The 72,089-nt window shown below is 38.0% G+C and overlaps 4 protein-coding genes, 2 long non-coding RNA genes and 1 pseudogene across 12 annotated transcripts; 3 read left to right on the top strand and 4 right to left on the bottom strand.

Moving 5' to 3' along the window:
* The first annotated feature begins 8,019 nt into the window (after nt 1–8,019).
* LOC137242484 (uncharacterized) lies at nt 8,020–9,203 on the top strand. The gene is made up of 3 exons (XR_010950259.1): nt 8,020–8,171; nt 8,246–8,353; nt 8,412–9,203. It is a non-coding gene; the product is annotated as an uncharacterized lncRNA (long non-coding RNA).
* A 1,014-nt stretch (nt 9,204–10,217) lies between these two features.
* LOC137242483 (uncharacterized) lies at nt 10,218–11,672 on the bottom strand. Its single transcript, XR_010950258.1, has 3 exons — nt 11,462–11,672; nt 11,031–11,404; nt 10,218–10,975 (listed from the first exon to the last, which is right to left on the bottom strand). It is a non-coding gene; the product is annotated as an uncharacterized lncRNA (long non-coding RNA).
* Nucleotides 11,673–11,738: 66 nt separating this feature from the next.
* LOC137240376 (uncharacterized) lies at nt 11,739–15,254 on the top strand. Of its 3 annotated transcripts, none has more exons than XR_010949710.1 (4): nt 11,739–11,892; nt 14,391–14,576; nt 14,634–14,790; nt 14,853–15,254. XR_010949710.1 is itself a non-coding variant. In XM_067766533.1 (4 exons), exons 1-4 carry the CDS (start codon nt 14,221–14,223, stop codon nt 14,975–14,977), a joined length of 540 nt encoding a protein of 179 aa, XP_067622634.1. In that variant the 5' UTR covers nt 13,757–14,220; the 3' UTR covers nt 14,978–15,254. The 3 variants fall into 3 exon arrangements, 1 of the variants encoding a protein (XP_067622634.1); XR_010949709.1 differs by lacking the exon at nt 11,739–11,892 and adding an exon at nt 11,976–12,265; XM_067766533.1 differs by lacking the exon at nt 11,739–11,892 and adding an exon at nt 13,757–14,292.
* On the bottom strand, nt 11,973–13,428 carry LOC137241774 (transcription termination factor 4, mitochondrial-like; annotated as a pseudogene).
* Nucleotides 15,255–30,509: 15,255 nt separating the features above from the next.
* On the bottom strand, nt 30,510–32,243 carry SerRS (Seryl-tRNA synthetase). The gene has a single exon (XM_067766532.1). It carries the CDS (start codon nt 32,193–32,195, stop codon nt 30,702–30,704), a length of 1,494 nt encoding a protein of 497 aa, XP_067622633.1. The 5' UTR covers nt 32,196–32,243; the 3' UTR covers nt 30,510–30,701.
* A 7,422-nt stretch (nt 32,244–39,665) lies between these two features.
* On the top strand, nt 39,666–44,691 carry LOC137242481 (uncharacterized). Its single transcript, XM_067769767.1, has 5 exons — nt 39,666–40,092; nt 40,158–40,295; nt 40,360–40,461; nt 40,533–40,708; nt 44,346–44,691. Exons 1-5 carry the CDS (start codon nt 39,860–39,862, stop codon nt 44,369–44,371), a joined length of 675 nt encoding a protein of 224 aa, XP_067625868.1. The 5' UTR covers nt 39,666–39,859; the 3' UTR covers nt 44,372–44,691.
* LOC137242482 (uncharacterized) lies at nt 44,580–46,483 on the bottom strand. 5 transcript variants are annotated; one of them, XM_067769769.1, is made up of 5 exons: nt 46,419–46,483; nt 46,207–46,347; nt 45,727–46,115; nt 45,524–45,652; nt 44,580–45,460 (listed from the first exon to the last, which is right to left on the bottom strand). In XM_067769769.1, the coding sequence occupies exons 2-3, from the start codon at nt 46,298–46,300 to the stop codon at nt 45,781–45,783; spliced, it is 429 nt and encodes a 142-aa protein (XP_067625870.1). In that variant the 5' UTR covers nt 46,301–46,347; nt 46,419–46,483; the 3' UTR covers nt 44,580–45,460; nt 45,524–45,652; nt 45,727–45,780. The 5 variants fall into 5 exon arrangements, 2 of the variants coding, with proteins under 2 accessions (XP_067625870.1, XP_067625869.1); XR_010950256.1 differs by having other exon boundaries at nt 45,727–46,123; nt 46,176–46,472; XR_010950255.1 differs by having other exon boundaries at nt 46,176–46,472.
* Between the last annotated feature and the right edge of the window lie 25,606 nt (nt 46,484–72,089).

Raw genomic sequence — 72,089 nt, 5'->3', positions numbered from 1 at the left:
GAGAAGGAGTCTTCGGAACTCATAAAAGCTACAGTGAGTGATATAAAAAATCAAATTGCCAAATTAGAACCAACAATAATTGAAATTGAAGAGGGGAATGTTATTACAATAAAGCATGATTTTCTTCTAACAATGGTCGATGGAAAAGTTTTGAACTTAATAACAAATACTGATTCAATACTGACGAACTAAATTATGAGTATGGAATATCTCCTTTGCATGCTAGGATAAGACGTATGGAATTTGGTTTGAAGCTGGCTTATACACTACCACAACAAGGAGAAGTTTACGACGACAATACAACAGGTAAGGAGAAACAAAACAGGAGAAAAAAATAATTCAGGATGCATTCTATAAAGAGATTGGCCTTAGAGTTGTCTGTCCAAAGTATGGATACGGAAATACAAATGATGGTAACTCCTCAAGAAGAGTTTTTGAAAACGATGCAGTGACTGCTCGCATAACAGGAGTTGATAGAGATATTGTGAAAAGATTGGGAGTAATTTTAAATATTTTAAACTGCCATGAACCAGTTAATGGACCCAAATTTGGAGAATATGCATCTAAAACTACAGAGATGCTGCATCAAAAGTATCCTGAGAAGAAACTTACACCAACGGTACATAAAATTTAAGCACATGGAAAAGATTTAAAACAGTGCCAGTGCTTACCATTAGGAGAATTATCTGAAGAAGCTCAAGAATCTAAGAACAAGGACTACAAAAGATATAGATGTATGAACAACTGCAAAGTATCACGAGTTAGACAACATATTAGCTATCTCTTCTGATCCAGTCATATCATCTATGAGGTATGTAAGAACACAAAAAGATTGTCAGGGGTGGGTGTTCCCCGCGTTGGGCTGACAGGCCGGTTTCTTCCCCGCAAAAATTAGATGGACCGCTCGTATGTGTGCCCATACAGTACAAATCTTTTATAGCCGAATGATACGCTTTTAGGTGTAAGCAGCAATCGAATGATGACCTTGTAGTACAAGTGTCGAGGTTCACGCGAAAGCGTAGAACATATTTCGACAATTTTTTTTTTGTTTTAACCATTTAGCTGGTTAGTATGAATGGTCACACCAGTGTTTTTTTTACTAAATAAAATATTTTCCGACTATAGATGGCATGGAAAGTATGGTACAATGCAGATGGAGGAACTTGTGAATGCTGAATAGCAAAATTACGCGAAAGCATTGTTTAGGGGAACTCGATGTGTTACATCTAGTGCTTGGAATGTTCTTATAAATTGGCGCAATCTCTTAGTAAACAACTTGAACGTGACTTGTGCCTGTTTGCTCACGAGTTTGTGATGGCAAGCGTCGGCAGTGAACTGACAACAGATGGTAAATACTCTTATCTGTTCAACTACAAAATAAAATTAATTACATGTGACATTGTTAAAACAATTATGCCGACGTTTATTAACATTAACCCTGGTCAACCTGTCGAGAGCCGCATCCAATATTCTCAGTCGACAGTTCTGCCACCTTTAAATTTTGGTTTAAAGTTCAGTTATCATTTAGGAATTAATGTGTCCTTGTGGTGTTCATGGAAGGCATCTAGACATTTTTGTGGTTTGCTTGATCCGCCCATATCAGGGCAGCTAGTGCATTTAACGGACTATCATTATTGGGCTCACCTGGTAGCGGTGCTATTAGCGGATAAGGAATAGAGAGATTAACGTTAGGCGAGTAGGGCGAAGAAAGAAGATATAAAAGGGGGTGACACAGGTTAAAATGAAGACAGTTTGAAGTGTTAAAGTTCTGGCATATGACTGCCTCCGCGCCACGGTGTAATGAAGTTTGTGTTTGTGGTCAATTTTCATTGTGCGTTTTTTAAAAAACTAATTTAAAAAAAATAATTTTTTGTGGTTCCAGCAACAAAGGAGGTTCCCGAGACGAGGATCGGAGTTCCAGGGCAGCAGATTGAAGGTGAGCAGAGTTAGATAGCTTAGAGAAGTAGGAGTATGTGCGTACATATGTATATACATATATGAGTACATATAGGTAAATGTAGGGCTAATAGTAATTTTATAATAATTTCTTTTGCTTAAATGGGAGTAATCGGTAATTTTTTTTTGTACATTAATTTCTTTTTATAGTTTTGTCGCGGTTCTAAACGAAATTTTTCCGCAAAAATCAAAATAATTTTAATGCCTGTAGATTCAAATTGTCCTGCTTATGATCGATTTTTTTTTAATTTGAATTTTTAATCTCCTGAAAATTTATTGTCCATCTAATTTAATAGCTCAATAATTTAATTATTTGCTAAATTAAAAGCTCTGGTAGATTAGTTAAATGAAATAAATAGGGATCCTGTAAATGGGGCGCTGGGAATAATTGGCTTAAATTTTTGATATGCGCACATATCGGTACGTACATATATACGCACGTAGGAAGGTAGTCACCTTAATTTACGAAATCCTGACATTTTGACTTAATCCGGTGTGTCATAGGAAAAACAATTAGTGGCGAGTCGAGAAGAGTGACTGGAGTGACGACAGTGTTGTTGTTGTAAATCGAAAAGTGCGGCGACATGTAAGTCCCAAAATAAATATTTTTTTGAGTTAATCGGTTTTGTGATAAAATCTTATTGTTTTATAGTGTGCCCGGAAATTTTGGCGTGGAGGGACTAGGCACAACTCGCCGTAAGTCGTTATTTCTAACTTACTTTTTTGTATATATACGTATGTCCAGTTAAATAATTTTTATGCACCCGATGAGAACAACAACAAATTACAGAAAATACGTAAAATACTAAAAAGCAATAATTTTCCGAGTCAACTTATAAATAACTTAATAGAGGACACCCTAATGTCAATAAACAATAAACATATAAAACAAACCACAACAAACACAGACACAGATAACAATAAATTCTTCAGTGTTACATATATACCAAAATTAACAGAGAAATTCAATCACGACTTAGACAACAAAAAACACAAAATAACTCTCGCATATAAACCAAATTGCACTTTGTCTTCGGTTTTCACAAAAACAAAAAGCCCGGTAGAGCTGCAAGAACAAAACAATGTAGTATATGAAATAAGATGTAATGGTAAAGAGAACGAACATTGCAACAGAGTTTATATTGGAACAACAAAACGAGCCCTTGGAGTGCGACTGTCAGAACATGAAGCAGATATAAGGAAGAAGAAAGATAATACCGCGCTATCACAACATATATTAAACAGTGGACACGAAGCAGATATAAAAAACACCAAAATATTAGATATTGAGAAGAGAGGAAGAATAAGATACACCATGGAAAGCCTTCGTATATTGGAAAAAAGAGAACAAACTGTCAACATAAAGGAAGACACCAAAGATATTGCTGCAATCTACCTCTTGTGTTTACAAAACACAAAACACAAATTAGTATGACAAGTGTACCGAAACCTGCTGGTACTGATACAGACATATATATTTATTTATTTATTTATTTAAGTTCAGTCTACAGAATTTAATTCTTACAGACTAGATATAGTACGCAGTTAATCAATTAAAAATAGTGTATAATTTTAATTTAAATATACTTATACTATCATTAAACTCCATAACGCTTGCATAGGTATTGCATAATCTAACGCTCCTAGCAATCGGCTCGTTCATGGCGTAATTAGTAGAGTGGAATGTGTCTACCAATAAGCGATTATTTCTTAAGTTACGAGGCGGGTCATATAAATTGACCAAATTAGATAAGTCGTCACAGTGCATGTTATTATTAATGACATTATAAATAAAAAGTATTGAGAAGTATATTCTCCTATCATATAGGGACTGCAAGCCCATTAGTTTCCGTCTACCAATATAAGAAGGAAGATTACCTTGCCACGGTAACTTTCTTAGAGCAAATTTCGTGAAAACTTTTTGAACTCTTTCGATTTTGTTTGAGTGGGTTTCATAGTATGGGCACCATATTAGAGAACAATACTCTAGTCTGCTTCGAACAAGAGATATGTAAAGAGCTTTTAAAGTGCAAGGATCTCTGAAATCCATTGAATTTCTTCTTATGAACCCTATCATAGAAAAAGCTTTTGATACTATTAAGTCAATGTGTTGAGAAAATGTTAGCTTTGAGTCGAAAATAACACCCAAATCTTTCATTTTGGTACTTCTAGCTAGAGCACAATTGTCTATATTGTAACTAAATATTATGTTGTTAGACTTCCTAGAGAAGGTGACAACAGAGCATTTATTGGTGTTCAGTTTGAGACGATTCAAAGTGCACCACTGATTCAGTGAATTGAGATCGACTTGTAAGTTATGGCTATCACTTGCATCACGAACGGTACAAAAAAGTTTGACGTCATCCGCGAACATTAGGCACTTAGCGAATTTAAAGCAATTCGGTAGGTCGTTAATAAATAAAAGAAATAGCAGTGGTCCGCAGTGAGTACCCTGAGGTATACCTGACCACGCGTCGATAAATAGTCTTGAGGTTGTGTTCCCTAACTTAATAAATAGTTTCCTGTTTGACAGAATGAGAATGCCACTAACTCCGTAACTTCGTAACTTCTGCAAAAGTATGGTATGACATACCTTATCGAAGGCTTTGGAGAAGTCTGTGTAAATCACATCAAGTTGTGCCTGCTTTCCGAACGCACCCACTATACTATTCGACAATAGGGTCAAGTTCGAACAGGTTGATCTTCCAGGAAAGAAGCCGTGTTGATCTTTAGAGATAAAATCCCGAACATGGTCAAATAACTTTGATTGGATTATGTAGTCGAACAATTTGGCCAGTGTCCCCTGTATAACGATAGGCCTATAATTACAAACATCATTACGATCACCAGACTTAAAGACCGGAACAATGTGACATAACTTCCACTGTTCGAGAAAAGTACCCTTATTGATACAATGCTGGAAAAGCTGGGATATGGGATTAGCTATAGTATAGCAGCAACGCTTGAAAAATACAGGCGTAAATCCCTCGGAGTCATGTTTGGAACTGGACTTTAGCGATGAAATAGCGGATAGTACATCCTCTTCGGCGATTGAAAAGGAGGTTATAGAAGGTAAAGGTATGGAATGAAATGTAGGCGATATAGGAATGCTATGATTCTCATAAACTTTCTGAAAAAACTTTGCAAACAAGTCGCAGGACTCGACAGTATTATCAGAGATAGCGCCATCATATTCCAAGTTCGTTGGGAATCCATTTGTTTTCCTCCTGGAATCTATGAATTTCCAAAATCCTCTCGGATTGGACTTTAAATTCGTTTCAACGGTATACATATAGTGCCTAAATAAGAAGTTATGAAGATGATCATACTCCTTTCTTAAATGAATGAAGTTAAGACGATTGATTTCAGAACTATTATTCTTGAACTTCTTAAAAGCCTTATTCTTTTTATTTCTCAAGTTAGAGAGTCTTAGATTGAACCAAGGTGGCTTGTTTTTAGCTGCGCATCTTTTTAGGGGAACAAAATTAGAGATGGCTTCAGAAAAAATGGAACACAATATCTCGTAAGAAGTATTGGGAGAGCCGGAATTTTTCAGAAACTCCCAATCGGAAGAGTGCAAAAAATTATTTATAGACTCATAATCGGCACTCATGTAATCACGCCGAGCTAGTGGTTCATCTTTTACGGTATCGAAACTATAAAACATACTACTAAGAAAAATAGCCTTATGATGAAAATTATTATTCAAAATTGGAGATAGACATTCATGGCATGATACTTTTAAATTATTAGTAACAAATATTAGATCTAGGATTTTATTATTGTCATTCTGAACTTCGTTACGTTGCAGGAAACCATGAGAGAGCAAAGTGCTTACGACATAGATTTCGACGCTGGAGCTGAGATTATGCGGTATTAAAGTTTTATTATGATTTTCCCAAGAGATATTGGGTAGATTAAAGTCGCCTAAGAAAATAATTTCATCACCAGACTTTAGAGAATTTGAGATTGCAATCACATTTTCTAAATGTTTTACATACATTTCTATATCACTACCAGGAGGAATATATGAAACTAAAAGTATTAATGATTTGTTGCTAGTAAATTTAACTCTAACACAGATTTGATCTAACAACCCATCGGATAAATCAAGACTGATTGCGTTACTGCACAAATGTGCTCTTACAGCCAGTAAAACACCACCACCCTTCTCGTGCCCAGTAGCTAGAACATCCCGATCCTTTCGGTACACATTATAGTGATCATCGAAGTATTCGCTTGAAGATATGGCACAGTTTAGCCAAGTTTCAGTAATAGCCACGAAGTCATATTCATGCAATGATGTATTGCGACGAGTTTGGCCCGCTTTGGTGCGCATGCCACCAACGTTCTGATGGTATAAAGAGTATTTTGAGCTAATTGATACGTTGATATTTTGCGGCACCACAACATTTATGTTATTGTTGCTGCCTCTCCCCGCTTTTGAAAAAATTTAAACGGCTGCACTGTTACATTGGCTGGCCAAATGTTAGAGCTTAAGAGCTTATCGCAAAGTATAGGAGAAGTTCCAAGTTTAAAATTTACTCTTCTTAAAGAGTTAGTATCGATACCTCTTTTAATAAGCGCATTACAATATAAGTTTGATGATTTAATTGACGCATGCTTGGAGACGTATTCCACTATATCATTAGCAGTAACTGACGGTTTAAACGAAGCCAAGTGTAACCATTTTATGGGAGAAGCAACAGCAAGTTCTTCGCTTAAATTGCATCCAACAACAACTCTACGACTCTTTGCATTCTTTGTTGCGCTTTTCTCCCTATTTTTCTTATATATAGGGATTCAAGGGGTTGTGTAGCGCAATATATAGCTTCTCCAACCCAATTGTCAACCTCACCTTCGAGCGGCGAATCCCGTTTCACTAACAGACGAGGCTCTGGCGACCCCAAGCTCCTCATGGAACTTGGGGGTGGGGAGGGAGGGATGGCCTGAAGGTTCAATGTGGCCACATAAATCGTTCCCGAGATGGTCGGGCCAGCACTTTAATGGTGCTGTGTTACCGGAGCGTATCGGATCTGTATCCGACAAAGGACCATCACATCGATAACACTCCCCAAAGCCTTCGGGGAGTAACCTAATCGCTACAACAACAACAACAACAACATATATATATATAAATATGTATATTTAATTTTTTATAGAAATTTGTTACGTCAATTTATGTGAGTGTTTTTTACATTTTTGAATTTGCCTGTGTACAGGGTTGTTAATTTTATACAAAATTTTTCTGTTTCTTTACATAAATAAAAAAGATAAGCCCCAGAAGAAGCTAAGAATCGTTAGCGAAACGTCGGGCATTAAGTGAAAAATTTTCATAAACCTGGTTTTTTAATTTCACTACATGGATCCATAATAGCCTACGTACAAAAAAGTCATCTAAGAGGAATAACTGCATCAGCTCAATAATAAAATACACATTTTTGTTTAATGCACTAAGGCAGGAGAATACCGTCAATGGTATGCTTCGTGATTTTTGCCAGGAACCTAAAGCGATCTTTATTTTGACAATTTTTCGGAGCACCTATTTTGTTTTCTGGTGTACACTCGTCACGAAGATCAAAATTTGAATTTCTCTACATACACCATTTTGCTGTAATAGCAATCTCCAAATCGAAAATTAATATTTTTGGTGCTCATCCGGTTTCGCGTGAGACTCCAATACGAGGCACAAAGGCCAATAAGAAGCAGCACAAAATCACCCAAGAAGTTGGTTTCGGATTTTACGTATATTTATAATACCCTTATGCATGTATAATTTTTGTAGTTTTTAGTTTTTATTTGTGTTTTTAGGTTTTTTTTTTTTTGCGTACACGCATGTACACACGCATATATCAAAAATTCTATTAAATTTTTCTAAATTTTTGTGATACATATCTTTTTAGTACAATCAAAGTTTTTTTTGTACATTTTTATACACACCCTATTGAGGTTATGGCAGCGAACCAAAAGCTTTTTAAGGGGACTCATTTAATGTCGCATACTTATTGCATTCGTTGCAAACGTCGCAAAATGGCAAAGTTGCAACTCATCAGCTCATTTTTGTATGAAATTTGTGTTGCGACGTAATGGCAACTATGCGAGGCTGTTTTGAGTGGCATCCATTGCATTTTATCGCAAATCAATATCAGCTGATCACCGAAGCAATTCACAGAAAAGCGCGATTTTTTAATTTTAGTTTCTCCAAAATGGATGAAGTAAGTATATTCAACTTTAATATTCTTGCAATAGCTAACAACAAAATAAATACATAATATACCCGTATGTAAAGAAAAAACTTGGGCGTATAAATGGCACTTTTCGGTAGACAGAACAGCTAACCAAAGATTTGCTCGTGAATGTAGTGGAAACTGAAAAGGCTAATCCAGAACAGTTCGAGGTAATATTTTTGCATTTTTCAATAACATGTTGTTTAATATGTGATAAACTTATTATAGGAACCAACTGCTCAAAAATTCTATGAGCGCGTTACGGAGAATTCATAAATTTTTGCAGCATCAAATGGGATGTTATGCGCACAAAAATGACGCACCTTAAAACTAGTTTTTCGTCCGCATTGAAACGGAAGGGAGAAACAGGTGCAGGATTGCTTGAAAGTGGAGATGTGAAAAGTGTTGAAGAGTACATTAAAAAATGTGTCCGTTTTATGACGACTTGTACGCAATATTTGGAGGTCGTGTAAACGTGCAGCCACCAGCCATATATCAATCGAGCATGCCACTTTCACTTCTGGAACCTATTGAAGTAGATATATTTACTGAAATTGACGGCGAAACATGTTCAACAAGTTTGCCCGAGAGTTCATTAGTTAGTCCGTCTATTATTCTACTTTCTACATTAGAGACCGCTGTTAGTCCGTCTATTCTGTTCACCACATCAGGTGTTTCCACGCAAAGCAATACCAATACACCAAAAAGAAATTTGAAGAGATCTCACAACTCGAACCCATTTGCATTATTACTTGAAATACAAACTAAAAAGGTAGAATTGGAATCACAAAAACTGGAATTCGAAAAAGAAAAAGGGGAAAACGAATTCAAGCTACAGAAACTACAAATAGAGAAAGAAGAAAGAATCGAAATGGAAAAGATAATATTGGAGCACGAGAGATTGAAAAGTTCTAATAAACCATAAGTTGCTAAAATGTAAAGCATTATTTAAATTATTAGCATTATTTAAAAAGCATTATTTAAATCAGCATTAATTAAATTAAAAACTGGGAGTGCGAAACTCCATAATTGGTCATCTATTGCCAAATTTATTTTAGTTTCCTATTAAAATGGCCTCGTGGGGATTGCTGCTTTGCGTACAGATACTCCTAACAAGCTTATAAGTGTTTAACGTTTTTCTTTAAATTAAATGCCAACGAAATTGAACAATTCTTTTTCCTTACATAGGCGCAACTTTAATGAGAGGGAAGGTAGGTTAGGTTAGGTTGAACTGGCCTGTCCATTAGGACCTCACATAGACTGAATTAGTCCGTAGTGTTACCAGAAGTTTGTTTTAACGACCAAACTGAAAAAGCCTATCAAAAACCAGGACCTACGTTATAAAATAACTCCGTCCTTTTGGCAAATACTAGAAGCTTCCTACGACTTAAGCCACTTGCCGCTTCTAGATCTGACAGTTGCATCACTCCTAATAGCTGGAGTTTTAGCCTGGCAAGCGCAGGGCACGAGCACAAAACGTTCTCGACTATTTTCTCCTCCAGCCCGCACTTCCTACATATGCTATCACTTACCAAGCCTAATTTAAAGGCATGTGACGCCAGAAGGCAGTGTCCAGTCAGAATACCCGTCATGGTAGGGAATGAGGTAGTCTGTTCGTCTTGTGTTTGATGACGCTATACTTCTATGGCCGTATGGTCGGCGCTCAAGCTGCCCCGAGGCACCGAGCCTAGTTGCAGTTAACGTTATGTTCTTTGCTACCAGGTCTACAGGTGGAATGAGCAGAATGGAATACAGTGCAACTGTCGGGGTTGTTTCCAGTGCTCCAGTAATGGAGTGGGAGTTGAAGTGGAAAGATAAATCGAATAAGGGACACACAAGAATAGGAAGAAAAATGGAACATAAAATGGAAGAGAATAAGCTGAACAAATTCTGCCGGATATTCTCGGTTGTATAAATGTATATAAACAATTTTTTACATGGGGTTATAGACCTTCGACGACGATTAAACATGTTAATGGAATATTGAATTTAGTTCGGAAAAGTAAGAAACCATTTACGTGTTAGTACAAATTCTTTATTCGTTGTGTGCATAACTTAACATTTCGTAGATGGATCGTCGCACTGCTTCTCCTTCATTAGTTTGAGCACTTGGTAATGACTCTCCAGCATCGTGCTCCGATTGCTCAAGTTCGTAATCGAAACAATCATCTTGTTGTAGCATAAGATTGTGCAACAATACGCAGCAGATAATCCATTTGTTCACATTTTTCATGCCATTTTCATCTTTTATTTGAATTCACAAGTGTTTTAATCTACCAAACCTTTCCTTCAACATGCCGTAACAATGTTCAATTCTAATCCTATAACGGCTGAATATCTTGTTACAGAAAGTCCGTTGGCTTTGTGTTGGCTCTCGATAATTTTCTCTGAGTGGTGTTATAACTGTGCGCGACAATTTACAGGCACTGCCGCCGGCGATCCATTCAGCTCCTCCAAAAAATTTATCAGCTTCATTGGACAATTCACTTTTATTAAAAATACGGGCATCATGAATGCTACCTGGATAACCTAACACCAAGTGTCTTATTTGAAGCCTATTATCACAAACGGCTTGAACTTTAACAAAGTAGTGATGCTTGCGAAAAGTAAGCTTCTAGGTCTTGCGAAGGTTTTTCTGCCAATGGAATTTCTGTACCATCGACGTATCCCACACAATTCGGTAGTTCATGACAGGTCTCTGATACGAGCTTTTTACGTTCATCGACATCTGGCCAAAACAGATAACAATCTTTATACTTTAATAGCGCTTTGAAAATTCTCTCGGTCTTAATCTTAGATAAATTGAACGGTTAAAAATCAATTGGCAAAACAATCTCGGAAATTGACTTGAATGATACCACCATCACTAACTCCAAATAAACCGGCAATCTTGGATAAAGTAGCACCTTCACCGCTTGATCTTGAGCGATATAATACGATTTCTAATTGTGTTTCCAGATGGAACTGTCTACAAGAACGTGATTGGTTGAAGACCTCACCATCCCTTATTAAAATTAAAATAACCTAGATGGTTTTCCAGCTTACGCGTGTAATCCTCTTGAATCTGCTCCCATCAAGCTCCCATAACACTTCTTTTACAAACTTCTTACATTTTGGAACGGTATTTTGAATAAAAGGCACACTGTATCTGCATTATTCGCCTAGGGCACAAAAAAACAGAAGTTCCTCCAATATTTTATCTTCTTTTCTTCCTTTCTCTTCTACAAAAAAATATAAAACTTTACTCATATGAAGCAAAATACAATTTAAGTAATTACCTTCGTCCTCACAAAAAAAATTCGACAATCATCAAATCATTTAATGCTGCTACTTGTAATAAATTAAGCAGTTTTTGTTGTTTTTACAAATGACAATAATCAAACTAAACAGCTGACTTTTAATAGTTTTGCCATCACGGTTTGCCATGGGGCATTCATTTAACAGCAGTGGCAACATTGCAACTTCGCAATTATTACAAACATGCGACATTATATGCCCAGCAAAAATCTAGTGACCAAAGATGGCGACCAACAACAAAATATCCCACATTGTTCCACAATTATTAGTATGGCAGAATGAGATGGCCTAATTGAAATGCCCGATACATATATGCTTGCCTTTTCTTACATGCTATGTACCCTCAAATACGTCACAAAAATTTTATGCGAATCCACCATTTGTTATTTTCAGCTTGAAACGCAACAGCAGAGTAAGAAAAATTTATTTACAAATAATTTAGGATATAATAAAAACTAAATTTAAATTACATAAGTGTTGTGTGCGCTACGGTATTTGCATTTATATTTTCCACAAAGGAACCAAAATCAAGTGATTTTTAATGGATGTAGGTTATTGCATTTTTGGTAGCATCTACAGTGAATAATTCAATTCGTGCATATAAAAAACGTTTATACATAAATTAATATGAGCTATGGAATTTTCAATGAAACTAGGTGCCGTACTATTGGTGTCCTGTGAAAATTATAGATGTAAATGGTGAAGAAAAAGAATTTCCATTGACAAAAAGTGATTTATCAACATATTTTCCCAATCGCTTAGCGCTGAGTTTTGAAGCAGAAGAGGTACGTCATTGCATTTTAGAGCACAAAACACAAAGTGATTTACTTGATCACAAAGAAAGTTTGGCATTGTAATATATTGAGGATCAAATTCGTAGACAATTGGGCGTTACTTACGCAGAGGATAAAACAAATTTGTGCAAATTGTTCGAATAAGAAATTCACATCGGAATTTTAAAACAATTGTTTTTTTTTTTTAATTAAATTAATATATGTAACATGTAACTAACAAAAATATCTACGAGCTTTTCAATGCTTTTTATACCCGCGTACTAGCTGCATATCCTCATCTTCGTATTCAGCATCCTGTTTTCGTTTCAATTCCCGTGCGTACAAGTCTTTAAATGCTTCAAATTCAGCAAGTGTAACATGGCACACCTTAGTTGCAAATGCATTGTCCGATTTATTGGTTATTTGATATAAAAGTGGATTCTTAGTTGGCTCATCTGGATCTACTTTAAGTGGTCTTGGTTTGAATAGACCCAGTCTTTCAAGAAAGACATGGCGGCAACGTATCTCCTCTAATGGCTTAGATAACGCTTCTGATTTGATTTTTTCAGGTATTTCCGCACGCATTACCTCTTTCAAGTACGTCACCTTTTCTTCGGCACGTCGCTCCGACAGTTCAAGTAAATCCGGACAATTCATTAACAATTTCCAAACATTTTTGCTAGTGCCAGCAAATGATTTCAAATAACCAATATGTTTACGTAAACGCATGTTTTCGTTCACATCTAAAAGTTCTGGATATTTTGTTAGCAGTAAAAACATTAGCTTCTCGGTGAATTGAAAGCTGCGCCAAAATTCCATTGCATCAACTAGACGTTGTGTCGGACGTGCAAACACCTCCGGATTACCGGTTGCAATGCGCAGGAAATTGCTCGTATTGAGACCGTGATTAATGAGTGTTTCATGTGCATTACGCCATTGTGCCGGGACACTCTAGCCAACAAAGGATTCACTCTCACAGCTTCGTCTATGTGCGCTTGATCCAATGGTGTTTCATCATCGAGCACTGTGCTCACCGTACTTGGTGTTGATAGCTGTTGGTCATGTATGAACTAAATTAAAAATATTCATTAACTCATTAATTTTAATCTTACTTGCTGTCTTCTGTGAAGCAACGGCACATATTTATTGGAATTTGTTAAAAATTTCCGCAACATTACGAAAGCTATAGGAACCTCGGTTCAAAACAAATAGAACAGCAGATTGCGGTGATGTGATGCCGTACTGTAAATGGCCTCGTCAAAATGGCTGCGTCACAATCGGCGCTTTCAGGAAACTTGTATTGAGCAACAATGCAAAGAGGATAAATAAAATAAGAGCCACCAGTCTGCTACGAGTGGCGAGTAACTCCCAGAAATCAAAAAATATATGCCGAATTTTTTCAAAGAGGGACATTTTTGAATTGTCTCGCATTTATTCCTACAGTGTAGATACTTTATGCAACTGTGTTTTTGGAAAGAGAATTAATTAGTTAATTAAATACAGGCGGAAAAATAAACGCAAGTACCCCACGAAAATGGTTAGAAGACATTTTATGCACATCTCGCCCAAAAAAACAGCGACTTCCTCTTAGAAAACATTGAGCATACGTCTCTTCATAATTTATCCTCTTTGCTTTGGCTTTTTACGTTTATCGCGTCACTAAAGCTGCAGACATTGGTGCTTTATCGGTAACCTTATAACAGCTGATTCGACCAACCTTATGAGAATCAATGCAATCAATTATTGGTGCCGATAAGGTCGTAAACATATCGTAGCCAACCAATTGGTTTTTGGTTTACCGTCGTAACAATAAACAGCTGATTACGTTAGGGATACGACTACATCATCGATGTAGCACAACACAGCGCGTCCTTTCACTCCTCCTTAATACAACGAGTACCGTTTTGAATAATGCGGCTACTTCCTTAACCAACGAAGGAACATTCCCTACAACAAACGAAAATATAATGGCGATACTACAAACAATATTACAGAAGCATATCGACCTGGAATTTAGATTGACTAAGATTGAAGAAAAGGTGCATAGTGAAATATTGAACTGTTATTTGTGAAACCCTAGTAATTGTAGCCGCAATACCTTGATTCTCTTTAATTATTATTTATGCTATAATTTCAGCTTCCAGAATTGGCAGAAGTCATGGCTCAACATTGGAAGAAAACGCACAAAATAGTATGCCGTATCAGCGGAGAAATGGAAAATGATACTCACACCGAGCTCTCTATCGTTATGCCACTAACATCGTTGGATTCAGTTTATGACATTGAGAAAAAGTTGGACTCAGATGATTATCAAGAAGCAATGGTATTTTTGAATATTTTTAATTGTATTTCATAACTTAAATTGGTGGTTTTCATTTAGAAATCATATATCTTTATGCTGAAAGATGCATCATCAGACATTATTGGAGTAATGAGAAAACTTTTCTCTGACAACGTTCTTTTCAATTTTAACTGGGACGGAGTACATGGCAAACGATCTTTATCTAAACTGAAACTCGTGAACAGCGTACTTTTTGGTAGTGTAATTTAAATTGTTTTAAAATGTCATTATTTTCATTGTCCATTCCTATTAATTTAGACGTTTTCAAACTGCAAGGCAGGATCGACTTCGAAGACAGCATGAGACGGTGTTTAACGCTGAGCCACAACTGGCATAAACAAAGGCGGTATCTGAGCAATAAATCCAGCTCTGCAACAGCATAAGCCTACATACAACAAACGAACAAGACACACTGAAATAATCTTGATTAAAAACTATATAAGAACCTAATAATTCTAAGTTTTGTCCTACGTTCCTATTCTAAGGTTTTTATGCCTAATTAAAATAATATTCAACAATCGCCCAAAGTTTGCAGAGAATTTTAAAGCAATTTAATTGCAACGAATTTGTCAATAATTTTTAACCAAAAATTTATAAACTAGATGTATAAGAAATAAGTATTTTGAATATACATATTTGTGATGAACTTAACTGAAATAATTCTAAGTTTTTTCCTACGTTACTAATCTAAGCTTTTTATGCTCTAATTAAAATAATATTCAACAATCGCACAAAATTTGCAAAGATCTTTAAAGCAATCTAATTGCAACGAATTTGTCAATAATTTTTAACCAAAATTTATAAAATAGATGTATAACAAAAAATATTTTGAATATAAATGATTGTTGATGAATTTAACTGACAGTACCAATACCATCAACTAAATAGTCCTTATAAATATTGTAATCACATAATTCAAAACAAAAAATTACTATGAGTACCTACGTTTATTATTGCAAAATCACGAAGAAAAAAAATTGCATGAAGTACATTCAATCTAAAATTATTCCACTGAATGCATATATCGCATTTTAAACTAAAAAATGTGAAAACTTAAAAAAAATTCAGATCGGTACTTAAGTGTAAATCGATCCATGAAAGCATCGTGAAATAACTTTTTTTTGGTATTTAACGTTATCGTTTAGCCTGGTTTTGTTACCCATTTTGTTATTTTCGTGGTATAAATCAACATTCAACACAAAGTTACTCTGATTATGAGTTGAAATACTTTAAGGGTTAGGTTGCGATATGTAAAATTACATATTTTTGTACACAGTTCTAAAATGTAAAGGAAAAAAATGTATATTTGTGTATTAATTAAATTATTCAAAAGATATTGTTATATTAATGATATAGAGAAGCGCCAACACGAATGCAAGTGGTTTCAAACCACTGGTAGGCAACTCACCACTTTAACTGTTAGAAAAAATTTTAAATTGTTTATTTTATGTAAAAAAAAGTTCTGAAAGCTCAGGAATTTCAATTTAAGTTCAAAAAATTACAATTGAAGTTGACAATTTTCAATAGAAGTTCAGTAAATTATAATTGAAGCTCAGGAATTTCAACTGCAGTTCAGCAAATTACAACTGAAGTTCAGAAAATTACAATTTAAGTTCAAATATAATTTTCTGAACTACAAACAGAAATTCTGAACTTCCATTTTAATTTTCTGAACTACAAATAGAAATTTTGAGCTTGAATTTAAATTTTCTGAACTTGAATTGAAATTTTTGAACTTAAATTGTAACTTTCGAACCTCAATTGCAGCTTTCTGAACTAAAATAAAAAAGGTATAGGATTAAAATTGGCGAATTACAAGTCAACTTACTCAAATTGTGAATTGCCTACTCGCGATTTGATGGTTTACTGCAACCAATAGTTTTATTAGTTCTTCTCTTTTGTTTTCTATATCATTAATTAATTTATTTAAGTTTCCCTTAACTTTGTTTGCATACAATCGCATACAATAAAATTTGTATTTATGGGTCACCAACAAGACTGAAAAACTATTCCTTAAGACTTATAGTTAATAATTTACAACTATTATAAATAATGTAATATATTGTAAAAATGTTTAATAAAAGAAATGTTAATAGATTTGAATTAAAGAAATATTTTATTTATATAGCAGTATAATCCAAGTAAAAAAACGCTCATAACACTAGTAAAAAGACGGTCATATTAACGTAAAAATACTCGTAAAGTTACAGGTATATAACTCAAAAAATGATTGACAGAACGTGAATGTAAGAACAGTACAGCACTATAGTTTGTTTACTTTTCGATAACCTAAAACTGTATATGTGTGAGCAGTATGGACAATCACATAAATAGGTACGACGGAATGGACTGGTCACAAATGTTACTGCTGCCCTGTACAAATGCTACTTAGCGATTTACGTGTTCCATCGACACAGCTGTTAGTCATTTTCCTAGTCAATTTACGGGCACATTTTTGCTGGGTGAGTACCATTTTTATATTTGTTTTATAGTGCGCAGGTTGTTGGACTTGCCAATTATAGTTTAGCTATATGCGTGTCTGCAAACGAGTAAAGCAGTCACATTAGAGTGACCAAATTTCTTATTTTTGTTAAGTTGAAATTAATTGTTAAGAAAATTATTGTGATTATGTTAGGTGTATTGTATCGTTGTCCTCTAAATGGTAAGCGATTCTGCCCATAAGGAACGTAATATTGAAGACTTTTTTTTGAGAAATTCTTAAAATTTCATAAATATCTACGTACATAGGTAGGGGTAAAACCAACTAAGAGAGCTCGATTAGGTAGGATCCCTTACCCTTAACCGAGTAAAATTTTAAAATTCATTTGTTTTTTTTTTTGTTCTTGTTTTTTTATTGAATGATCGGCAGGACGTTTCATCATAGTCAAACATTTTTAGCCTAAATAATAAGATTAGTTTTTTATTATGATTCATTGTAATTCTTTTTATGATTTCAATATATTTTGAGTTTGTTGTTAAGAGTTAAAATGCGGAGTTAAGCACTTTTTGGGCGGGAGGTGAAGATGGCGTGATAGAGAGGTAAGTGGAGGGGACGGACATGAAACGAACGGTCCAAGGTAGGGCGGGCTTCCTGAGGTGAGATGTGTGTGAGGCTGATAGGATGGATGATGAGAGGAATAAATATGCGTCCGTACGGCTCCTTGGTGGTAGGGTTGAGGACCACTGCCCCTCGTATACTGAGCTAGTCCGGGGACCCCAAGGAGCCAGAAAATACGTGTACGTGACATATTTATATGGCGCCCACACTAAAATTCAAGAAATGTACATATATTCGCATAGTTATATGCAGGTATAGGGTACATAGAATATTAAAGTAACATCAGCGCAACAAAAAAAAAAAGGTTTAAATTGGCGCCCATACAGCTTAAGTTTCAAAAAAAAAAAGAAACATTTTCAATTTTTTCGTTTTTTTTTCATTTTAAAATTTATTTAAACCTTTTTGATTCAAATCGTTCATCGAAAAGGGTTTGATGAACGCTGTCAGCCGTGCGGCTTAGGTGGCTTACTTATAAAGTTTTTTTTTGTAGTTTAATTGCACTAAGGCGTTAGGTGGTAGCACATGAATCCCCAAACAATAGGCAAACGGTGACATAGTTACCGAACATTAGGTTGATCTATCTGCACCGCCACAGTACAATGCCAAGATAATTTTCAAATTTCTTTTTTTGGTATAATTTTTTTCACAGTTTTCTTTTTTGATTAACAATGTAAATCAGTTTAGTTTCTATGTATGGAGACCGAAATTGAGAGTTTAAATTTTGATATTCCATGCGTACATACATACATACATATTTACATAGAGTAGTTAGTGGCCGCAACACTCGTTTAGATACAAAGGTTGTGAGGCATAACTTTTTTTTGATGTAAATACTTATATTTTTTTTTTTATTAAATAATCAGTCCACACACAACTCACACAGGAACGATAAACTATGCTCCAAACCCTCTGTTTGGAAAAACCTCTTCGGGAGTCATGCCATCTGAACTTCCGCAAAGTAGCATATTGTTAGAGTTTTGAAATTACAATAAGAATTTGCTTTACACAAGCATATTTGAAGTTTTGTTGCAAATATTCGAAATTACAATAAGGGTATTTTTTTTATTTGAAATTTTTTTATTTGAAAATAATTTGGCGCTTAACATACATGCAGGCATTCTAGGTATTTTAGGTCTTATATGAGTTTTGTGTAAAATACAAGGGTTCCGAAAGGCATTGCGTTTTTGATTATATTTTTTTTGGTGATACAAGGAAACTAAGTTTTTTATGAATAATACACCACCTGCATTGAACACCAGAGGCAAAAAGAAGATTGCAGCCATGGCATCTAATGATCCAAACGTGAACGCATCTGTTGAACAGGATGCCTCGTTCATTGATTTATCGGAGCGGTTTGGAGAGACAAAGAGTGGTGGGGACAAAACGGGAGAAAACATTGAGAAAGATGGTGCCAGTAGCGCGACACCTACGGCAGGCGGGAAAACAGGGACGTTACCCAAGCAGAACACAGGTGCACAGGTAACGCAGTCCGTGCTTTTACGGCCGCCCTCGGTATCTTTCCCGCGCTCTCCACCATTTAACAATTTTTCTAATCAGGCCATAGCTCAGCGACCTAAAACCCATCAGATACGAGACGAAATAGCACCTATGATCAAAGAAATTATGGGTGAAGCAAAAGAGGCCGTTTTAAGTGAAATGAGAACAAATATGCAGGAAATAATGAATGGTTTGCGAAGCTCAAACGGTGAGATGGGAGCTGGTGGTGGAGAAAATAGAACGCGTGTTCCATACAAGCGAAGGAGGCACAATACTAGCAGTGAGTCCATGGAGTCGAGGCGGTCGATTCCTCAAAATGAACTTGTCAGTGAAAATGTCAATAGCAACGGCAATAACAATGTAATTAGAGATGTCAACAGAAACACCCGTAACCCTATGAGGCCTGCAGTGGGTAACTTGCCGGCGTTCACGGCGCAAGTACATCAGCGCCACATCCAAACAGCACAACCAGCGAGGCACAATTCGTACTCGGAAAGCGTCCCAATCGAAAATCAAGGTAGAAATTCGGGTATGAGACCTGAACTTAATATAGAAAAGTGGGGAATTAGTTTCCAAGGATTCCGAGATTCCATGACCATTGAAGATTTTTTGTTTAGATTGGAATATTTAAAGGAGAAGTACGGTTGTTCATGGGGAGATATTTTAAGGGATTTTCATCGTCTTCTGGGTGGCGAAGCACGCGAGTGGTACTGGTTGTACATTCGTACGAACCGAAATGTAGACTGGCCAACCTTGCAGTTTGCACCACAAAGGCAGTTCGCCTCCCAGTTGACAGATTTCGAACTGATGAGGGAGATAAATGAACGTCCCCCCAGCGGGTTAGGGGGTCAGAATATACCCGCGGTAGGTATGCCTGTCGTAAGAGGCGACTAAAATACCAGATTCAAGGGGCTGTGTAGCGCAACCCTTCAGGTTGCCAGCGCAATATATAGCTTCTTCAAACCCAATTGTCAACCTCACCTATCCGCGGCGAATCCTGTTTCACTAGCAGACGAGGCTCTGGCCACCCCAAGCTCCTCAAGGAACTTGGTGATGGGGAGGGAGGGATGGCCTGAAGGTTTAACGTGGCCACATAAATCGTTCCCAAGATGGTCGGGCTAGCACTTTAATGATGCTGTGTTACCGGAGCGTACCGGATCTGTATCCGGCAAAGGACCATCACATCGATAACACTCCCCAAAGCCTTCGGGGAGCAACCTTATCGCTACAACAACAACAACAACATAAATGAACGTAAGCAGAAACCCGGGGAAAGTATTGATGAATACTTCCATGCTATTGGCATACTACGATCTCGTTTAAGGAAGCCCATACCCGAGTATGAAATGGTTCGACTAGTGAAAGGAAACTTGCGGGAATCGTTGGCAAAAATGGTGTATCCCATCGCGGTATACTCTGTCGAGCAGCTTAGGATGGAGTGTAAGGAAGTGGAAAGATGTTTCCCTCGACGAGACCGTGTGCAGCAAAGTGGATTCGCGCCTCGTGCTTATCAGGTTCATGAGATCACGCCCACACCGACGGATGAGCAGGAATCTCCCAGAGATGAGGGTCAAGTCTCTGTGGAAGAGGTCCGCTATCAACGCGTAACGAAGCATCCACCATCGCGCGATCAGACAAGCCGGAAAAACCCATGCTGCAATTGCGGACTCGAGGGCCATCTTTTCACCGACTGCATGTCATTGCATAGGCGCATATTTTGCTTTAAATGTGGAAAGCCGGAGGTCATCACGCCCAAGTGTCCCGTATGTAACCCGACGGGAAACGCCAATCGGAACGCGATGACAGCGGGGGTGTCGCGCTCCGCTCAGTTCCCGCAAGAGCAGATGCATCAACCAGCACAACTTTAGATTTAGATATAATATGTCAGAACGAACAGCCCGGATTAAAACCAAAAATCATTTTTGAAAGCCAATCAAAATCGAAGGCTAACAACAAAACGATTCTACACCGGCCATTTACCCTTTCTTTTGAGGAACGCATGAGGAGATACCGCGAAGCTCGAGAACGAATTTTTGCCGATAGTATGCTGCTAGGTCGTCGTATGGTATCGGTTAGGATACAAAAGGCAAGGGACCGTTTTCGACGACGAAAGCTGCTTCGTCGAGAAGTTGTGGCAGCAGTAAAAAGGGCAGGTAGAAGTGACCCGCGGGTATTCGTGGATATAGAGTTGAATGGGATTCAAACACGCGGACTATTAGACACGGGGGCATCGGTTAGTATTTTGGGTCGAGGTGGTCGTGAGTTAGTACAGGAATTAGGGTTACCAATAGAACAATTTATTTCATCCGTTACTACTGCCGGAGGTGGAGCGCATACGGTGTTAGGAAAAATCAAAATACCTGTGAAATACAAAAAATTAGTAAACGTTATAACTTTTTATCTATGTCCATACCTGGAGCAAAACATATCTCTAGGAATAGATTTTTGGCGCGCATTTGAGCTGGCTCCAAGCGTTGTAGGTTGTGAGGAAATTGACCTATCTAAGCTAGAACAGCAGATGGTGAAAGAAGAAGATAGGCACGAGCGTCGCCTGTTGCACGATTTGACGCCAGAGTAACAGCAAAGATTAGAGCAGGTCAAAAATAGCTTTAAGACATTTGAACAAGACGGTTTAGGTCGTACTCCACTGGAGAAACACACCATTAAGTTAGTAGATGATGCCGTGCCAGTAAAAGATAGGCATTATCCGTTGTCTCCGGCAATGCAAGCCATAGTGTATTCTGAAATAGACAAAATGTTAGAATTAGGAGTTATCGAAGAAAGCGAAAGTTCCTGGAGTAATAGAACCACGGTAGTTAGAAAACCCGGTAAAAACAGATTTTGCCTAGATGCGCGGAAATTGAATGCTTTGACCATCAAGGATGCGTATCCCTTACAAAATATGGAAGGCATAATCAGTCGCATCGATGATACGCATTATATAAGTAGCGTGGATCTAAAATTCGCTTTCTGGCAAATAGAGCTGGAAGAAAGCAGCAAACCGTACACTGCTTTCACCGTCCCGGGGCGTCCCTTGTATCAATTTGCAGTCATGCCATTCGGCTTATGCAATGCGGCACAAAGGTTGTGTCGACTAATGGACCGCGTCATACCGCAGAGGTTAAAGTCAAACGTTTTTATATATCTTAATGATTTGCTCATCATTGCTCCAGATTTCGATACGCATCTGAAAATATTGGAAGAGATGGCTATGTGCTTAAAAGAAACAGGGTTAACGATCGGGTTAAAAAAATCAATGTTTTGCTTCAAGGAATTACCATATTTGTTAAAGACGGATCCCGAAAAGGTGAAGGCTATTCTAAATATCCCCTTACCAAAAACAATGAAACAAGTAAGGAGTTTTCTTGGAACAGCTGGGTGGTACCGGCGATTCATAAAAGATTTTGCAACGTTGTCTGCACCACTTACAGACACTTAAAAAAAAATCAAGCAAGTTTGAAATGACACCTCAAGCTATTGAAGCTTTTAATAATTTGAAAAAAGCGCTTACAAGCGCACCTGTGTTAAAGCACCCAGATTTTTCGAAGCGTTTTTGGGTCCAATGTGACGCCTCTGACTATGGTGTTGGCGCGGTGCTATATCAAAAGACGGATGATAATGCGGAAAACCCCATCGCGTACTTCTCTCAGAAACTGAATGATTGTCAACGCAAATATACCACAACCGAAAAGGAATGTCTCACGGCGGTGATGGCAGTGCAAAGATTTCGTCCATATATTGAACTTATACAATTTACCGTAGTGACTGATCATGCAAGTCTAAAATGGCTTATGTCACTTAAAGATTTAAGCGGGAGACTCGCGAGATGGTCACTACATCTTCAAGCCTTCAATTTCCAAATCGAACATCGAAAAGGGTCCGAAAATATAGTTGCCGTAACGTTATCTCGTTGTATCCACGACATAACACAATCTTTAATACCGGGCATAGATACTCTAGAGTTCTGAGGAATACTTAGGGTTGATAGTTACAATCGAGTCAAATAGGGAACGATTGTCGGATTTAAAAGTAGAGGATGGTTTTGTATATAAGAAAATGTTGGCAAGGGATGTCGAGTTAGAAGACTCTGAATGGAAGTTATGGGTACCGGCGGCATTGACATCGACGTTAATTGAAGATGCGCATTGTTCCGAGACGGCTGCACATGGGGGAATGACGAAAAAATTGCATCGGTTACGGCGGATGTATTATTTATTATTAGGCCAATATGGTTGTACAAGTTCGCAACTTCGTTCGTGATCGCCAAGTGTGCAAGGAAAATAAACCAAGTAATGCCATCTTGAAACCGGGTATAGGATCAGAAGTTTTCACTGAAAGACCTTTTCAAAAAATTTATATAGATTTTTTAGGCAAGTATCCCAGGTCTAAGAAAGGGAATACGTTTATATTTGTGGTGGATCATTTTTCAAAATTTACCTTTTTAAAAGCAATGCGTGAAGCAACTGCAACCAATGTCGTGGAATTTCTAACAGAAGAAATCTTTTTCAAGTTTGGCGTACCGGAAATAATACATTCCGACAATGGGAAGCAGTTCACGTCAAAACAATTTGCCCATATGATGCAAACGTACCGCATTAAACACCTAAAAACCGCCTTTTATTCCCCCCAGTCAAATGCAGCGGAGAGGGTAAACCAATCGGTTTTGGCTGCCATCCGCGCGTATTTAAAAACAGACCACCGGGATTGGGATTTGTACTTGCCGGAAATCGAATGCGCATTGCGAAACGCCGTACATTCTGCCACGGGTGTATCGCCCTACTTCGCCCTGTTTGGGATGCACATGTTTACCAGTGGCGCTGACTATGCTTTGGCCAGAAAACTAAGCGCCTTGGATGATAGCGAAACTCTTTTGCTGAGCAATAGTGACCGAATGAGAATTATGAGGGAAAAGATCAAGGAGAATTTACATAACGCGTATAAAACGAATGCAACACTGTACAACAAAAGGATCCGCGAGGTGCGATCCGGACCCGGACAAGAAATCTACAAACGCACTTTTGTGCTAAGCGATTTCAAAAATAATATCAACGCGAAATTTTGCAAAAAATTTACTAAGTGTAGGGTAACGAAAGCGTTGGGAAATAATATGTACCTGCTAGAAACTCTTTCTGGGCGTAGTTTAGGCGCCTGGCATGCCAAAGACCTGAAGCAGTAGGGTTCTTGCCATGTTGGTGGATCTCCGGCGAGGAGGGTCAAGTCGTCCGGAGGTGTGCCCCATGCACATGAGCGTAGTTAGCCAACCTGCGAAATATGGTATGAATTAACCACAAAGTAAAATTCTCATATGGATATGACATAATTATACTTCCCGTAAACTCACTGATTTGTTTAAATTTTCCATCGGATATAGTTGACAAATTTTGCCCGGCGTAACTCGTGAAGCAGGAGACTGTGTCAGGGGTGGGTGTTCCCCGCGTTGGGCTGACAGGCCGGTTTCTTCCCCGCAAAAATTAGATGGACCGCTCGTATGTGTGCCCATACAGTACAAATCTTTTATAGCCGAATGATGCGCATTTAGGTGTAAGCAGCAATCGAATGATGACCTTGTAGTACAAGTGTCGAGGTTCACGCGAAAGCGTAGAACATATTTCGACATTTTTTTTTTGTTTTAACCATTTAGCTGGTTAGTATGAATGGTGACACCAGTGTTTTTTTACTAAATAAAATATTTTCCGACCATAGATGGCATGGAAAGTAGGGTACAATGCAGTATGGAGGAACTTGTGAATGCTGAATAGCAAAATTACGCGAAAGCATTGTTTAGGGGAACTCGATGTGTTACATCTAGTGCTTGGAATGTTCTTATAAATTGGCGCAATCTCTTAGTAAACAACTTGAACGTGACTTGTGCCTGTTTGCTCACGAGTTTGTGATGACAAGCGTCGGCAGTGAACTGACAACAGATGGTAAATACTCTTATCTGTTCAACTACAAAATAAAATTAATTACATGTGAATTTTAAAACAATTATGCCGACGTTTATTAACATTAACCCTGGTCAACCTTTCGAGAGCCGCATCCAATATTCTCAGTCGACAGTTCTGCCACCTTTAAATTTTTGTTTAAAGTTCAGTTACCATTTAGGAATTAATGTGTCCTTGTGGTGTTCATGGAAGGCATCTAGACATTTTTGTGTTTTGCTTGATCCGCCCATATCAGTGCAGCTAGTGCATTTAACGGACTATCATTATTGGGCTCACCTGGTAGCGACTGTATGGAAAGCAGGATTGCGCGCACATCAGATAATGCCAACCATTTATTCTTCAGTATGTCCAAACATATGCATCCAGCTAGGTCTGCATGTCCATGCTTGGCTGCACATGAGTTGGAGTCTTGCTTGCCTGTAGCTGCTTCGCTGTGTTCTTGACGGATGTTCTGAGCCATTGGGTCTATCACAAAAGTTTGTACTTTCAAGTGAAATTTGTTTATTGCTGAGGTGTGCAAATTTAGTGTGTGGAACGCCAGTTATGGCGTTTGGTGACTCCGAAAAATTTTCTTGCAAACTTTTTGTTTTCTTTATTTGGTTTGTTTTGATTACGTGCTCAAATGTCAAAGTGATGGCGGACAACGAAACAAACAGAACTTAACGAAAAGATAGAGCTTTTGGATAGGGTTGCCGGACGTAGCATAAATACTTGTGTAGAGACAGATTGCAGCAACAAAAAATTGCTATACCGGAACCGCAAACGATTAGCGGATAAGGAATAGAGAGATTAACGTTAGGCGAGTAGGGCGAAGAAAGAAGATATAAAAGGGGGTGACACAGGTTAAAATGAAGACAGTTTGAAGTGTTAAAGTTCTGGCATACGACTGCCTCCGCGCCACGGTGTAATGAAGTTTGTGTTTGTGGTAAATTTTCATTGTGCGTTTTTTAAAAAACTAATTTAAAAAAAAATAAGTTTTTGTGGTTCCGGCAACAAAGGAGGTTGCCGAGACGAGGATCGGAGTTCCAGGGCAGCAGATTGAAGGTGAGCAGAGTTAGATAGCTTAGAGAAGTAGGAGTATGTGCGTAAATATGTATATACATATATGAGTACATATAGGTAAATGTAGGGCTAATAGTAATTTTATAATAATTTCTTTTGCTTAAATGGGAGTAATCGGTAATTTTTTTTTGTTCCTTTAATTTTTTTTCATAGTTTTGTCGCGGTTCTAAACGAAATTTTTGCGCAAAAATCAAAATAATTTTAATGCCTGTAGATTCAAATTGTCCTGCTTATGATCGATTTTTTTTAAATTTGAATTTTTAATCTCCTGAAAATTTATTTTCCATCTAATTTAATAGCTCAATAATTTAATTATTTGCTAAATTAAAAGCTCTGGTAGATTAGTTAAATGAAATAAATAGGGATCCTGTATATAGGGCGTTGGGAATAATTGGCTTAAATTTTTGATATGCGCACATATCGGTACGTACATATATACGCACGTAGGAAGGTAGTCACCTTAATTTACGAAATCCTGACATTTTGACTTAATCCGGTGTGTCATAGGAAAGACAATTAGTGGCGAGTCGAGAAGAGTGACTGGAGTGACGACAGTGTTGTTGTTGTAAATCGAACAGTGCGGCGACGTGTAAGTCCCAAAATAAATATTTTTTTGAGTTAATCGGTTTTGTGATAAAATCTTATTGTTTTATAGTGTGCCCGGAAATTTTGGCGTGGAGGGACTAGGCACAACTCGCCGTAAGTCGTTATTTCGAACTTACTTTTTTGTATATATACGTATGTCCAGTTAAATAATTTTTATGCACCCGATGAGAACGACAACAAATTAGGGAACCTAGGGAAGACGTCCCGTTTATATATATGCGTGGTTACATACACATTTTTGTTTAATGCACTAAGGCAGGAGAATACCGTTAATGGTATGCTTCGTGATTTTTGCCAGGAACCTAAAGCGATCTTTATTTTAACAATCTTTCGGAGCACCTATTTTGTTTTCTGGTGTACACTCGTCACGAAGATCAAAATTTGAATTTCTCTACATACACCATTTTGCTGTAATAGCAATCTCCAAATCGAAAATTAATATTTTGGTGCTCATCCGGTTTCGCGTGAGGCTCCAATACGAGGCACAAAGGCCTATAAGAAGTAGCACAAAATCACCCAAGAAGCTGGTTTCGGATTTTACGTATATTTATAATACCCTTATGCATGTATAATTTTTGTAGTTTTTAGTTTTTATTTGTGTTTTTACGTTTTTTTTTTGCGTACACGCATGTACACACGCATATATCAAAAATTCTATTAAATTTTTCAAAATTTTTGTGATACATATCTTTTTAGTACAATCAAAGTTTTTTTTGTACATTTTTATACACACTCTATTGAGGTGATGTTTGTTTTATAGTGCGCAGGTTGTTGGACTTGCCAATTATAGTTTAGCTATATGCGTGTCTGCAAACGAGTAAAGCAGTCACATTAGAGTGACCAAATTTCTTATTTTTGTTAAGCTGAAATTAATTGTTAAGAAAATTATTGTGATTATGTTAGGTGTATTGTATCTGTATTGTCTTCTAAATGGTAAGCGATTCTGCCCATAAGGAACGTAATATTGAATACTTTTTTTTGCGAAATTCTTAAAATTTCATACATATCTACGTACATAGGTAGGGGTAAAACCAACTAAGAGAGCTCGATTAGGTAGGATCCCTTACCCTTAACCGAGTAAAATTTTAAAATTCATTTGTTTTTTTTTTGTTCTTGTTTTTTTATTGAATGATCGGCAGGACGTTTCATCATAGTCAAACATTTTTAGCCTAAATAATAAGATTAGTTTTTTATAATGATTCATTGTAATTCTTTTTATGATTTCAATATATTTTGAGTTTGTTGTTAAGAGTTAAAATGCGGAGTTAAGCACTTTTTTGGCGGGAGGTGAAGATGGCGTGATAGAGAGGTAAGTGGAGGGGACGGAGCATGACTAGAGGGAGACCGCTAAAGTTAGGGTACATGAAACGAGCGGTCCAAGGTAGCGCGGGCTTCCTGAGATGAGATGTGTGTGAGGCTGATAGGATGGATGATGAGAGGAATAAATATGCGTCCGTACGGCTCCTTGGTGGTAGGGTTGAGGACCACTGCCCCTCGTATACTGAGCTATTCCGGGGACCCTAAGGAGCCAGACAATACGTGTACGTGACAAGATCTTACAGATGCGCATAGTTCAGAAATGGTTGCTTTGTTAGATATGTGTTCCAGTGACGATGACTATGTTAAGATAAAATAAGTTTCTCATTTCTTATCACAACAATGAAAAACAGATTTACTAATCAATTTTGTTACTTTATTGAAAAATAAGATATCTATGTACAAGTAGATATAAGATATCTATCTAGATGTAAGATATCTATGTATAAATTATTTCAAATAAAAGAATTAATAAATTTAGTAATTATTAATATATACTTTTCGTTATTGCATTTCTCTAAAGTTTATGAAATTTATTTTAAAGCTTAGGCATTTCGCCTTCAAACGAGTATTAAATTTTTATAGAAATCAATACGTCTATCGAGTTTGGTACAAATTAGTAAAGCGGTTATTAAGATCAAACTTTTTAGCATAAATGGGCAGTGCCACTCCCCTTTTCCAAAATTCGTTGGCTGTTTAATCTTTAGCTCAAATAAAATTTTATTGAACCACTTTCAATAACTTTTAGTTTAATAAAATACATATTTGGCTTGTAAATTAAAAAAAAAAAACATGTAAAACTTTACGATGAATTTTGAGGCACCTTGTTATTGTGGCACCAAAAAACGGACATTTGAGTTTTATTAGAGTATTGCCATTTAAAAGAAACCAGGGATGCACCTTAACGTTAAGCTAATCGTTTATTAAAAAATTTCCACCGTTTCCGTTGAAACACTTCGAAATATTATCGATAAAGAAATTATCAAGATAAATTGTATCTCGTTTTTAACCGAAACGAAAAGCTTTCGTTAACGTTAAAAACGTTAACGAAAACGTGATACTTTATGTTTGAATTGTGCTGGCAATGCTATAGCCATGGTGAAGCCGTAAGGTGGCAACAACGAGCGCACATACACACCCAAACTCTATGTAATTTGTTTGTGTAATTCGTTGGTGGTAATGCCAAAAATACTCTGAGAAATGTTCGTACTGTCAAAATTCATGAGAAAAGTTGCAATCAGCTTGGATAATGCTTTCACCTTTAATGACTCCGCAATCAATCAGCTTTGCCAGCATAGTTTGAAATTAATAATCAACATAAACGATTTGATTTCGTTTTGATATGGCAGAAAACGAAACGAAATCATTTCGTTAATTTGACGATCTTAACGTTAATAAACGAAACGAAATGACTTCGTTTCGTTTATTAACGTTGATTATCGTAACGAAATGATATCGTTTCGTTGGTTAAGCATGCCTGAAAGAAACAATAAGTCTATCGATTTTGGTAGTAATTGATTACGTGACTACTTACATACAACTTTTTATCATAAGTGGGCAGTGCCACGCTATCTTATCAAAATCATTAGTTTACCTTATTTAATGCTTAAATACGTCATTATAAGACAAATCTCATTTTATTTTTTTATTTTTTACTAAAAACATTTTGTTTTTGCATTTTTCTAAAAATTTTCGAGTTTGACGAATTTTTTTGAAGCACCCTGTATCTGTGAAATTTTTCACACAATAAAACTTTAAATAATTAGCTTTCATTTGCATTTTAAATTTTTAAAATATCTTCATTGGTTCAAAAGTTATGATTTTTGCAAAGAAAAAACTCAAAAGGCGCCACTGTGCATCGGCTGACAGTTGACGCAGTTTACGAGTTCTGCGCTCACGATTGAGATATCCATGTATATCGGTCAAGTTTGTTTGCGAGTTAGCTGTGGTTTGAATAGCTCCTTCGCATGATTTCTTCCCCTGATGAAATAAGATCATTATGTAGTATCCTATTTTGAATGCGATATGAAGAATAAATGCATTATAATGGTATTCAAAAATGATTCAAAAATCTCAACCAAAGCGATTGAAATATATTCACGAATATGATCAGAAAATCACTGTGAAAAGCAGTGAAATATTACTCTAAAACTATTAAAGCTCAATTTTACAATGATATCAAATATGAATAAAAAGCGTTTCGAAATAGGAATCATAAATGATTATTCAAGAATAATCACATTTATGGTACATTTTTCTCCCGACGATACGTTAATTTTCGAACCTAAAATGCTTTTAAATTTGAACGTTTTTAATCATCTTGGGGTATGATATTTAAATATTTTTTGATTAAAATTTTCAAAAAATGCTGGCTGGGAATTGAATCATGAAATGTAACCAACACATTGACAATAATTACTTTTTGATTCGCTCTTGAGATGACAACAAATATTGTATTTCGCAAGATATTTAACAAATAAAGTATTAGGAATCACACTAATATTCCTAAACATGTGTCAACTTTCACAATTCCTTAGTAATCAAATAAACACATACATTCTCATATTCAATAAAGTTAGTCATATTCATATATATTTTTAATGGCCGAATAGTGGTAAAATCTTAAGCTGCAGGTTCATTTTTTCCTTTTCCTTTCTTGTTAGCAACGCCTGCTCTTTCTACTTCGATTGGTGCTGGCTTTACAAAAGGAATTTCCTCACGATATTTCTCAGGCATATATTTCTTCAGCGGGTTCGGAACACGCACCCCCGTTTCAGTTTGATGAGTTTCTAACAAAGCGCATATAACACGTGTTGTTGCACACATCGTAGCATTTAACATGTGCACAAAATCTACCGATGCATTCATCTTTTTGGTTTGGCCATAGCGAACAAGCAATCTTCGGGCCTGATAATCGAGACAGTTTGAACAAGAAACAAGTTCCCGGAATGCACCGCTTCCACTGAACCATGCTTCCAAGTCTAGTTTCTTCGAAGCAGCATGATTAAGCGCTCCTGATACAATGTTTACAATACGGTATGGAATATCCAAAGACTGACAAAATTTTTCTGCATTATCAATCATTTCATCCATCATCTCCCACGATTTATTATCATGTGGAGAAGTAAGTACGAACTGTTCTATCTTCTCAAATTGATGAACACGGAAGATACCGCGAGTGTCACGTCCATGTGAACCAACCTCCTGACGAAAGCAAGTGGACAATCCAGCATATTTTATTGGTAGTGAAGATTCGGGAAGCCACTCATCACGGTGAAATGCCGCAATTGGTTGTTCGGAAGTCGCAATGAGATATTTTTCATCCGTTCCAGCCTCATCGCAATGTTCACTTCCTTTTCCTATTACTTTATATAGCTCCTCATCAAATTGAGATAGTTGTGCGACTTCTTGCATAATTTGTTTACGCATAAAAAACGGAGTGTACATAGGAGTGTAGCCACGATTGCTTAGCATATGCAGTGCATGTTGTATTAGGGCTTGCTCGAGAAATACAGCTGGACCAGTTAAAAAATATCCACGACCGCCTGACACTACAGCTCCCTTTTCGGCATTCATTCCGTCTATCATTACAATAAGATCGACGTGCGAGTATTTTCCTCGCCGTGTACAGTCTCCAAACTTTCGCTCAACAACATTTTCATCCTCATCATTTGACACTGGAACAGATTCGTGCAAATGGTTACCAACCTCCCGCAGTGCGCTATTGCGTAGTTCTTCTGCTTGTTCGAGGCAGAGCTCGTTATCCGTCATTGCTTCATCGATTAGTAAGCGAACGTTTTTGATTTGATTCACAGTCAATTGCCGTAAAGTTTCGGAGTTCAAATCTGTTAGACTTTCTTTGATTGATGTTGGAATATCTGCACTCATATCTCCTTGAGGTTCTTTCTGTTTCATTTTTTCCCCGATGACCTTGCTGCACTGGTTTTTTGCTTTGTTTAAGTTGTCTGCTCGGTGCCTTCTCTGTCTCCACTCAGTGTCTTTTTCAATGACCGTATCTACCAGCGCTAAATCTTTGAAACGTTTTCTTTGATTTTCCCTGATAGCAAGTGGGTTTCCACCCTTATCGCTTCGAAATAAGTCCAAATCCAAGACCATTTTAGAAAATTTGTGTTAAGTGAATCACGAACGTGGCTAAAACTAGGGGTGGAATATTACCCAGAACATTTTCGATGGTTTTTAAGGTAAGGCCACATTAGGCTGCACTACGCAGCACTGCACTACAAAATATTCTTTGCATGTATTCTTATGAAGCAATTCACACCTAGCGTCAGCAGCACTGCGCGACCCGGCACAGCGCGGCAAATTTGATCAACTATGCAAAAAATCCGCTTTGGGAAGTGTCGCGCAGTACTGCTGCCGCTAGGTGTGAATTGCCTCATAAGAATACATGCAAAGAATTTTGCACCATCTTTTTTCAATCTGGGCAAAAGAGTGTGGAACTCTCCTTCCTCATATCTTGAGGATGAGATGTCTTGGACCCATAGCCACGACCTTTTTCTTTTCATTTCCTCTTTTTCGCACAAAAATGAAATAATTACAGCTTCAAAAAGTGTGTCGGCCATTTTGCAAACAAAAATAAACACAAACTTTTGCCGCAATGTGTCGCTCGATTGCCGCTTAATGTGAATTGCCAAAATATGTCGCTCTGTGAGGCGCCGCTGCTGCTACGTGTCGCGCAGCGTAATGTGCGCGTACCTTTAATGTAGCCAATGCTATTAAATATCGCACATCTCTATATAACTCATACCATGGAACAATTACCAGGTACAAGCATAAGCGACCCTCCCGTGTATTTTGTTGTTGCCGCTCTAACATAAACTGTCAATCGGTCTTTCAATTTCTACTGTCAAAAGTTATGTATGAAGAGATATTACACTATTTTTTCCGTCAAAACAAAAAACAAACAACATGCTGGAAAAAAAAAAGAAAATCAACAAATAAACGTTGGTTTTCTGATAAAACAGACTAATTTAACGCAAAAGAAAGGTAATGAGCTTTTCCTTTATTCTTAGTCTTGCTTTATTCTATAGTGAACGGACGTTGTGAAATGTCAAATTATGTGAGTTTGTTGAGTAGCTACTTTAAATTTTATAAATAATTATTTAAAATGTTCATAACCAAGTACTTGAAGTTATTACCTGTGTTAAAGGACAGGGCGCATCTGAACTTGCAGATACACAATTCGATAATACGTTAAAATTTGTCTTTGAAAAGGTGTGAGCATTCACAGAAAGCGAATAAAGTATGGAATCAGAAAAAATAAGTATGATCAAAAGTCGGATTGCTTAGCACTTCAGACCTGAAACCTGCTTAATCTGTTTATATTCACACTAAGCCCCTGTAGTTATTTTGGTAGAGGAGAAGGTTCCAAAATCGGAATGGACAGAGATGTCGTCCGGTGCTTCAAGGATGACATTTACTGAGAAGGGGTCCAAAAGGTTATGTAGCGCAACTCTTTCAAGGGGTTGAAAGCGCATTTTATAGCTTCCGCAACCCAATCGTCAACCTTGAGAAGATTCTGGCGGCCAAAACAAAAGAAGGGTGGGAAGAGATAGAAGAATACCTGACATCTCATACACAAATCAAAACAGCGATCAACTGAAAAAGGCATTAAAAAGGGCTGATAAACGCAATACAAAGATTTATAGCTACAGAGGACTATGGGTAGGGAGGCGTAGTGGCCTAGAAAGTTTAATGTGGTCACATTAATCGTTATGGAGATTGTTGGCTAGTGCCTAAATGGTGCTTGTTACCGGATCTATTTCCGGCAAAGGGGCAACGTGAAGCATGTAGGAAGATTATATACACGTTTAATATGTTTAGTTTGTTTATATTTTAGGGATTACTTCTTAAAAAATTAATCATTTAATTATTTTAGTATATATATATGTTAAATCAAAGACCTTTTACAAATTGGTCGATGTATTTTAATGCAACAAAAATATGTACTTACATATGTATAATATGCATGTAATATGAAGATTAATAAAAATGCAAACTTACTATGTAGAAGGGTATGTTTTCCTTTCAATTATTTTTTGCTTGTGTAATCAATTTGGAGCTTCCTCACAAAATATTTTTCTGAGACTAAAACTCATTTTCGTGTAAAAATTAGATGATATTTATTATTAATATGTTTACGTATTTTTTGATTTCACAATAAATTTAAAATATCACAACTTTATTTCACAGAAAGAAATTTCAATATATTAATTCAAATTTACTCTCTGCGCTCCCACAATAAGGTCACAGGCTTGAAAAGCGACCAAAATGTAGCGAGCAAATGAAGCCATTTTGCGGAAGCTTAGCGCCGCAAGCTTTTTCCCAATTCCCCTCTTCCTTGGATCTTGCGGGACTGTGAAAAGTTTCACACCCGCTTTCTCCCTTCTAATAATGCACAAACAACACTTTCCCATTTTTAAATATACACAAAACACAAGTAAATTCTTTTTTTTTTACCAAAATTTCCAAAACTAAATGACTGTGGAGTAATAAATTTTCACATCAAAAGTAAATAAACAAAAAATGTAAACATAAACAAAGCTTGACATTTTATGACCAGCTTCGAATGAAAAAACATGTAAAATGCAACTCTGATGCTTTTACCTGGTTATTGTATCATGACTCATACACATTTCTTATAGCATATCGGACCTTAAAGTGCGTCCACACTAAGCGGTGCGACTTGTAGCGCAGGCGGCGCTTCAGTTGTTTGCCTATTTGATCAACATTGTTCCTTAGTGCTGCTGCCGCTAGGTGTGAATTGCTCTATAGGAATAAATGCAAATAATATTGTGCAGCGCAGTATAGTGCAGCTTAGTGGGCTCTTTTAGGCTAAGGCCACACTGAGCTGCACTACACTGCGCTTCCCTTTTTGCCTATTTGATCAACATGACCACGACGCGCAGTGCTGCCGCCGCCAGGTGTGAATTGCTTCATAAGAATACATGTCAAGAATATTTTGCAGTGCAGTGTAGTGTAGCTCACTGTGGCCTTAGCTTTAGGCATCTGCAAGGTTATAAGATTAAGTCGTGCAAGTTTTATCACACAAAATCAAATCTCGAAACGAAGAAGACTTTAGTTAAATCTTCTTCAAATATTCAATTTCATTCATTACATATTATTCAGTTATGGCAATCTACAATTCATATGAGCACTTTTTAAATTAATGCATGGTAAATAAACAGGTAAAAGCAATAGAGTTGCATTCTTTATTTATTTTATGGCGATAAATTGTCAAACTTTATTTACATTTCATGTGACAATACCAAATTACGTGCGTATTTAGAAAATTTTCCAGATGTCTTTTTTAATGCAAAACAATAGCTATACCACTGAGTCGTAAAATAAGCTGAGAAAAGTAATTCAACACTTTGTGCGTACTCAGTGAGATCGGGCAATTTCCTCGACTTCATTTTAGATGGATAAAGACTCAACAATGCAACCAGCCTCTCGTCGTTGAATTTCCCAATTTGAATTTTCTTTGGCCTATATTCTTCACCGCAACTTAGTGACCCGACAAAAACTTTCAAGACTTTAGTAATAGGAAGGGGTTAGATTTTATATAAGGTGCAACGATTTTCAAATTTTTGTTGTTTTGTATGGGTAGAGGGGGTCCTAAAAATCACCAAAATGGAATCCGCAGCCCTAGGAAACTCTTAGTTTATGAAATATACGCTTTTTAATTTCCAAATTTAGTAAAATATCAGGACTTAAGCTGTACTTAAAATTAGGGTCGGGTAATTCTATACGACAGCATGACACTGCTAATATGCGTCCAAAAATATCGAGAGATGTCAAACGACGCGCCTTGACATCAGTATTAATAATTCGAAACCGGAAAATAAAAAATTTTAGTTCGTTCAAAAGATTTTAACGAAAAACCGAAAAAAGACCCGCGAGTCCCTCCGAAACCGGGGGTGAAAACCATAGTATTTTTGCGCAGAACATCTTTCTACGTTGGCTGCCTTCGGCCGCGCTTATAACAAATAACTCTGGGCTACGCCATGCCAAGTCCGGATGTGTGATATAACCGTGGCTACTGCCACGGTGATGTCTTTCTGCGTTCACAATTTTTTTGTGGGTACAAATTACAACAACCACATGAAAATCGCCAACTTCAACTGCAAATATCTCCGTACAGATATAAAATTTTTATTTTCCGGTTCAGATTATTGTTGTTGAGATTAATACGCGTCCTTGGACACTTCTTTCGATATTTTTGGATGCGTATTAGCAGTGTCATGCTGTCATATAGAATTACCTAGGGTCGAACATGTCGATAGCGGTATCAAAAGACGCGTATTTGCGTCAAGATTCAGAATCCGAAAGCAGAAACTATATTTTTTTTATCTCGTTCAAACGTTATTCGCGGAAAAGCCGTCGGTACTATTGTCGCTTTTTTCGTTGTTGCAATTAAACAAACGAAAACATATGAAGGTGGTGAATAGTGTTGCCAGCTCCACAACAATGTCTTTTTAACTTGGTAGAACATTATAAGATGGGGGCACGTCGTACGCTTACACAGCCACCGATTTTGATCGCACGATGCCGGTCGTAATCGTCCGATAAAAATAAACACATGTATTTAGATGAGGATGTGTACATTTCAACCGATCACCGAATTGTTGTCGGCCGTTCCCGCTTTCACTGCCGATAAATTCGCACGTGTTCAATTTTATTGTCCGATAAATTGCGTGCATTTACTGTGAAAAATTTATTATTTGTGCTATGGATTGAAAAATTGATTGTTTGCAAAACAGGCGTCCTTTATTTTTATTTATATTTATATTTATTTATTTATTACAGCGTAAGCCTAGTTTGAACAATATTTATTAAATCACATTGTAGAACTTATCTTATAGGTAAGGTTTTACAATGTTCATATAGTCTGCTTTTAAATACATAAATTTCTTCACAATTTTTTATTTCATTAGGCAATTCATTAAAGTTTTTAAATCCTTTATGGAAAAGGTTTTGTTTGTCCACTTCAGTTCTATAGAGTGGCAGTTTAAAATCATTTTTTCTACGGGTATTAAAATTATGGGTTTCGTTTATATATACAACATTATTTGTTAAGTATTCAGGTACATTTCCCTTTCGTATATTGAAGATCATTTTCATAGTATAATAAAAAATAATTTGTTTGACACTTAGCCATTTTAGTTTTATTAGCATGTCGCTTATCGACGCATCTGACTTTTCCCGTAACACAAATCTCATACATCTATTTTGCAATATCTGAAGTCTATCTATTTTTGTATCTGGTATAATGAATAAGACTGATGGGCAATATTTAAAATTAGATTCAATCAATGTTTTGTATACAATATCCTTAAACTCTCTATTTATAAATTTACAGGTTCTTTGCATAAAACCGACTTGTTTAGCTATCTTTCCTACAGTGTATCGAATATGTTCATCAAATTTGAGTTTGTTGTCAATTACAATTCCAAGATATTTTATTGATTTTATTTGCTCTAACATTTCATCTTTCACCCTGAGCTGAATACTCGCAACTTCGCTTTCGATTTTTCGGCTAATAACCATATATTTTGTTTTACTCACGTTAAGTTTAAGTCTGTTACCACATAGCCATTTATATAAACTATCTAAGTCACACTGCATTTTTGTCAATGCAGTTGGTAAACTACTTTCACTTATTCTAAGCAGAGCATCATCCGCAAACAGTTTTATGTTACAGTACTTTACAGCTTTAACAATATCATTAATATAAATCAAAAATAATAAAGGAGCCAATACAGAACCTTGCGGTAACCCTAATGGGACCGAAATTTCGTTCGATACTTCATCACCGATTATGGCTTTTTGTTTTCTGCCAGTCAAGTAATTTTGGAACCACTTTAATTCTATACCCTGAATTCCCATGGCTTTCATTTTCTGGAGCAAAATGTCTCGGTCCACTGTTTCGAATGCCCTTTTCAGATCCAGGAAAACGCAAACAGTGTCTTTTTTGTTATTTAGATCTTCCTTCCAGTTAGAGATCACTATATTCAGTGCCGTTTCACATGAGTGTTTTCTTCTAAATCCCGATTGTTCACTTATTATTAATTTATTGTCTTCCAAGTAATTTTCTAACTTATTTTTTATAACTGTTTCCATAATTTTTTCGTCACATGGTAGTGTATTTATAGGTCGCATTTCCTCAGGTTTATACGTATTTTTTATTTTTTTTACTGGTATAATGGTCGACGTTTTCCATCTTTGTGGTACAATGCCTGTTTCCATGCTTTCATTTATAATTTTTGCATAAAAATAAGCTGTATACTCTATTGAATCTTTTAAAACTCCTTCTGATAAAAGATTTTTGCCACCAATTTTGTTCTTGAATAGCCGAACTATTTTGACAATGTCATCTGCTACAACTTTATTAAATTTGAATGTCGAACTGCTATCAGATACGGTTAAATTTAAATCAAAATGTTCGATACTTTGGTTTATTTCTAAAACACTGTTTACGAAAAAGTTATTGAGCTCATTCGCAATTTCGATCTTTTCTTCGATTTGCTTATCTAATATTTGAATTTTGTTTATTTCTTGATGATCTTTTTTTAGGTTTATGGTTTGCTTTAGATTTTTCCACATTTCTTTGCTATTATTTTTACTAATTAAGATTTTGTTTTCCATATATTTCGCCTTTTTCTTTTTGATAAGTTTTTTGTATCTTTTGTTTATTTCTTTATAATCGTCCCAATTTCCTGTTTTCCTAGACTCATTTAAAAGATTATATTTAAGTTTATTTAATTGTGTAAGCTCATGATCATACCACTTATTCATAAGTCTTACTTTCACTACTTTTTCAAATGTTAATCCTGTCATACATTGTAGAATTGCATTGTTTACTATGTCTAAATGGGATTCTATACTGGTTGAATCATTTATCACAAAACTGCATGCGCGCAACAAGTTAAGTAGATTTTCTTTATTATAAAGCTCCCATGAGGTAATTGTTTTTGTTGTTCTCATTTTATATGGTGCTGATGTATTAATTTTTATTTCTATCGTTTCATGATCTGATATTTTATACTTGTCCATGTTTTGACAAATAACATCATTCGAATTTGAGTATAGAAGGGATAAGCATATAAAAGCATGAAGGCAAGCGTATTTTTGCGAAAAAGTAAAATGTAAGAAAAAAGTTGCCGGCCGATAATTGGTTGCAATTTTAACACTAGCCCGGCCGATTTCATCAGCTCATTGCATTTTTTGAGTTTATAGGTGGCTGTGTAAGCGTACTTTTACCATCTGGTGACACAATTCAAGTTAATAATATGTCTCCACGGCACCAAAATCAAGTTGATTTCGGAATATTCTTAATTTCAGCCGAAATTAGCTCGAAACTAGCTAATTTCGTTATGTGAAAACTGTCAAACGAAATTAGGAATTATTTTTAATTTCATCGAAACTGGACCCACATTATGTGCAATTTACTGAGCGACTCTGTGGTCGATTACAATTTACGCAAAATAATCGATGTTCTGCCCGCACTAGCTGTCAAATTTCAAAAACATATTGTTACGAATCATGGTACAATTACCAGGTAAAAGCATCAGAGTTGCATTTTACATGTTTTTTCATTCGAAGGTGGTCATAAAATGTCAAACTTTGTTTATGTTTACATTTTTCGTTTATTTACTTTTGATGTGAAAATTTCTTAATACGCAGTGGTTTTTAAATGTTTTGCAAATTTTTGTAAAGAAAGAAAACAGAATTTACTTGTGTTTTGTGCATATTTAAATATGGGAAAGTGTTGTTTGTGCAATATTAGAAGGGAGAAAGCGGGTGTGAAGCTTTTCACAGTCCTGCAAGATCCAAGGAAGAGAAAAAATTGGGAAAAGGCTTGTGGCGTTAAGTTTCCGCAAAACGGCTTCATTTGCTCGCTCCATTTTCAAGCCTCTGACCTAATTGTGGGAGCGCAAAGAGTAAATTTGATGCCCAACTCCACTCCGTCGCTATATTTACCGGCTTTTATGTAAGTATTCAGTTTCCCGATTGGTGCAAGATAAAAAATGAAATATAATTTTATTTATGACTTAGGAGTACTAATCAAGAGTTTGTTAAAAACGAAAGTTGTCTCGTCGTCCCCAACCGTAATTCCTACGGTGATCTACCAAAATTTCGGACAATACTTTCGCCGCTACAAAGTGAACCTTTCATCTCTAATATGAAAGAAAAGTAAGATAATATATGCAAGTTATTTGATAAAGTCCCTTCTACATGTTTGGTTTTTTTGTTTAAGTGACACGTTTGGAGCGAAAAGCCAATACTTGGCACGGAAAAACTGCAGCACACAAACGGATATACATGATGTTCAACAAATAAGCTGTGAAACCCAGACGCAGTAAGTTCCCGTAGTTTATTCACTTTACATTTTAGTCTTTCTAATACCTCATATAAATTTAATTTATTTAGTGAAATATTACTCCAGTGTGCAATGGAATCAGAAATTACCCGCTTGAGGGTGGAAAATCTTAAGCTACGTGAGGAGAATGAAAAATTGAAAGGAAATATTGCCAACACGGCCATCGTAATGTCTGCCGTGGAGTCTGTTTTTACAGAAGGACAGATGCAGAAGATGTTGCTACGTGGTAAGTGTTTTCCGTTACCTTGTATTGTATATATACTAATTGGCATGCGTAGAACTTAGGAGTAAAGTACCATAGCTTTTATTTGTGCATAGAACTTGGGATTGGGCTTAAAACCATTTAGGTATTCAACATTACAAATTAAAACAAAATAGTTCCCACCCAGTATTTATTGAAAGTTTTGATCAAAAAATTATTAAATATCATACCCCAATATGATTAAAAACGTTCAAATTTAAAAGCATTTTCTGTTCGAAAATTAACGTATCGTCTAGAGAAAAATTTACCATAAATGTGATTATTCTTGAATAATCATTTATGATTCCTATTTCGAAACGCTTTTTATTCATATTTGATATCATTGTAAAATTGAGCTTTAATAGTTTTAGAGTAATATTTGACTGCTTTTCACAGTCATTTTCTGATCATATTCGTGAATATATTTCAATCGTTTTGGTTGAGATTTTTGAATCATTTTGGAATGCCATTATAATGCATTTATTCTTCATATCTCATTCAAAATAGGATACTACATAATAATCTTATTTCATCATGGGAAGAAAGCATGCAAAAGTGAGCTAGTCGAACCACAGCTAACTCGCAAACAAACTTGACCGATATACACCTGCGACTGCGGGATGTTGAAGCCGTATCCAGGTATGTCAAGATAGTTTCACTTACCTGGGGTTCAAATAGCTCACAACCTATGTATTGTCCAATCATTATGTATTTTCTGGGAAGCTGAAGGAGAGAAATGGTTGGGGAAATCTTCGTTCACAAGCAGCATTACATTATTTTTGTCTTGAATAATGAATATCTTCTGCATAAATAATAAAATTTTTATATATATTTTTTTATCTTCATGAAAAAATATGTGTATGCGAAAAAAAAAAGATTTTTAATGAAAAGTAAAATTTCAACAAGTATAAAATTCATTATTCAGTCAACATACATATTCATACAAGATTCAGAAAGCAGAATGAAAAATTATTATAAATTTTTGATCACCTAAAGTAAACACATTTGATTCAAATATGATTCCAAAATGTGATTGAAAAACTATATATACGAAAAACGGCCCTTATCAGGGCTACCACTAACCACCAAAGAGAAAAAATTGCGAATCAATTATACCTACGCAAAACGGCCCTTATCAGGGCCACCAAGAGAAAAATTTGATAGACAATTATGTTTTACATATTACTAGCAGACCCGGCAGACGTTTTTCTGCCCTAAATTTGGCCTATCTGCATACATTTTAATAAGCTTTTTCCGTCTAACTCTGCCCTACCCCTCTACACTTTTTCCTAATCTTTTTATTCACTCCTCCCTCCGTCTTTTTCGCTTTATCTCCATCTTCGACTCATTCTATCTCTTTCTCAGTCTCCTCTCTTTTCTCTATTCTCAAGTTTCTTCTTCATCTCTTATTGCCAGTCCCAGAGGGTGGTATGTATTTTGTTCCAGTTCCATTCCGAGTCTCAGTCCCAGTCCCACTCCGAGTCTCAGTCTCAGTCCCAGTCCTAGTCCTAATCCCAGTCCCAGTCCGTCTCTGGTATACTTCCCGGAAAAAAGCATCGTAAATACTAATATAGGCAAATTTATATACGAAATTTCAGGCAAATAAATAGAACGTATGTAAATAGGTATGTGGGTATTATTAATTCTTGTCTTTATTTCGGCTTCGCATGCATATTTATCAGTTCTGCTAGGTTGATGCGACTCCGAATATAACAATGAACTTTAGAGCTCTCAGCAACAGCTTTCATTTGATATCCATAATACACACACATTTTAGGGGTACCCGGGTCCACGTTTTGGCCTATATCTCGAAAGCCTAGTCACCCAGGGGTATGAAAATTATCCTGTACTATAGCACTCATCAACAGCTTTCATTTGATATCCATATTGTATAAACACATTCTAGGGGTACCCGGGTCCACGTTTTGTTCTCAAGACCCTAGGCACGTAGCGAAAAAAAGGTAGACGTTGGCCGATTCTCAGACCTACCCAATACGATCACAAAATTTCATGAGAATCGGTTCAGCCGTTTCGGAGGAGTTAAGCCTCTAAAACCGTGACAGAAGAATTTTATATTATACACCTGCGACTGCGGGATGTTGAAGCCGTATCCAGGTATGTCAAGATAGTTTCACTTACCTGGGGTTCAAATAGCTCACAACCTATGTATTGTCCAATCATTATGTATTTTCTGGGAAGCTGAAGGAGAGAAATGGTTGGGGAAATCTTCGTTCACAAGCAGCATTACATTATTTTTGTCTTGAATAATGAATATCTTCTGCATAAATAATAAAATTTTTATATATATTTTTTTATCTTCATGAAAAAATATGTGTATGCGAAAAAAAAAAGATTTTTAATGAAAAGTAAAATTTCAACAAGTATAAAATTCATTATTCAGTCAACATACATATTCATACAAGATTCAGAAAGCAGAATGAAAAATTATTATAAATTTTTGATCACCTAAAGTAAACACATTTGATTCAAATATGATTCCAAAATGTGATTGAAAAACTATATATACGAAAAACGGCCCTTATCAGGGCTACCACTAACCACCAAAGAGAAAAAATTGCGAATCAATTATACCTACGCAAAACGGCCCTTATCAGGGCCACCAAGAGAAAAATTTGATAGACAATTATGTTTTACATATTACTAGCAGACCCGGCAGACGTTTTTCTGCCCTAAATTTGGCCTATCTGCATACATTTTAATAAGCTTTTTCCGTCTAACTCTGCCCTACCCCTCTACACTTTTTCCTAATCTTTTTATTCACTCCTCCCTCCGTCTTTTTCGCTTTATCTCCATCTTCGACTCATTCTATCTCTTTCTCAGTCTCCTCTCTTTTCTCTATTCTCAAGTTTCTTCTTCATCTCTTATTGCCAGTCCCAGAGGGTGGTATGTATTTTGTTCCAGTTCCATTCCGAGTGTCAGTCCCAGTCCCACTCCGAGTCTCAGTCTCAGTCCCAGTCCTAGTCCTAATCCCAGTCCCAGTCCGTCTCTGGTATACTTCCCGGAAAAAAGCATCGTAAATACTAATATAGGCAAATTTATATACGAAATTTCAGGCAAATAAATAGAACGTATGTAAATAGGTATGTGGGTATTATTAATTCTTGTCTTTATTTCGGCTTCGCATGCATATTTATCAGTTCTGCTAGGTTGATGCGACTCCGAATATAACAATGAACTTTAGAGCTCTCAGCAACAGCTTTCATTTGATATCCATAATACACACACATTTTAGGGGTACCCGGGTCCACGTTTTGGCCTATATCTCGAAAGCCTAGTCACCCAGGGGTATGAAAATTATCCTGTACTATAGCACTCATCAACAGCTTTCATTTGATATCCATATTGTATAAACACATTCTAGGGGTACCCGGGTCCACGTTTTGTTCTCAAGACCCTAGGCACGTAGCGAAAAAAAGGTAGACGTTGGCCGATTCTCAGACCTACCCAATACGATCACAAAATTTCATGAGAATCGGTTCAGCCGTTTCGGAGGAGTTAAGCCTCTAAAACCGTGACAGAAGAATTTTATATATTAGATAAATTTACTTTTGGATTATTTATATCCTTATTATTATATTATTAAAATTATGGTTATTTTCAGGGCAATACATAGAAAAAAGGGAATGACAAGAAACCAAAACCGGAGTATAACCGATACGGAAACACTCAAAACCGAACTTTTGCCATAGCAGGTAACGATACCAGATCCGGCCTAAAACCTAAATTGATACAAAAGCCTCCTGGTTGTTAGAAACACGAATTTAATTTGTTGTGAAAATTTCATATTTCGCAGTTTTTTCAAACATTTTACGAATTAATACATTAAAAATTCTTTCTGTGAAATGAAATTGTGATATTTTAAATTTATTGTGAAATCAAAAAGTATGTAAACATATTAATAACAAATGGAAATGAGTTTTACACTCAGAAAAACATTTTGTGAGGAAGCTTCGAATTAATTACACAAACAACAAATAATTGAAAGAAAAACATGCCCTACTACATAGTAAGCTTGCATTTTCATTAATCTTCATACTAGGTACAATTTCATGTTTTCCATCGCATCAGCAATTTTATGGCTTTACACCAGCATTATAATTCCTTTCGTCATGAGCGGTAGGCGTTTCAGTAGTGTTGTCCTCAATTTGCTTTTCCAAATTTGTCATTTCACTGCTTGTATTAGTTGCATTTGGAACTTCTTCAGCCATCTTCACGTTAACCAAAGAACGTTTGGTAGTAGTGCAGTTTGGGGGCCCAACCCTAAAGTTGGGCCAAGATTTTTGAGTGAGGTATCAAAAGACGCGTATTAATCTCGAGAACAATAATCCGAAGGCGAAAAAGAAAAATTGTATCTCTGTCCGGAGATATTTGCAGTTGAAGTTGGCGATTTGCATATGGTTGTTGTTCTGTGGTACCCACAAAAAAAATTGTGCATCACCGTGGCGGTTTTTCGTTATTATCTTTTGAACGGGTAAAAAAAAAATAACTTCCGCTTTCAGATTATTGATCTAGACGTGAATACGCGTCTTTTGATACCTCACTCAAAAAAAAGGACAAATTTTAGGGTGGGGCCCCTAAACTGCACAATTACCGAACGTTTTTTATTATCTTTTTTCCACTATCTTCCTCAACGCGATTTCGCAGCCTTTTTAGGGGTTTTCTTTTACGTTAATGAACTGATTTTGTCTTACTGACGTCCGTTATAGTGGAATGCTCCTGTAAAACCAAAATGAATATTATCTTTTTTTATTATTTATGCAATTTTGTGTTACAACTCACTTTAAAAGGTCTTTCTTCTTTTGTTTTGCCACCAATTTCACCAGCGCATTTAACAGCACCACATAAACAAACTTTTATCTCATTACCCAACAGATCATCCCAATGATAATTGAAGGTAAGCTCTGTGTCCTACAAAATAAATTTTAAACAATAACTTTTAACACTCTTAATATATATTTGAAGCTAGAGATAAGCGCTCTTACCGCTGGTATATCTTTTATAGCAAAAAGTCCAATGCGATTTAATCCATTTACGGACTACTTTTGTGTCTCACAATTTCGCACAAGTAATTTCTCAATAGGACTTATAAACTTTTGACTTGCTACAGCTAATGTAGTCGGTGAAGGCGATATTGCCTGGTTACGTGTACGTCTCGTAGTCGTTGCATCAGTCAAAAGTTCACTATCGCTACCGCCTATATCTGGACTTGTAGTATATATAAGCAATTCGCGGTGCCGTGTACTTCTTTTTTGAAGTCCCCCATCACTTTCGCTACCGTTATATGCAGCACCAGTTCCTGTTGGCGGTGTTGTAAATCCAATATATTTTGGGCTTAAATCCGAATACAATTCGGCCAGTAGGTCACGTTTTCCTTAAAAACTAAAACAAATATCAGAAAGATAACTACAAATTGTTAAGGCAAATAGCCTACATGCAGCACCAAATCAGTACAGGTACATTACCACTACGTATACCACGCTCTTGTCCAGATCCACTCTGTATATAAAGTGCCCAAATACCCTTTGGCCCATATAATTTATGGCCAAATATTGACATTAAATCAATGTTAATTGTATTAATTGGAATTTTGCCAACTGCGTGTGCTGCGTCGGTGTGAAAGAATATATTTCGTGAGCGGCAAAGATTCATCTATGGGCAGAAAACTAACATTTACCAGTTAATTTTCTGTTTTAGTTTTCGGTTTGTTGACAAAAATTACAAATGACATTTCTTCTTCCATCACTTTTGACAACAAAAATTGAAAGACCGATTGACAGTTTATGTTCCAGCGGCAACAACAAAATACACGGGAGGGTTGCATTTTTGCTAATGCTTCTACCTGGTAATTGTACCATGGTTACGAATATTAGCAACACCGAGGGGTGCTGCCATCTCTAAACCGATGCTAAGCAGCGCCTCCCTTCAAAAAACGCGAGTACTCCATAAATAATGTAAGGAATACTCCTTTGGGAGATAGGAGTATTCCAAAACTAATCTGTATTCATACAAAAAATGTGCTCCAATTAACATTGCGATGTCCTAGGAGAGGAGTAGGTGATCCCACTCTCGCTTTGTTTATGAGTATTCCATAGAGTACATACGTGAGAGTACTTTCCAAAGTACTTTCACTGTGGTACTCTATGGAGCACCCATAGAGGATCATATGCCAAAGTACTAAAGAGGATTTGTGTGGGAAAGAATTATTGTAGTGAATTTAATTTAAAATGAAGGTAAATGAAGAGGGGAAATACAACTTTTATATTTGATACTACGAATATTCTTATGTTATTTAGCATTTGCGTGAATAAAGAAACTAATATTTCTCTATACTATAGTATGTATACATAAAACCAGTGCGTGGTTGCATTTTATCAGAGTTGCCATAGTAAAATTTTATTATCAGTTATTTGTATGCAATATTTTACTTTTGGCAACTCTGTTCGATCGTCATCGTTTCCCCTGCAAAAATTGTTGGATTACGTGCTCCATTTTCTTCATGTTGGAGTATTCTAACAATACTCCTTTGCAATGCGTTTGCGGACCACCATCAGCCGATCATTGCTCGTTTTTTAACGACAGTGATTACGACACGATGACGATCGAACAGAGTTGCCAAAAGTAAAATATTGCATGCAAATAACTAATAAAAAAATTTTACTTTGGCAACTCTGATAAAATGCAACAGCGCACTGGTTTTATGTATACATATTATATTAGTTTCTTTATTTACGTATGCGTGTGCGTATTATATTAGTTTCTTTATTCACGCAAATGCTAAATAACATAAGAATATTCGTAGTGTAAAATATAAAAGTTGTCCCTCTTCATTTACTTTCATTTTAAATTAAATTCATTTCGATAGTTCTTTCCGACACAACTCCTTTTTAGTACTTTAGCATATGATCCTCTGTGGGTGCTCCATGGAGTACTACAGTGAAAGTACTTTGGATAATACTCTCACGTATGTACTCTATGGAATACTCACAAACAAAGCGAGAGTGGGATCACCTACTCCTCTCCTAGGACATCGCAATGTTAATTGGAGCACATTTTTTGTATGAATACAGATTAGATTTGGAGCAGTCCTAAACTCCCAAAGGAGTATCTTTACATTATTTATAAAGTACTCGGGTTTTCTCAAGGGTCGTGATCACGGTCGTTAAAAAACGAGCAATATCGGCTGATGGTGGTCCGTAAACGCATTGCAAAGGAGTATTGGTAGAGTACTCCAACATGAAGAAAATGGAACACGTAATCCAACAATTTTTGCAGGGCTTGTATGCATTACGGTTGTCAATAGTGAGAAAATTATAGCGTTTTCTTTTCTGGCTATAGTGTTATGCTTTTTGTGCGCCGCGCAAGGGTCCTTGTTCTATTCTAAAAAACAGGCCACGGCTTTACGGGGTATTTCGTTCTTTTGTGAAAATTGTTGCCTGCTCGCAATGCAAAAACGTTACACTTTTACCCTGTATAAAATGGCGGTGTGGCAGTGCAACTCTGTGAAACTCTAAATTCGCTCTTGAGTTCCACATATACTCTTGCCGTCCTTCAGTGAGTTTTACAGCTCCGGCTCACGCTCAATTCTCACGGGAATGCTCTGGATCATTGAGAGACTTGAGAATCAGATGTCGTGAAATTTTCGCACACGTGAAATGTGACAGGCAGATGTCGCCGCTATTTTTCATTTAACTCATACGGCGAAAGGCTAAGCAGCTACATCTATTTTTGAAAAAGTAGGCATATTAAAAGCCGCGTTGCCAACCTAAAAAGAAGTAATTAACAAATTATCTGGCTCACAAATTTAACCAGACTTCTATCTGGATTTATCTGGCTCAAAACGTTGTTGTTGTATTTACATGCAAAATTATTTATCTGGCTCAGGATTTTGCCACCGGATGGTAGCTTCTGTTAGTATGAGTGCATAAATCACCAACCCAGATTGCGCATTCACGATTTCAAAATTGCTTTGTTCTGCGCAGCTACGTCACAGTTGACTGTTTGAGCGAATGAAAGAAAGAGCGAAAAACCAAGCGCTAAAGGCAAATGACGTAAGAATTGCCCATAAAAAAGAGATGATCTACTGTTTACATGCGCAATGCGCAATCTTCTTGTGTGACTTATGATATGAGTGAATGTGGTGAAATGAAATGTTCTTTGTATGCACTATAAATGTTAACAATTTTCTGGGGTAGGAGTAACACTATTAAGGAGTTACCATTTACTTAGGCAACAATTTATTTCAGAAAATAAAACGCTATAAGTGTCGACGCTCATGAATTGGTATCGGCGTTGCAACGTCGATAACTATTGACGAGTGTTGACGCTTTTTTGGTATTGGCTAAAACAATGTTGAAGTTGTGTTGACGTGACGCGACACAAAATTTGTCGACACAGCTTTTGGTGACGACAAGCGCGGCAATACAGAATTCAGCTATTAAAAATTCAAAAAAATAAGCTTTTTTTATGATTTTTATGCTTCTTATTTATTTTTTATTCAATTTCAGAAAATAGTCAAAATAAACAATCAGTTTAGTAGAATTGTGGTAATGTTCTAGGGCAGCGTTCGACTGCTAAAACATGTCCAAAAACCCCAGCAGAGGTACCAAATGACACGTATTGACCTCGATTTTAATAATCCGAAGGCGGAATATAAAAATTTTACTTGCGTTAGGAAATATTTGCGAAAAAAAAAACAGTTGCAAGCTTTCAAGTGGTTCATTAAAAGGTTTTTGTGAAATTTCAAGGATTTTTTTATTTCCGCCTTCAGATTATTAATACCGAGGTCAATTCGGGTATTTTGATACCCCTCCAGAAATCGATTAAGTTTTCCATTAGTGCACCACGCTCTGGGAAGTAGGGAGTTGCTAATGGTGTACTAAGGAGAAATCCAATCATCTACAATATATTCACTAAAGTTCGTAAACAAATTCCTTGTGTGTATTTTGCCCGGAATGCTTGGCAGCGATTTAGTTTGGCACCCCCCGAGTTCGGGGTTTAACTTAAATTGCGCAAACTTATAATTTAAAAGTTACTTGTTGTTAAAGTTTTCAAATTTCTATACAACTTTTATATGTGTATACGTATATATATTTTATGACATTACAAATCTGTGCTGCCACATCTAAAAAACGGAACAAGTGCAGAATCGAAAAATAACTCATAAAAATACCTTTCATCTGATGTGTATATATCTTTAACTTTTCTAGTCTTTTTTGCATTCGTAAACGTGCTGATATTACCTTATAACTCTTATGTTTATTGTTATGATCCAACACCCGCTGCGCCATGCACAGTAATTCTGCGTAGACCACCTTTCACGCGGAACACGCGGAAAGGTGTTTCAACTTTTCAAAATGAGTAGTAAGAATATATATTTTCCTTTTTCTTTATTAATTGAAAGATGGTAAGGTAATATTTATATTTGTTTTTTTTTTTTTGTTTATGTGGCAGCACAGCTTTGTAATGTCATCAATAAAATATATATATGTATAAATGTGCATGTTGCTACAAAAGCGCGATTGATTTAATAAAAACAATTATAATAAGTAAAAACAATGCAAAAATGAAATGTGAAATATACAAAAATGCAATTTAAGTTTATCGTTGCCAATTTATATAGATATGTATGTGGATTAAGGTTCTGAAAGATGTGTAAATTGTAATTTAAAGTGCTATAGAAATTTGCTAAATTTGCAAACTTTTACAACAAATAACTTAAATTATAAGTTTGCGAACCTTAAAGTATATATATATTTGTGATTGGGACAACTCCCTCTTTCATTTGATACCAAGATTTACCCCGAACTCGGGGGGTGCTATTCTAAAATTTTCCCGAATGCTTAATTGTGCACTAATAGTTTTCAGCAGTTATTTAGACCCACAACTTGTCCACTAAACAAAAAATTAACTCAATAAAAATTGTAAATAAACAACTGTCAAAAATTTAGGGATCGTATTTTTATCGATATCACGTCGACATCAATACATTAGGGGTACTCATGTAACCGTATAAATGCCTTATAAAGTGTGTAAACGTATACATTTATCTAGTGCGTAAACGAGCTGTCAAATTTTGTATGAAAAATCATTTACACAATTTGTATAAATTTACGCGCACATTTCATTGTGTAAACGCGGTAAACTCAAAGGAATGCAACCTTGCAGACATTACAGCCGACATTTTCATCAGAAATGTCCAACATCAGCAAGTAAAGGTGTTTTAGTTTTGATTTTTCACTTAATGTTGGCATTTTTTAATTTGTATAACAATCAAAAAATTTTTTTTGGCAATAATACAGCTGAAAAACAATCAAGTTTATCAAGAGTATTACTAGGTGCGTTCATATAACCGCGTGTGTAAATGGATATAATTTTACACCTTATAAGTTTATATGCTATCATGAGTCCCCCTATTGCCTTAGTAAATACCAATTATGCATTGACGTGACATTGATGTTGATACGACGTGATGTCGACGACGATGCGAAGTTATGGTTGACATTGACAACCGTAATAGGGGTGACTATGTATCTACATAAACAAATCCATCATTATGTCTACACATATGTAGGTACACGCAGATGAAAGCAACGCACAACCACATGCATATATCTGAGATACTCCCGAAAGTATGCAATGAGAGAAGCTATAAAATCGCGCAATTGTAGTTAGAGCTGAGAAATTTGATAGATGATGGCCAACTAGTGATTCTGGAAATGGAAGCGTCTAGAAGATGCGAACGAGGAAATCAGCAAATGTAGAGGCACTGGAATTCAGTTTTGATTAAGCACGCAATCTGTCGGGCAATAGTAGAGTTATTTATTGCGAAGTACTTTAATAAAGGCCATTTTTCCATTATTCAATATTGCAGTTATTTTATTCAAGAGTTTAGTGATTCGAAGATTTGAAATAAGCGGAATTGCAGTAAATTCGTTACAATTGGTGTCAGAAGAGGAATTGTTGAATAAATTCCAGAGGACAACAAGGACATGGCAAAGTTCAGTGAATTGAAGATCCAGCAACTGAAGAAGGAGTTGGAGAGTCGTGGATTGAATACAACCAGCATTAAATTTGAACTTCAGGCACGACTACGAGAGGCAATGGACGCCGAAGGAATTAACGTGGAAGAGTATGCCTTTCATCTTGATGTCGACGAGACAACAACAAAAATTGAAGAGAAAAACGAAACATCGTAGACAGTTACGAGCACAGACTTGAACATGATATTGGCTGCAATAACTGCTCAAACATCGACAGTGGCATCTCAGCTGGAATCGCAGTCGACACAGATTACATCCAAGATGGAAACTCAACTGGAAGAACAGAAAGGTAAAAACACCATCGTTTGACGGTTCTGTTCCGTTCCAGGTCTTTAAGCTACAGTTTGAGAAGACCGCAGCAGTGAACAACTGGAGTGCTGAAGATAAAGTTGCTGCACTGTTCATGGCATTGAAAAGGCCTGCAGCAGAGATTTTTCAAACCATTCCAGAGGGCGAACGGAACTGTTATGAAGCATTGATTGGCGCTCTAGAGAGACTATACGGAACTGAGCATAGGAGACGGATATACCAAATGGAGTCACTGAACCGCTTCCAGAAACCTGGTGAGATATTGCAAGAGTATGCGTCGGACGTTGAAAGGCTGGCACATTTAGCGAATGCGGACGCACCCATGGAATACACTGAAAGGGTAAAGATTCAGAGCTTTATAAATGACATACGGGACGTTGAAACCAAGCGAGCTACATACGCAAACCCAAAGCCAACATTCGCAGAAACGGTGTCACAAGCTCTGATTCAGGAAACAGCGTCGCTTCTGTGTAAGCCAGTTTTCAAAGCACGCCGTGTGGGAGTAGAAAGGCCAGAGTGGGTAGATGCATTATTGGAGGCGCTGAAAGGATCGGAAAAGCGGGGTGAAAGAGTTATCAAATGCTTCAAATGCGGGAAGCCCGGTCACATTGCACGTCATTGCGATGTTGGTCCTAATAATTCCAACAATGTGGGTGGCTGTAAACGCAAAGTTGGAGGAGATGAGCAAGAGCGTGTCAGATGTAAAGAACGAAAACTTGCCCCAGCTATTGAATGTCCTGTGATATCTGTGTCGCAAATTGGAAGAAAATCGAGCAGTCTTGCCTTCGAAAGCTGGATGGCAAGGAGCGTGTACTGACGGTAGATACGGGCGCATCTCATTCCTTAATCCGATCTGACTTGGTCAACAGGAGAGTAAAACAGTTACCTGGAGCAAGGTTGCGTACGGTCACTGGCGAGTCTAACCAAGTCCATGGAGAAGTGGTATGTGAGGTATTAATTGGAAAGGTCATGGTTCCGCACAAATTCATTGTGGCGGAGATTGTTGGTGAAGTCATATTGGGAGTGGTCTTCTTAGTTGACCATGACATCAGGATCGATATGCGGAAAAAGATTATGCGCTATAAGAACCAGGATATACCACTTAACTTTAGTTTGGAGAAAGGGTTCAGCAGTAATCGGGTACTGGTGGAGAAGACTCGACAAAGACCACGAATATCAAAGGTAAATGTTGGTGGATCGAATGGGCCAAATAAAGCGAAATCAAAAGTACCTGCGAGAGAAACACTGGCAATGATAAACCCTAATGGACGCACAAGAACGAAGCAACGAATTTCCGAGAAAGAATGCGAGGGTAGTTTCAAGCCGGAGCGCACTACTGTTGTGAAACGTGGCAACGATACTGATTATACAAAGCCAATCCGTCAAGCGCAAGCTCTACGAAGTAGTTCATTGGCCAAACAACAGAGTGCGAGGGAACGGCCCAGGGTAATGAGTAGTAAGATCAAACTCTGGCATGACAAGAACTTTAATTCGTGTTACGGTCTGCTGCTACGGTCTATGGCTGCGATCCACTTAGGAGCGAGTTCACGGGAACACGCCTAGCGGTGTGGCGAAGGTTGCGATAAATAAAAATATCGAAAAGAGAAAAAGATAGACCGGCCATCACTAGAAAAAATTTTTCTTTTAGCATGAGGTTCCGGCCGTGGAAAAGTGATCCAGCTCTCAATTTGCGACAAAATTAAACAAATACCCAAAAAACACGGACAACAACGGCCGCGGTCCCCTTTGCGTAAAGGCTTAAACGCATTGCAGCTGCAACGTGAAGTTACGTAATTTAACGACCCAGGAATATTCGCACTCGAATTCGCAACAATTGAACAAATAGGAAATATTGAACATTGGAAGCACAAGAACATCTGTACAAGCAGCCGTTTGCAAGGACGAAAGCCCAGTAGCAGGCATAAACGCAGAACAAAAATTCACACAAAATGCTCAGATTGCAAAGCTAAACACGCTTTTGCCACTTCTTCCACAACGTTTGTGCATAACTTAAACTTTCTTACGTCATTCTTGAGTTTCTGATTTCTTCCTGTGCTCCTATTAACTGCACGCTGCTTGCCGTTCAACGGAGACCCACATACTATCGAAACTCCCGTATTGAACAGTTTGGAATCTTCCATTTTTTTTTGCAATTTCCTGCGGACCATCACAATACAGGGTCAAGCGAATTACGAGAAGACTCGTAAACCAACACCTCCGCCTCCAGGGCCAGCAGTACGCGGCAGCGTAATACAACGGAAGCCGAATTTAGCGCCGAATCATTTCGAAGTTTCATTGCCACCAGGTACACTTGATCACCTCAGACCAAAGCGCAACCACCAACAACAGTGCCAACACCCACCTGCAACGACCACGACAACGGCAGAGCAATACGAAGGGCCTGCAACCTGACTTGGGTGAGTTCGTTCCAAACGAAAGTAATATTAATTACCAAACTAAACGCTTGCTCTTAGGCACAATAAATTAATTTTTAGATGATTACACTTTTTTTTCGGTAATACATTTATACTTAGTGTTTATAAGTTGCAACTAAACATTTAAATATGAATTTTAGTATTTAAGGAGTGGTGTTTTTTTTTTTACTTTTAACACGCGCTCACAGTAACATTAACTTGTAGTTTCACTACATTAGGAATTGGTTTATATAGATGTATATAAAAGTAGTACATACATATAAAATTGTTGCACATTGTGGCGCGCGTTAACGCATTTAGGATGCTACAGTCTTAACTCTACTAGAGCACAGTTCCAGTTGATTTATTTATTTACATACATTTGTTTTGCGTTTTTTTACTGCTAAATATTGTTGTTAAATTTGCCGAAAAGAAAAAAAGTTAGTAAATATGCTAAATCTTAGTACATTTTCACATTTCTAAAGCTTTCAAATATGAATTTTGTTCCGAATTCCCATTTCGGAAAGATTTGAAAGAATTTCAACTAATTTTGGAAATGTTTAAAAGAATTTCAACTAATTTTAGTAATGTTTAAAAGAATTTCAACACATTTTGGAAAATGTTCGAATGCAGTTTATTGTAGCACATGCAAATGAAAATTTTAATCAGCTTGGAAACCTGCTGATATGAGAAAAGTATACTTAACTTAATTGAACACAATCTAATTAGATAATCGTAAATTAGGAAGTAGGAAACTAAAGTTGCAGATAGGTCGGAAATGAGGAAAGCAAAATTATTTAAGTTAATAAATTTAAACTGAAAGGAGGGAAAATAACTAGAAACTTAAGTTTAAAATAGTTTAAAATAAGGCAGGTCTGACTATGTTAAACAAAGCCAAGGGTAGAGATAATTTTAATTAAAACTACCCTCACTTAACTGGATAAGAACGAAAGAAGGGGAGAATGAATTGAAATAAGGAGGAAATTTTTAATTAATAAGCAAAACTAGGGAAAGAGAAGAAAGGAACTTAAATTTAAATTCTTTTCTGGTATCAGTAGTTTTGCATTCGCTAGTTAGCGTGAACATCAAATATGGCTTTTTATTTCTTTTGAGCCTTTAGCATATTTATACTTACCAGCAATTTGGATGGAAAAAGGTCAATTTTATTGAATTATTTTGAGGTTTTATTTTGAGGTTTTTATTGTTTAATAGGAACGTGTAGACAAAAATGTAAAATCACCGGTTAGGGTAACTTATAAACAAATGGAAAATGTTTCAATATTTTGTATTTTTATTGTTCCTATATCCTATTAATGACGTGTGAATAAATTTTGTAATAAAATGGGAATGCTGACGTCACCATTTATTTAGAAGGCACTTAGGGAACCAGGTAAGGGGCCACCGAAATTTAGGTGCGTCGGTGGCCATGGTTATTTGAGGGTGGGACAAGCACCGGGCGTCGCAACAACACCCGCGGCGCCCCTATGTATATTCGGCCCTTTTATTTGTATTTTTATTTTTCAGCCTGTTTTTTTTCCGAGTTGATTTTAACAGTTAGTAATCGGTCATCTCCGGTTCGGTAATTTTTTTTGCGTCAATTTCTTTTGCGGTTAATTTTTATTTGAATTTTTAAATTTTGAATGTCAACGGTCTGTCCGTGACATTCGGTTCGGCCGGATGTTGTTTTATTTTGAATTTATAAGCGTTTTGAGTCGGTCTCTGCGCTTCTGTCGGTTTTTTTTGAATTTGACAGCTGCTGAGTTTGAAAGGCATGATAGGAACATTTCTCTGTTTATGGCGCAGGAACAGTAAGGTTGGCAAGGACCCGCCCCAGCCGACAATGACTAGCCACTGTGCACCACCACATCATGCCAACCGCCTTCCTTACTGCTTCCATCGTAAATGCGATTCCATAACAGATGGCGCCCAACGTGGCGCCTGAAGCGCTGACCGCGAGGGTCAGTCGGGTCAACCTGTGAGGTTGACCATCCCACCAGTCCGAGTGAGCAGCCACAGAGCTGCCACCTACGTTGCGGTGGGATGGTTAGACGGATCAGGTTGTCCGGGCTGGTCATCGGGGGCAGTAGCGGAAGGAGCCACGGACTGAACGTCTTGTCCTCCGGACTTTTGTATTTCACCCAGTGAGGTAGTGCTAAACGCACTTGATTTTTTTTGTAAGTGGGTTTTTGTGTTTCCGGAATGTTGTCCGCAGTCGGTTATGGAAAATTATATGTCCGCTAAATTGGTTTTTTGTTGTAAAGTAATTTTTTTTTTGTTTCCTTGCCGAATTTTGTATCGTCTTGGTATGAGTGTGTGAGTGTATGTGTTGTAGGACCCCAGCTCATCCCACGTCTCAGGTGGCAACACATAGTGCCACCTGGATTGTGACGGGTTGAGCTGGAATTCAGAGTGGCACCCCTTCCTGTCCCACCAGACTGGGGGAGCGGTTTCGAAACCGCTCCACCCATTGCGGCGGAGGCAGGAGGGGTGTCCAGCGAGAATGGACGGGAGGCCTCAACACCCCCAACCAGTCCCAGGGGCAAGCCCCTGGAGACTGCCCCTGCGTTGCGGCTGGGCGTGTTGAGACCTACTCGTGTGTGCCTGGAGCGGACCCTGGTGGCCCCAACCAATCTCGGAGGGGGGCCTTAAGACCCCCCTCGATTGCGGTTGGGAGCACTAGGGCCAAGTATGAATGTGTTTGTATCAAATTTTTTTTTTTGCCTAACCTGCGGCCTTCTGGGGATGGGATGTCAGCATTCCCATTGATTAACTGAGGATTTTTTTTTTGGGAGCTGACCTCTGCGACCCGATACGATTATCGACCAGAGGTTTTAGCAAATATTTGCGCTCAAAAAATTTTATATAATTTTTTTTTCTAAACGCCCCACGTGGCAAAAGTTTTCTTTTCACTTGAACAGATTTTTTTTTGATATGTCGCGCGACCAGTCGTACGGCCAACAGGGCCGAACTACTCCGTTTGGGAGTGCGGGAAGCTTCCGAGGGAGCCAGAACCGGGGCGGTAGTAATAGGGGGGTTTTTTCCAAGGCTAGGCGTCCCTTGGTGGTGCATACCCCAGTAGGGGGACATCGCGGAGATCCCGCGCTAATCAACATAGGCTCGGACCTGAACGACCCGCGCGACAAAATAGACAGACCCATAAGCACCAGTCACGCGAACGCGCACGACATCTCGGGGCTAATGCCCAATGTGCAGATCTACGCACCCGAAGAAGCTGGTGCTTTACCACCAAATCATGGGATTGGAAATTTCGGAGACGCTGCAAGTGATCGGGCGAATACCGTAGGAATGCAGGACGAAGCCACTCGTGGAGGCTCGTGGGTGGACGTGCTACACCAACTGTTCCAGGCTTCGCAGGAGGAAATGCGGAGAGAGATGGGCTCAATTAGAGCCAACATGGCCCAGCTCAACGCCGCTCTCGAATCCACGCAGCAAGCAAACCAGCAACACAGGAACGCGAGTAGGATGGACCGTAACCCATTGCCATCGGTAGTACCACCAATGTACCCGACTCCAAGCAGCATAGCCGTAAAACCGCAGGAGTGGAAAATCGCATTCGACGGCACTGGGAGTGTAGCCGATTTCCTCTTCAAACTAAACACCTTGTGTGAGCGCACACAATGCCCGGATGAACAAATAATGGCCAGTTTCCACTTGTTCCTTTCTGGACGAGCCGAAGAATGGTACTGGCTATTTACCAAACAAAACCCAAATGCGACTTATGCCTTTTTGTGCTACTCGTTAAAAAGAGAGTTTGGCACTTTGAAAACGGACCACGAGATCATGATGGAGATCTTCATGCGGAAGCAAAAGGCAAGTGAGTGTTATGACGTGTTTCACGCGGACATAATCTCCTTGAACGCGCGCTTAAGGGAGCCAATGTCAGAGCTTCTACTGATTGACATAATAAAAAGGAACGTCAACAGTAGCCTTAAGCTAATGCTTTTTAATGCGGACGTAAGGAACCTCCATGATCTACGCGATGTAGCACGCAGAGGTGAACAAGTGCTGAAAGAGAGCAAGCTGCTGGGAGCCATTTACCCAGGACGGCATGTAAGCGAGGCACGCGTGACAACCCCGGACAGGAAGATGGAAGGTGAGGACGGCGAGATAGATCCGCAGATAGAGGCGCTGGAATATAGACGCAGCAGAAGACCGGACTACTCCGGAATCCAATGCTGGAATTGCCAGGGAATGGGGCACTCCTATATATATTGTGAGGAACCCATAAAAAGTCCTTTTTGTTTTAAATGTGGGTATAAGGGTGTATTCACCCCTAAATGCCCTAGGGACCATCACAGGCAGGGAAACCAGTACCCGAGCGAGAAGGCGGGGGAACCTCGTTCGGCTTCATAGCTCCCACATCAGCCAGTGCTCGAGGCGTCGTCCCGTGCGCTGACCCAGAGGGCGAATCTCTGCATGGAGGTGGTGAGCTTCCGAGGTGCAGTAGTACCCTGGCAGAAGAGCCCTCAAAAGTAATAATAACTTACCCTGACAGTACAGACAGTTCTGAAGCCGAGAGTCAAACGTCTTCATCCGCGATGAGCGAGCCGATTAGAATTCTGCGACGCCAGCATAGGGATGTCGCTTGCCAGACGCAACTTTCACCAGACCTAGAAGAAAGGGAACATAGGTACGAACACATAAGACATACCATTTTTGAATACTACCCGGTATCGGAAAATATTTTGAAATGTAGGAAGAGATACCACAGGAGAGTACAGGAGCGTAGACTGCTGCAAGCCACCACGTTAACGCTTACAGAGGACGAAAGGCCTTTAGTAAAGGCTAGAATTAAAAATAGTTTTCTTGTAGGGTTGTTAGACTCGGGAGCCAACGTCTCCATCTTAGGGAAAAATGGAGTAGAATTCCTAGAGGATAACGGCTTCGAATATCAGCCCTTACATGCGTTCGTATATACCGCGGGCGGCAACAAGCAAAAAATTTTAGGCTCAGTATCCCTACCGGTCACTTTTAAAAATATCACAAAGGTTATTCGTTTTTACCTTGTTCCCTCATTGCTCCAAGAAGCATACTTCGGGGTAGATTTTTGGAGAGCATTTGCGTTAGCTCCCGAAATATTCCCAAGCGTAGAGTGCCTTGAGGTTAGACTTGAAAAGGAAGAGGAACCGAACCTCCATGAATTGTCACCAAACCAGAAATCAGAATTGCGAAAAGTCATCGAGACGTTTCCTTCGTACGAGAAGTTAGGCCTAGGGCAAACTAAATTAGTGGAGCATCACATCGACACCGGTGATGCTGTACCTATAAAAAGCAAACACTTCCCTCTTTCGCCACCGAGGCAAGCCGAAGCTTTTAGAGAACTAGACAGGTTACTCGAATTAGGAGTTATAGAAGAATCCAACTCCCCGTGGTGTAGTCCTGTAGTACTGGTCCGGAAACCAGGCAAAGTCAGGCTGTGCATAGATTCGAGAAAGGTCAACACGGTGACTAAGAAGGATTCGTACCCCCTACCTCATATCAACGGCTTATTGAGCAGACTCAAGGACACGCATTTTATTAGTGGCATTGATCTGAAAGACGCGTTCTTCCAGATCAAATTGACAGAGTCCTCTAAGGAAAAAACAGCATTCGCAGTTCCGGGGAGGCCTCTGTACCACTTCAAGGTGATGCCATTTGGTCTGTGCAATGGACCGCAGACCATGAGTAGGCTGATGGACAAGGCGATCTCTTCGCGGCTGCGAGAGAACGTCTTTGTCTACCTGGACGATCTGATGGTGTGTAGTACTAACTTTGAAGACCACCTGGAATTGCTAGCGGAAGTGGCCAAATGTTTGAGAGACGCAGGTCTGACAATAAACGTGGAAAAAAGTAAATTTTGTCAGAAGGAAATACGCTATTTAGGGTACCTGATAGGCAGCGGGTGTCTGAAAGTGGATCCGGGAAAAGTAGAAGCAATACAAAACTTCCCGATCCCTAAATCCCCTCGGCAAGTGCGTAGGTTTGTGGGCATGGCGAATTGGTACCGAGCGTTTATTACCAATTTTGCTGACTTGGCAGGTCCCTTGACCGACTGTCTCCGCAAGTCAGCAGGCCCGTTCAAGCTTACTCCTGAAGCTATAGAGGCATTCGAAAAACTAAAAGTAGCCTTGAGTTCGGCGCCTGTCTTGGCCCAACCAGACTTTTCCAAAGAGTTCGTAATACAATGCGACGCTTCCAAAATAGGTGTTGGCGGAGTGTTGTTCCAGGTCGATGATGAGGGCGCTGAGCATCCAATCGCGTTCGTATCGAAAAAGCTGAATAATGCTCAACGCAATTATACAGTAACCGAGCTGGAATGTCTTGCAGCCATAATTAGCGTGAAGCGTTTCCGACCATATGTCGAAGGATTACCTTTTCGGATTATTACGGACCACTCCAGTCTCAAGTGGTTGATGGCACAAAAAGACTTGAGCGGGAGGTTGGCGAGATGGTCACTCTTACTGCAAAGATACGATTTTAAAATGGAACATCGTGAGGGCACCCTGAATGTAGTACCAGACGCGCTGTCGCGTTTTGACGTTGACGAGTTAACTTTCACTACCACACCCGGAGAAATAGACTTAGTCTCTCCCGAATTTACCAGCAATGAGTATTTAGACTTAATTCGGACCGTCACCGAAAACGAGGAATCACTTCCGGATTTACGAGTGGTGGACGGTGTAATTTTCAAAAGAGTTAAGTTTCGTAAGGGGATGGAAGGGGAAGAAGACTCGCTGTGGCGTTTATGGTTGCCAAAAGGGCTGACTGAGGAAGCAGTGAGATTAGCACATGACGCTAACCGGAGTTACCATGGCGGATGGCAGAAAACCTTAGAACGTGTTAGGCAGAAGTACTTCTGGCCGCAGCAGGCTAAGGACGTCAGGGACTACGTCCAGCGTTGTGACACCTGCAAAACGGTAAAACCCACCAATCAGCAGTCGAGACCACCTATAGGGAGTACCTTTGAATCCGAAAGGCCATTTCAGCGGTTGTATTGCGACTTTCTAGGGCCGTATCCGAGATCTAAACGGCGAAATCAATTTCTTTTCATAGTACTAGACCATTTTTCAAAATACGTTTGGCTAAAGCCCATGCAGAGAGCTACCACTGTTAACGTTATAAATTACTTCGCGTCAGAAATTTTTCCGGCTGTAGGGGTCCCTGAGTTTATTCACAGTGACAATGGTAAACAGTTTGTCTCGAAGGAAATGAACCAATTTTTAGTAAATTACGGGGTGACGCACGTGAGGACGGGGCTATATTCTCCCCAAGCGAACGCACCCGAACGCGTCAATAGAGAAATTGTTTCTAAGATTAGGATTTTCCTGAAGGATAAACCTGACCATACTAATTGGGATAAGCATATACCCGAAATTTTATCAGTTTTGAGAAGTGATTTTCATACGGCGATTCAGTGTTCTCCATACTTTGCATTATATGGCCAAAACATGGTCCAGCATGCCTCAACGTACAACATTTTAGGGAAACTCGGCAGCCTTCGAGAAGACCAGGTTACGGTAGTAAGCCGAGCTGACAAGTTGACTAATATTCGTGAGCAGATCCGCAGAAATTTAGATCAGGCCAAAGATAGGGGAGTAACCACCTATAACAAGCGCTCTAGACACGTCAACTATAAGGAAGGTCAGGAAGTTTTTCGGAGAAACTTTGCCTTAAGTAATTTTAAACAGGGCATTAATGCCAAATTCCTACCCAAATACCTGAAGTGTCGCGTGCTTCGAAAAATAGGCAACGCATTGTATGATCTCGAGGACCTAAACGGGAAATTGATAGGTCGCTTTCACGCTTCGGACATTCGTCCACAATGAACCAGCAAACGTCTCCTTGCTAAATTACAATTTGATTTTTTTTTATATATACCCACCAATTGGACCTTTTTTTTTGTCTGGGCGTTTTGGCGGTCGGGGACATCTCGCCCAGTATTCTCCCCGAGCACTGACCTCATAGGATGTTCACACGCGTACTCACCGAGGACCGTGAACACCCTGGCAGTCCACGCTTAAGGCGGACTAGCCTTTCGGAGTTTGGACGAGTTCTCCATAACAAAATGTCTATACTTTTTTTTGTCTTGCCTTTGTGGGGGCGATAACCACTAAAACCTTTCGGAGTTTTGACGAGTTCTCCATAACAAATGTCTAATTGCCGCAAAGCACTTCTAAACTAGGAAACAGAATTAATTCCCAAATTTGACTTAACTTTTTTGATGGACCTATGTTGCCCGGCTAGCTTCGTAGTAGGACTTTGAGACTCTTATCTCAGGGGTGAGTCGTGCCCCACGTTGCTTGTCGTCGAAGATCCCTGGCAGTAGCTTCCCACAGATGACCCGGTTTCCTGTTCGCTTCATCGTCAGGTCTCCAAAGCGAAGCCGGTTTGTTACGGTCTGCTGCTACGGTCTATGGCTGCGATCCACTTAGGAGCGAGTTCACGGGAACACGCCTAGCGGTGTGGCGAAGGTTGCGATAAATAAAAATATCGAAAAGAGAAAAAGATAGGCCGGCCATCACTAGAAAAAATTTTTCTTTTAGCATGAGGTTCCGGCCGTGGAAAAAGTGATCCAGCTCTCAATTTGCGACAAAATAAAACAAATACCCAAAAAACACGGACAACAACGGCCGCGGTCCCCTTTGCGTAAAGGCTTAAACGAATTGCAGCTGCAACGTGAAGTTACGTGAAGAATATTGAACATTGGAAGCACAAGAACATCTGTACAAGCAGCCGTTTGCAAGGACGAAAGCCCAGTAGCAGGCATAAACGCAGAACAAAAATTCACACAAAATGCTCAGATTGCAAAGCTAAACACGCTTTTGCCACTTCTCCCACAACGTTTGTGCATAACTTAAACTTTCTTACGTCATTCTTGAGTTTCTGATTTCTTCCTGTGCTCCTATTAACTGCACGCTGCTTGCCGTTCAACGGAGACCCACATACTATCGAAACTCCCGTATTGAACAGTTTGGAATCTTCCATTTTTTTTGCAATTTCCTGCGGACCATCACAATACAGGGTCAAGCGAATTACGAGAAGACTAGTAAACCAACACCTCCGCTTCCAGGGCCAGCAGTACGCGGCAGCGTAATACAACGGAAGCCGAATTTAGCGCCGAATCATTTCGAAGTTTCATTGCCACCAGGTACACTTGATCACCTCAGACCAAAGCGCAACCACCAACAACAGTGCCAACACCCACCTGCAACGACCACGACAACGGCAGAGCAATACGAATGGCCTGCAACCTGACTTGGGTGAGTTCGTTCCAAACGAAAGTAATATTAATTACCAAACTAAACGCTTGCTCTTAGGCACAATAAATTAATTTTTAGATGATTACACTTTTTTTTCGGTAATACATTTATACTTAGAGTGTTTATAAGTTGCAACTAAACATTTAAATATGAATTTTAGTATTTAAGGAGTGGTGTTTTTTTTTTACTTTTAACACGCGCTCACAGTAACATTAACTTGTAGTTTCACTACATTAGGAATTGGTTTATATAGATGTATATAAAAGTAGTACATACATATAAAATTGTTGCACATTGTGGCGCGCGTTAACGCATTTAGGATGCTACAGTCTTAACTCTACTAGAGCACAGTTCCAGTTGATTTATTTATTTACATACATTTGTTTTGCGTTTTTTTACTGCTAAATATTGTTGTTAAATTTGCCGAAAAGAAAAAAAGTTAGTAAATATGCTAAATCTTAGTACATTTTCACATTTCTAAAGCTTTCAAATATGAATTTTGTTCCGAATTCCCATTTCGGAAAGATTTGAAAGAATTTCAACTAATTTTGGAAATGTTTAAAATAATTTCAACTAATTTTAGAAATGTTTAAAACAATTTCAACACATTTTGGAAAATGTTCGAATGCAGTTTATTGTAGCACATGCAAATGAAAATTTTAATCAGCTTGGAAACCTGCTGATATGAGAAAAGTATACTTAACTTAATTGAACACAATCTAATTAGATAATCGTAAATTAGGAAGTAGGAAACTAAAGTTGCAGATAGGTCGGAAATGAGGAAAGCAAAATTATTTAAGTTAATAAATTTAAACTGAAAGGAGGGAAAATAACTAGAAACTTAAGTTTAAAATAGTTTAAAATAAGGCAGGTCTGACTATGTTAAACAAAGCCAAGGTAGAGATAATTTTAATTAAAACTACCCTCACTTAACTGGATAAGAACGAAAGAAGGGGAGAATGAATTGAAATAAGGAGGAAATTTTTAATTAATAAGCAAAACTAGGGAAAGAGAAGAAAGGAACTTAAATTTAAATTCTTTTCTGGTATCAGTAGTTTTGCATTCGCTAGTTAGCGTGAACATCAAATATGGCTTTTTATTTCTTTTGAGCCCTTGGCATATTTATACTTACCAGCAATTTGGATGGAAAAAGGTCAATTTTATAGAATTATTTTGAGGTTTTATTTTGAGGTTTTTATTGTTTAATAGGAACGTGTAGACAAAAATGTAAAATCACCGGTTAGGGTAACTTATAAACAAATGGAAAATGTTTCAATATTTTGTATTTTTATTGTTCCTATATCCTAGTAATGACGTGTGAATAAATTTTGTAATAAAATGGGAATGCTGACGTCACCATTTATTTAGAAGGCACTTAGGGAACCAGGTAAGGGGCCACCGAAATTTAGGTGCGTCGGTGGCCATGGTTATTTGAGGGTGGGACAAGCACCGGGCGTCGCAACAACACCCGCGGCGCCCCTATGTATATTCGGCCCTTTTATTTGTATTTTTATTTTTCAGCCTGTTTTTTTTCCGAGTTGATTTTAACAGTTAGTAACCGGTCATCTCCGGTTCGGTAATTTTTTTTGCGTCAATTTCTTTTGCGGTTAATTTTTATTTGAATTTTTAAATTTTGAATGTCAACGGTCTGTCCGTGACATTCGGTTCGGCCGGATGTTGTTTTATTTTGAATTTATAAGCGTTTTGAGTCGGTCTCTGCGCTTCTGTCGGTTTTTTTTGAATTTGACAGCTGCTGAGTTTGAAAGGCATGATAGGAACATTTCTCTGTTTATGGCGCAGGAACAGTAAGGTTGGCAAGGACCCGCCCCAGCCGACAATGACTAGCCACTGTGCACCACCACATCATGCCAACCGCCTTCCTTACTGCTTCCATCGTAAATGCGATTCCATAACATTCGGAAGGTTTCTTGGAGGAAGATTTGGTACTGCTATACAACCCTCACCGGCGGAAAGGTGTTCCAACCTTGTATGCACATCCATAAATCAATCATTATGTATCTACATAAACAAATCAATCATTATGTATACACATATGTAGGTACACGCAGCTGAGAGCAACGCGCAACCACATGCATATATCTGAGATATTCCCGAAAGTATGCAATGAGAGAAGCTATAAAATCGTGCAATTGTAGTTACAGATGAGAAATTTGATAGATGATGGCCAACTAGTAGATTCTGGAAATGGAAGCGCCTAGAAGATGCGAACGAGGAAATCAGAGAGTATAAAAGGCAGCAAATGTAGAGGCACTGGAATTCCGTTTTGATTAAGCACGCAATCTGTCGGGCAATAGTAGAGTTATTTATTGTGAAGTACTTTAATAATTTCTATTATTCAATATTGGAGTTATTTTATTCAACAGTTTAGTGGTTCGAAATTTAGTAGAAGATTTGAAATAAGCGGAATTGCAGTAAATTCGTTACAATATGTTTATCGAACGTTTTAATTATACTACCGAAATCGTGTACCGTGTAGACATAGTATAAAAGCAAATTAAAGGTGACCATAAGAAAAACAGCTGATCGAAACGACCTTATGGAAATCAATGTAATCGATTAATGGTGACATACCATAACGCTAACGCCATAACCATACCATAGCCAACCAATTGGTTTTTGGTTTTTCGCCATATCCATAACTTAAAAATATTTGAGTTGGTGAATTTATTAACTTTTTGTATATTTTATTTATTGCTTTGAATACGTTATGACTAAGGGACTAATTTTTTGCGGAATATGTTTGTAATTTTTTGCGTGTTCTTCATTCTTATGAAATTTTCACGATTTTTAGGTTAAGACACCATTAATCGAAAACATTGGAGGTGGTGGTAATAGTCAAAATAAAATAGGTTTTAAACACAAATCACAGACATAAGATTGTGCATTGCGCATGTAAACAAAAGATCAGCTGTTTTTGATGACGTAGAATTAGCTAATTTTCATTTAGCCGCGCTTTGATATTCGTGTATTTCGCGTTAATTATGAGAGTTTTAATTAAATAAATCTATTAATAAAGCTTTGTTCTGTGTTTGGGTGTAAAAACAACAACAGGAAAACCAGTGAAAACAAATGGAGATTTTTCCATTTTCCAAAGGATGCAGTAATGGCTAAGAAATGGCTTCATTTTTGCCGCCGAAAGGACGTAGTGAATTTCAAAACAGCATGCATATGTGAAGTGCATTTCACTGCACCCACCATTAGGTGGTCTTGCAAGCTGCAAGTGATGTTCAAGTTCGTTGTCTGATATGCATACATCATTATCTTATCAGCATCCTGTCGCCCTTTACATTAGGTGGTCTTGCAAGCTCCAAGTGCTGTTCAAGCTCGCTGTCTGATATGCATACATCATTGTTACATACTAAATGTTACATACGCAATGAAAATGCGGACAAAAAAAAAAACCACAACAAACAAAAACTTATTGCGCTCATTTGTATTCGGGGATGCTCGAAATTGTAAATCTAAGTGCAACATTCTATGTTAATGAAAATTTTGTTGCGATTTGATGATTATTAATTGGTACATGTTATAATGATGACTATTAGAAGCTGCTGCTGCTGTATACACCCACACATATTAAATATGTATGTTTTTCGCTATGCGTTTAATTTAATATTTATTGTGCTGCGCTAGCAATTGCATATCCGTTAAATATTTGATAATGTGCACTTTTGCTTCAGCCTTTTGTCGTACGCCCAAGGTATTTAGCATATCCGTTACCACCATACCAAATGATTGATCCTTGGCGCTTACCGCTTGTGTCATCGAATTTTGGAATATCTTAAGGTACGCGCACATTACGCTGCGCGACACGTAGCAGCAGCGGCGCTTCACAGAGCGACATATTGTGGCAATTCACATTAAGCGGCAATCGAGCGACACATTGCGGCAAAAGTTTTTGTTTATTTTTGTTTGCAAAATGGACGACACAGTTTTTTAAGCTGTAATTATGGGTTGGATTTTATATAAGGTGCCACGATTTTCAAACTTTTGCTGATTTGTAGGGGTAGAGGGGTCCTAAAAATCACAAAATTATCATCCGCAACTCTAGGAAACTGTTAGTTTATGAAATATAAGCTTTTTAAATTCCAAATTTAGTAAAATTTCAACTTGAGTCCTTGTTAGGGTCTGCTGCTACGGTCTACGGTTACGGTCCACTTGGGAGCGTATTCGCGCGAACACACCTAGTGATGGGGCGAAGGTTGCGATAAAAAGTATCGAAAAACAAGGAAAAAACAGACCGGCCATCACTAGCGAAAAAAAGCCATGAGTTTCCGGCAAGAAAAAAGGAGAAAGGTTGGTAAATTGCGTGAGCAAAATTTTTGGCGGCGCTACAATTATATAAAGGGGATTATATAACATCTAGGGGCACAACTTCAACAGCAAAGGCGTCAAGCTCAGTTAATATACTTCTTCAGTAACCTTATTGCTCACTTCAACTGCGCATCCCCAACGATACTCAACTAATCACAAAACATCCTCGCCGGCTGTGCGCGTAAGCAGGTAAATGTTCAGAAACTAGGAAAGAGTCGATAGCACAAAGTACCGAAACAGTTCTTTCCGACAAATCTCGTTTCTACGCGTCTATTTTAGGTGGTAATAAACCTTACACGGGTTGTGTTGTGTGGACACAAGATCCAGTTGAAGTAGGTCGGCGTTCGCAGTCACACCTAGTGAGATAAACCCCTTCCTCTACGTTTACGAAAAACACTGCCACCTACGGAAAAGCGTCCGACACCACCTCCGCCTCCAGGGCCAGCAGTACGCTGCCGCGTAATACAACTAACGTCAAAATGGCCAAGTCATCCGGCTCGTAAAGGGCAGCACGAAGCTTTACCGCCACCCGGTTCATTCGGTTACTTCGGCCCGAAGCGCCAACCACCACTAACGGCGCCTACTATTATCACGGGCGTCATCATCGGTAGTACCTCCCCCAACCCCTTCATTAGCGCCAACCACGAGCGCAACAACCACCAGACGTACCGCCACCACCAGTTGCAACGCACGTAGCAGGGCCGCGAACATAGGCCTGCGGCCACTAATGTTAACACTGACAACAGGCGGTACCACCGACAACAATACTAGCCGCAACCATATCAGCTACGACCATAACGGCTACAACAATACTAGCCGCAACCTTATCAGCTACGACCATACGGGATACAACAATACCAGCGTAACAATACCAGCTACAATAACCACCGCAGGGCAGCGAACATAGGCCTGCGGCCATCCCAATTACGACAACGAATATCAGCGGTTAAAGCGGTGAGTTCGTTCCGATACTGACTAAATATACGTATTTGTAGCCTCAACCCTGTTCTTTCATTTTTTGATGACTCTGCAACAACATATAGTAAACAAAACAATACCAGCACTGACTGGTAAATGCAAAACAGTTTACGTTTTACTTGAACATGTAAAACGATTTCGTTAATTTTACTGTAAATTTAAAAGTTCACGTTTTACCTGAGCATGTAAAACGATTTCTTAATTTTACTATAAATTTAAAAGTTTACGTTTTACTCGAATATGTAAAATGATTTCGTTGATGAGTATGATTTGCTATAAATTTAAAAGTTTACGTTTTACTTGAATATGCGAAACGATTTCTTCGAGGAGTATGATTTACCCCAAATTTAATCTTAATTGCTTGTATAACCAATTTTCTTAGTACGTATTACATATTAGTGTCCTTATACAATGCGTTATACCAAATGGATATTTTGTTAAACTCAAAAATAAGTTCTACTACAACAACATAATTATTTTGTTAGGGGGCCCCAATTATCGGAATTTGTATCCAAACTTTATAGCCCTAAATATGTTTTGTGAAGACTTAAATATTCATATTAGATTTCGTTTTCAATTTCGGCCCAATGAAGTGGGAACTGTTGAATCATTTTTTTTCTCTCCCTTTATATACTACACGCACTTACATACATTTTCATAGCGTAATTAGCTGCTCGTATTTCAACATTTTTTTTCCTCTTTCTGAAGTTGTCATGCGACGATGCTATAAGCAGCCTTGTTTTGGCTTTGGAGCCTAGGCGTGCCCTGGTTAAGAAACCTGTACTATCAAACATTTTTTTTGTAGCATACATACGCTAATAATAATGAAATTTGAATAAACTTCGTAAATAAAATGGGAATGCTGGTGTTCTGGCTCATTTAGAAGGCACGTAGGGTTACCAGGTAAGGGGCCACCGAAAAATAGGTGCGTCGGTGGCCATGGATTTTGAGGGTGGGCAAAGCACCGGGCGTCGCAACACCACCCGCGGCGCCCCCTATATATATTCGGCCCTTTTATTTGTATTTTTATTTTTCAGCCGTTTTTTTTTTGTTTGATTTTCAACGTTGGTAACCGGCCATGTCCGGTTCGGTAATTTTTTTTGCGTTTGATTTTTTTTGAAGTTTAAATTTTTTGAATGTTAACGGTCTGTCCGTGACATCCGGTACGGCCGGATGTTGTTTTATTTTGAATTATAAGCGTTTTGAGTCGTCTCTGCGCTTCTGTCAGTTTATTTTAAATTTGACAGTTGTTAGTTTTGATAGGCATGATATGACATTTTTTCGGCAGTGGCCGAAGGAGCCACGGACTACACGTCAAGTCCTTCGGATTTTTGTATTCACCCGAAGAGGCAGTGCTGCACGCACTTTATTTGTTTTGTAGATTTGGGGGTGTTTTTTACCCGGAAGTTGTCCGTTAGTCGGTTTGGAAAAATATTACGTCCGCTAATTGGGTTTTTTTGTAAGGTACATTTTTTTTTGTTTTCCCCTATCTGCCGAATTTGTTTTGTTTTGTGATGTTAGTGTGAGTGTGTGAGCGAATGGTAGGACCCCAGCTCAGCCCACGTCTCAGGTGGTACCACAGAATACCACCTGGATTGCGACGGGTTGAGCTGGGATCCCAAGCGGCACCCTTACCTGTCCCACCAGTCTGGGGAGCGGCCCTGGAAGCGCTCCACCCATTGCGGCGGAGGCAGGAGGGGTGTCCAAGGTGAATGATCGGGAGGCCTCAGCACCCCCAGCCAGTCCCACTAGCGAGTCCCTAGAGACCGCCTCTGCGTTGCGGCTGGGTGTGTTGGGACCAACATGTGTGTAGGAAATTGACCCTAGTGGCCCAACCAGTCCCAGAGGCAGGTCCTTAAGACCTCCTTATGCGTTGCGGTTGGGAGCACTAGGGACAAGAATGAAGGAGTTTGTGTTTTTTTTCTTTTTTTCTGTAGCCCGAGTGCCTTCGGGGAATGGGATGTCAGCGTTCCCATTGAGTATCCATGGCCTTCTGTGGGGGCGATGACCACTAGCCTTTCGGAGTTTGGACGAGTTCTCCTTTATCAAAATGTCTACCCAAATTTTTTTTTTTGCCTTCCGTGGAGGCGATAACCACTAGCCTTTCGGAGTTTGGACGAGTTCTCCATATCAAAATGTCTACACCTTTTTTTTTGTTTTGCATTCCGGTGGGAGCGATAACCACTAGAAATCATCTTTCGGAGTTTTGACGAGTTCTCCATAACAAATGTCTAATTGCCGCAAAGCCCTTTTAAACTAGGAAACAGAATTAGTTCCCAACTTGACTTAGTTTTTTTTGATTGGCCTATGTTGCCCGGCTAGCTTCGTAGTAGGACTTTATACCCCTATTACCGTTTACAACTCAACTTAGTTGGGTTGTAATTAAAACAACTCAACTTTAAGACAACTCAACTCACGTTTGGTATTACGAATTACAACTTATTTCAGTTGAAATTGAATTGAGTTGCCAACTTCAGAATGTGATGATTTGACAGATAAATTAACAGCTGATCAATTTGTGGCAGAAATTTAAGCATTTTCAAATGTGATTTTTTTATTAATATTATATGAAATCTATTTTATATTGACAAAAATGTTGGTGACTGACATGTCGCGAATACGGAAAACATTCGCGTGATCATTCCAATCCCTTGGAACTACCAAGCACCAAGTAAGAAAATGTTTAAGTGCCAAATAATGAGTTTCATATGAAGTTATTTTGCAGATTTGAAAGGAAGCATTTTACTCAGTACTAAACAGAATTAAGGACCATTTCCGCATACGCGTTCGTATTTTAAAATTATGATTTTGGTGTTGGACTGGTTTTAGATATTATTGAGGAGCATATTTGTGCAAAGTAGATTAAAACCCAAACAGAAAAAATTGTATTTTACTCAAATAGGATTCCCAGGAGTAGTGATAAGTATCAATGGGACTCGCATAATTTCACCTATTTTGAATGCATCCGAACTGCGGCCAGCCTCGTCCAACTATGGAATGTCGCTACATA

This window comes from Eurosta solidaginis, chromosome 2, assembly GCF_040869045.1.
Source record: "Eurosta solidaginis isolate ZX-2024a chromosome 2, ASM4086904v1, whole genome shotgun sequence".
Lineage (NCBI taxonomy): Eukaryota > Metazoa > Arthropoda > Insecta > Diptera > Tephritidae > Eurosta > Eurosta solidaginis.
Note: the sequence above shows the minus strand (reverse complement) of the source record. Positions and strands in the feature narration are given on the sequence as shown.

Bases quoted from the DNA above. Each gene is read 5' to 3' on its own strand.
- SerRS (XM_067766532.1), bottom strand. From the start codon at position 32,195: ATGGTCTTGGATTTGGACTTATTTCGAAGCGATAAGGGTGGAAACCCA.
- LOC137240376 (XM_067766533.1), top strand. From the start codon at position 14,221: ATGGCGATACTACAAACAATATTACAGAAGCATATCGACCTGGAATTT. The intron at 14,293-14,390 runs GTGCATAGTGAA...CTATAATTTCAG, and splicing joins TGACTAAGATTGAAGAAAAG to CTTCCAGAATTGGCAGAAGT. The intron at 14,791-14,852 runs GTAGTGTAATTT...CTATTAATTTAG, and splicing joins CGTGAACAGCGTACTTTTTG to ACGTTTTCAAACTGCAAGGC.
- LOC137242482 (XM_067769768.1), bottom strand. From the start codon at position 46,393: ATGAATCTTTGCCGCTCACGAAATATATTCTTTCACACCGACGCAGCA. The intron at 46,116-46,206 runs GTAATGTACCTG...TTAGTTTTTAAG, and splicing joins AGAGCGTGGTATACGTAGTG to GAAAACGTGACCTACTGGCC.
- LOC137242481 (XM_067769767.1), top strand. From the start codon at position 39,860: ATGGGAAAGTGTTGTTTGTGCAATATTAGAAGGGAGAAAGCGGGTGTG. The intron at 40,462-40,532 runs GTAAGTTCCCGT...TAATTTATTTAG, and splicing joins AGCTGTGAAACCCAGACGCA to TGAAATATTACTCCAGTGTG. The intron at 40,709-44,345 runs GTAAGTGTTTTC...GGTTATTTTCAG, and splicing joins GCAGAAGATGTTGCTACGTG to GGCAATACATAGAAAAAAGG.